The 63,704-nt window shown below is 46.1% G+C and overlaps 2 protein-coding genes across 4 annotated transcripts; one reads left to right on the top strand and one right to left on the bottom strand.

The window, feature by feature from the left end:
• The first annotated feature begins 19,382 nt into the window (after positions 1-19,382).
• Positions 19,383-31,670, top strand: LOC123050994 (uncharacterized). 2 transcript variants are annotated; one of them, XM_044473732.1, is made up of 23 exons: positions 19,383-19,966; positions 20,073-20,123; positions 20,222-20,322; positions 20,475-20,565; positions 21,836-21,970; positions 22,063-22,329; positions 22,427-22,505; positions 22,944-23,038; positions 23,121-23,204; positions 23,292-23,366; positions 23,444-23,491; positions 24,058-24,153; positions 24,238-24,467; positions 25,052-28,440; positions 28,559-28,629; positions 28,749-28,829; positions 29,331-29,402; positions 29,481-29,574; positions 29,664-29,727; positions 30,262-30,390; positions 30,528-30,645; positions 30,825-30,901; positions 30,983-31,670. In XM_044473732.1, exons 1-23 carry the CDS (start codon positions 19,430-19,432, stop codon positions 31,341-31,343), a joined length of 6,345 nt encoding a protein of 2,114 aa, XP_044329667.1. In that variant the 5' UTR covers positions 19,383-19,429; the 3' UTR covers positions 31,344-31,670. The 2 variants fall into 2 exon arrangements, with proteins under 2 accessions (XP_044329667.1, XP_044329659.1); XM_044473724.1 differs by having other exon boundaries at positions 29,481-29,586.
• A 97-nt stretch (positions 31,671-31,767) lies between these two features.
• On the bottom strand, positions 31,768-34,643 carry LOC123051008 (probable methyltransferase PMT21). 2 transcript variants are annotated; one of them, XM_044473749.1, is made up of 4 exons: positions 34,309-34,643; positions 32,605-34,163; positions 32,430-32,507; positions 31,768-32,352 (listed from the first exon to the last, which is right to left on the bottom strand). In XM_044473749.1, exons 2-4 carry the CDS (start codon positions 34,134-34,136, stop codon positions 32,136-32,138), a joined length of 1,827 nt encoding a protein of 608 aa, XP_044329684.1. In that variant the 5' UTR covers positions 34,137-34,163; positions 34,309-34,643; the 3' UTR covers positions 31,768-32,135. The 2 variants fall into 2 exon arrangements, with proteins under 2 accessions (XP_044329684.1, XP_044329675.1); XM_044473740.1 differs by having other exon boundaries at positions 32,605-34,145.
• Positions 34,644-63,704: the final 29,061 nt, after the last annotated feature.

Genomic DNA, 63,704 nt, shown 5'->3' with positions numbered 1-63,704 from the left:
GCTGAACCCCAAACGTCGTTTGTGGATGTTGCGAACATCGGACATACACGTTTTGATAACTACGTGATAGTTCAATTAAATGGTTTAAGTAGAGGCACCAAAGACGTTTTCGAAACATCGCGGAACATATGAGATGTTTCGAGGGCTGAAATTGGGATTTCAGGCTCGTGCCCACGTCAAGAGGTATAAGACCTTCGACGATTTTCTTAGCCTGCAAACTCAGGGAGAAAAGCTCAAATCGTTGAGCTTGTGCTCAGATTGTCTGAGTGCAAGAATCACTTGAATCGAGTGGGAGTTGATCCTCCAGATGAGATAGTGATGTTTCTCCAAAGTCATTGCCACCAAGCTGCTAGAGCTTCGTGATGAACTATAACATATCAAGGATAGAGATGATGATCCTTGAGGTATTCGCGATGTTTGACACCGCGAAAGTAGAAATCAAGAAGGAGCATCAATTGTTGATGGTTGGTGAAACCACTAGTTTCAAAGAAGGGCAAGGGCAAGAAGGGATACTTCATGAAACGACAAATCAGTTGCTGCTCCAGTGAAGAAACCCAAGGTTGAACCCAAACCCGAGACTAAGTGCTTCTGTGATAAGGGGAATAGTCACTAGAGCGGAATTACCCTAGATACTTGGTAGATGAGAAGGCTGGCAAGGTCGATAGAAGTATATTGGATATACATTATGTTAATGTGTACTTTACTAGTACTCCTAGTAGCACCAGGGTATAAGATACCGGTTCGGTTGCTAAGTGTTAGTAACTCGAAATAAAAGAGCTACGAAATAAACGGAGACTAGCTAAAGGTGAGCTGACGATATGTGTTGGAAGTGTTTCCAAGTTTGATGTGATCAAACATCGCACGCTCCCTCTACCATCAAGATTAGTATTAAACCTGAATAATTGTCATTTGGTGTTTGTGTTGAGCATAGACATGATTGGATTATGTCTATCGCAATACGGTTATTCATTTAAGGAGAATAATGGTTACTCTATTTATTTGAATAAAACCTTCAATGGTCTTGCACCTAAAGGAATGGTTTATTGAATCTCGATTGTAGTGATACACATTTTCATGCCAAAAGATATAAGATAGTAATGATAGTACCACTTACTTGTGGCACTGCCATGTAAGTCATAATGGTATAAAACGCATGAAGAAGCTCCATGTTGATGGATCTTTGGACTCATTCGTTTTTGAAAAGTTTGAGACATGCGAACCATGTCTATTGGTGTATACGCATGAAGAAACTCCATGCAGATGGATCGTTTGAACTCACTTGATTTTGAATCACTTGAGATATGCAAATCATACCACATGGGCAAGATGACTGAAAAGCCTCGGTTTCAGTAAGATGGAACAAGATAGCAACTTGTTGGAAGTAACACATTTTGATGTGTGTAGTCCAATGAGTGCTGAGGCATGCAGTGAATATCGTTATGTTCTTACTTCACAGATGATTCGAGTAGATGTTGAATATATTTACTTGATGAAACACAAGTCTGAATTATTGAATGGTTCAAGTAATTTCAGAGTGAAGTTGAAGATCATCGTGACAACAGGATAAAATGTCTATGATAAGATCATAGAGATGAGTATCTGAGTTACGAGCTTTGGCACGCAATTAAGACATTGTGGAAATTGTTTCACAATTAATACCGCCTGGAACACCATAGTTTGATGGTGTGTCCGAACATCATAGTTGCACCCTATTGGATATGGTGCGTACCATGATGTCTCTTATCGAATTACCACTATCGTTCATGGGTTAGGCATTAGAGACAACCGCACTCACTTTAAATAGGGCACCACGTAATTCCGTTGAGATGACACCGTATGAATTATGGTTTAGAGAAACCTAAGTTGTCATTTCTTAAAGGTTTGGGGCTGCGACGCTTATGTGAAAAAGTTTCAGGATTGATAAGCTCGAACCCAAAGCGGATAAAATACATCTTCATAGGACACCCAAAACAGTTGGATATACCTCCTAATTCAGATCCGAAAGCAATATGGATTGTTTCTTGAATCGGGTCCTTTCTCGAGGAAAGGTTTCTCTCGAAAGAGTTGAGTGGGAGGATGGTGGAGACTTGATGAGGTTATTGAACCGTCACTTCAACTAGTGTGTAGCAGGGCATAGGAAGTTGTTCCTGTGGCACCTACACCAATTGAAGTAGAAGCTTATGATAGTGATCATGAAGTTTTGGATCAAGTCACTACCGTACCTCGTAGGGTGACAAGGATGCGTACCACTTCAGAGTGGTACGGTAATCCTGTCTTGAGGGTCATGTTGCTAGACAACAATGAACCTACGAGCTATGGAGAAGCGATGGTGGGCCCATATTCTGACAAATGTTTAGAAGACATGAAATCCGAGATAGGATCCATGTATCAGAACAAAGCATGGACTTTGGTGGACTTGCCCGATGATCGGCAAGCCATTGAGATAAATGGATCTTTTAAGAAGAAGGCGGACGTGGATGGTAATGTCACCGTCTATGAAGCTTGACTTGTGGCGAAGAGTTTTTCACAAGTTCAAAGAGTTGACTACGATGAGATTTTCTCATCCGTAGCGATGCTTAAGTCCGTCGGAATCATGTTAGCATTAGCTGCATTTATGAAATCTGGCAGATGGATGTCAAGACGAGTTTCCTTACCAGTTTTCATAAGGAAAGGTTGTATGTGATACAATCAGAAAAGTTTTGTCAATCCTAAGGGATGCTAAAAGGTATGCTGGCTCTAGCGATCCTTCTAAGGACTGGAGTAAGCATCTCGGAGTTGGAATATGCACTTTGATAAGATGATCAAAGATTTTGGGTTTATACAAAGTTTATGAGAAACTTGTATTTACAAAGAAGTGAGTGGGAGCGCTATAGAATTTCTGATGAGTATATGTTGTTGACTTATTGTTGATCAGAAATGATGTAGAATTTCTAGAAATCATATAGGGTTATTTGAAAGGTGTTTTTTAATAGAAAACCTGGATTAAGCTACTTGAACATTGAGCATCAAGATCTATGAGGATAGATCAAAAACGCTTAATGGTACTTTCAAATGAGCATATACCTTGACATGATCTTGAAGGTGTTCAAGATGGATCAGTTAAAGAAGGAGTTCTTGCCTGAGATGTAAGGTATGAAGTTAAGACTTAAAGCTCGACCATGGCAGAAAAGAGAGAAAGGACGAAGGTCGTCCCCTATGCTTTAGACGTAGGCTCTGCAGTATGCTATGCTGAGTACCGCACCTGATGTGTGCCTTGCCACATGTCTGGCAAGAGGGTACAAAGGTGATCAAGGAGTGGATCACCAGATAGCGGTCAAAGTTATCCTTAGAGGAATAAGGATATGTTTCTCGATTATGGAGGTGATAAAGAGTTCGACGTAAAGGGTTACGTCGATGCAAGCTTTAACACCTATCCGAATGACTCTGAGTAGCAAACCGGATACATATAGTGAAGCAACCATTTGGAATAGCTCCAAGTGGAGCGTGGAAGCAGCATTTACAATATGACCTAGAGATTTGCGAAGTACATACGGATCTGAATGTTACAAATCCGTTGACTAAAACCTCTCTCACAAGCAGAACATGATCAAACCCCAGAACTCATTGAGTCTTAATCACATGATGATGTGAACTAGTTTAATGACACTAGTAAACTCTTTGGATGTTGGTCACATGGTGATGTGACCTGTCAGTGTTAATCACATGGTGATGTGAACTAGATTATTGACTCTAGTGCAAGTGGGAGACTGTTGGAAATATGCCCTAGAGGCAATAATAAAAGTGTTATTATTATATTTCTTTGTTCATGATAATAGTCTTTTATTCATGCTATAACTGTATTATCCGGAAATCGTAATACACGTGTGAATACATAGACCACAATATGTCCCTAGTGAGCCTCTAGTTGACTAGCTCGTTGTGATTAACAGATAGTCATGGTTTCCTGGCTATGGACATTGGATGTCGTTGATAACGGGATCACATCATTAGGAGAATGATGTGATGGACAAGACCCAATCCTAAGCCTAGCACAAAGATCGTGTAGTTCGTATACTAAAGCTTTTCTAATGTCAAGTATCTTTTCCTTAGACCATGAGATTGTGCAACTCCCGGATACCGTAGGAATGCTTTGGGTGTACCAAACGTCACAACGTAACTGGGTGGCTATAAAGGTGCATTACAGGTATCTCCGAAAGTGTCTGTTGGGTTGGCACGAATCGAGACTGGGATTTGTCACTCCGTGTAAACGGAGAGGTATCTCTGGGCCCACTCGGTAGGACATCATCATAATGTGCACAATGTGACCAAGGGGTTGATCACGGGATGATGTGTTATGGAACGAGTAAAAGAGACTTGCCGGTAACGAGATTGAACAAGGTATTGGGATACCGACGATCGAATCTCGGGCAAGTATCGTACCGTTAGACAAAGGGAATTGTATACGGGATCGATTGAGTCCTTGACATCGTGGTTCATCCGATGAGATCATCGTGGAATATGTGGGAGCCAACATGGGTATCCAGATCCCGCTGTTGGTTATTGACCGGAGAACGTCTCGGTCATGTCTACATGTCTCCCGAACCCGTAGGGTCTACACACTTAAGGTTCGATGATGCTAGGGTTATAAAGGAAGTTTGTATGTGATTACCGAATGTTGTTTGGTGTCCCGGATGAGATCCCGGACGTCACGAGGAGTTCCGGAATGGTCCGGAGGTAAAGATTTATATATGGGAAGTCCTGTTTTGGTCACCGGAAAAGTTTCGGGTTTTTCCGGTAACGTACCGGGACCACCGGGAGGGTCCCGGGGGTCCACCAAGTGGGGCCACCAACCTTGGAGGGCAGCATGGGCCAAGTGTGGGAGGGGACCAGCCCCAGGTGGGCTGGTGCGCCCCCCCATAGGGCCCAAGGCGCAAGGGAAGTGGGGAAGGGGGCAAACCCTAGGGCAGATGGGCCCTAAGGCCCACCCTAGGTGCGCCTCCCCCCTCTCCCCCTTCTGGCCACACCAGATGCCATCTGGGGGCTGCCGCCACCCCTGGGGAGGGAACCCTAGAGGGGGTGCAGCCCCCTCCCCTCCTCCTATAAATAGTGGGGGTTTTGGGGCTGCCCAACACACGAGAACTTCTCCCTCTTGGCGCAGCCCTACCTCTCGTACTCCTCCTCTTCCGCGGTGCTTGGCGAAGCCCTGCTGGATTGCCACGCTCCTCCACCACCACCACGCCGTCGTGCTGCTACTGGATGGAGTCTTCCTCAACCTCTCCTCTCTCCTTGCTGGATCAAGGCATGGGAGACGTCACCGGGCTGTACGTGTGTTGAACTCGGAGGTGCCGTCCGTTCGGCACTAGGATCTCCAGTGATTTGGATCACGATGAGTACGACTCCTTCAACCCCGTTCTCTTGAACGCTTCCGCTTAGCGATCTACAAGGATATGTAGATGCACTCTCCTTCCCCTCGTTGCTGGTTTCTCCATAGATAGATCTTGGTGACACGTAGGAAATTTTTGAATTTCTGCTACGTTCCCCAACAAAGTGAGTCCATCAACTCCAACGACATCACTAAGTATAAAACCACGACCTAAAAGCACCTTAATCGTCCTCTGAAAAGTCTGCAACATTAACGTTGCAGACCGAAACGGGGCAGCACATGGAATATGCTGGCAATGTAACACCTAGAGAGTAATGGAATGAAATAGGCTATACTATATGCATATTTGGCTGGTGGAAAGCTCTATGGTTACAATTTTGCGTAAAGCCAATTTTTCCCTACTGCAAAGGAATAGATTTTATTTAACTATCATGGTAGTTGTTAAACATTGAGAATGGTTGACAGCATTCTCAATCCCAATTAAGCAACATCATTAAACAAAACCCAACAAAATTAATTTTAGAGTAACATGATGAGATTCACATGATAATCCATGTACTAGATACTCAAGTTGTCCATAACCGGGGACACGGCTTGTCGGAGTAAATGACCACGGGTAGACTAGCCGGCTCCCCCTGGTTCTTCAGAAAAATTATAGGCCGATTGAGCCTTCAAGCATCCAAGACATGGGGTCGCCTTCCCCCGGCCGGCTACCTCTCTGGCCGGCTGCACGAAGGCGGCCCAGCCCTAAAATCCTCATGAAGAAAACCACGAGAGGGCCGGCTCCAAGGAGCCGGCCACGAGAAGGCCGACTCCAAGAAGCCGGCCCCCCAGCAGGCGGCCGAGATCATGTCCTCAAAGTTTGCACCCAAATTACGGCGATGAGACGGAGCGTGGCTACAGTGAAGCCTGCCACCCCCGAATCCCGGAATGCGCATGGCCACAGAGCGTCGTACGGGGCGGCCATCACCCGTACGGCGCGACACTGTTGCAATGTTGACCATGACATCACCCACAGCAAGCTGTCAGTACGACCCGTGGGTGGCGGGCCCCCTCAGTTAGGGAGACGCCTAAGGGCGGCCAGGCCTCTCCCAGTCGGCCTGGGGAATGGCCGACTCCTAGTAGTCGGCTAGTTCACTTCCTCGAAGGAGGTGCCTCATTAAAGAGATAAGGCGAGGTAAGGCTACAGCAATAAGCCGCCCGGCGACAGCACTGTAGCCATGCTTACCACGACAAAGCCCCTGTCACCAGAGGCGAGGCAACAGTAACCAGCCTCCGACAAGACCCCCGAGCGGTGGGACCGGCCTGTCGACCAGAAGGCCGGCAGCCGGCGGGGTCCACCAGTCGGCGGGCCCATCGGTCGGCGGAGAAGCCGGCCAGCATAGACACAGACGGCTGGGGCCCGCACCTAGCTGGATTACCATTGTACCCCTGGGGGGTAGGCCTATATAAACCCCCCAGGGCACCCATGCAGAGGGATCCCTTTTTGAGCAGTTTTTAGACACCGCATTGAGGGAAGGAGCGGGCAAGCCTTGCCCTTCTTCATCCTTCCACCGAACAGCTCAAGGAGCCTCTTGTAGCTACTTGTTAATCTAGTGACCATGCGGAGACCCCGCAGAGCAGCAGTAGGGGTGTTATCTCCACGGAGAGCCCTGAAGCTAGGTAAGATTCACCGACGTGCATGTCTTCGCCTTATCCCGTTTCCAGGCACCGGCGATGTCTTATTGGCTCCCACAATGATAAGCCACCCGTTGGCATATGTCGCACCAACCACCTAACATTTGGCGCCCACCGTGGGGCCAGGTGCACCGCCGTCTGGAAGACCTGTTCTGGACATGAACCCTTTTCCTTCCCAGCGTGTGTAGCCAGCCCGGCTCGCCCGATGGCGCTTGCCCTGACGCGCTGCAAGGCGTCGCCGACGCCTGCGCGGCGAGCTGCCTCACCGATCTTCTTGGCGAGGCTCGCATCTCCGACGAGCCTGCGTCTAACGCGGGCACAGACTGCCCCGAGAGCCACCTTGTCAGCCTCCTCGACCAACTCCACGTCTCCGGCAAGCTTGCCGCGGACTTGGAGTCGGTTGGCTCCACTGACTCGATGCTTGTCGACTCTGACACGGCATCGCTTGACGCCTTCCCCTCCAACGTGGTAATCATCAATGACCCTCTTCCTCAAGCCGACAGCAGCGCCAGCACCATCACCGAGGTACTGGTCATCAACCACGGCACCGCCTCTGGTGAAAACGCCCACGACGCCCTGCAGACGGCGCTGCGTGACTTGTCCGCCCCCATCCCCGCCGACGCTGACACCGAGACGCTAGAGGCGCGCCGCCTCGCCCTCGTCGCGGAGGGCCAGAAGCTAGCTTCCATGAGACTCTAGTCTCCATCGGGGCAAACCTGAACAACAAATAGGAAGGCAAGCTCGCCGATTTCCTCCGTGAGAATCAGGACATCTTCACATGGTCCCCCAAGGACATGCCGGGTGTTCTGAAGGAATTCGCCGAGCACAAGCTACACGTCCGAGAAGGTGCAAAACCAGTCAAATAGCCCCTCCACTGACTATCGGAAGAGAAGATAAGGATTGTAGGAGAAGAGATAGCCCGGCTTCTGGCAGCCGGCTTCATCATGGAGGTTTTCTTTCCAGAGTGGCTCGCCAACCCGGTCCTCGTGCTGAAGAAAAATAACAAGTGGCGCATGTGTATAGACTACACCAGCCTCAACAAGGCCTGCCCCAAAGATCCCTTCGCCTTGCCAAGGATTGATCAAGTGATAGACTCCACAGCTGGATGCGAGCTATTGAGCTTCTTGGATGCTTACTCAGACTACCACCAAATAAAGTTGGATCCAGCCGACCGCTTGAAGACCTCCTTCATCACACCATTCGGAGCTTTCTGCTACCTGACTATGACATTCGGCCTGAGAAATGTCGGTGCCACTTTTCAGCGTTGCATGTAGAAATCCCTCCTCAAGCAGCTCGGCAGAAACGCCCACGTCTATGTAGACGATATTGTGGTGAAGATGGAGAAGCGCGGTACCTTGCTGGAAGACCTCACAGAGACATTTGAAAACTTGCGCCAGTTTCAGATCAAGCTCAACCCCGAGAAATGCGTGTTCGGAGTACCAGCCGGCCAGCTTCTACGCTTCTTGGTCTCCGAACGCGGCATCAAATGCAACCCAGTGAAGATCAAGGCCATAGAGAGAATGGAGATTCCCACCAAGCTACGAGATGTCCAGAGGTTCACCGGATGCTTGGCTTCCATGAACCGCTTCATCAGCCGGCTCGGAGAGAAAGCCCTCCCCCTCTACCGACTCATGAAGAAGTCCACTCACTTTGAGTGGAACGACCAAGCAGACCAAGCTTTCCACGAGCTAAAGAAGATGCTGACCACGCCGCCTGTCTTGGCGGCGCCGACTGAAAAAGAGCCCATGCTCCTTTACATTGCCGCCACTAGCCGAGTGGTCAGCACATTTATCGTGGTCCAGTGCCCAGAAGAAGGCCGAGCTCAGCTGGTCTAGAGGCCGGTGTATTATTTAAGCGAAGTATTATCCACCTCGAAGCAGAACTACCCACACTACCAGAAGATGTGCTACGGTGTGTACTTCACCGCCAAGAAGCTCAAGCCCTACTTTCAAGAGCACCCCATCACGGTCGTATGTACTGCCCCGCTCGCCGAGATCATAGGCAGCCGGGATGCATCTGGCCGGGTAGCAAAATGGTACATTGAGCTAGCTCCCTACACGATCTTCTACCAGCCCCGCACCGCCATTAAGTCCCAAGCACTGGCCAACTTCCTCGTCGACTGGGCCGAAACCCAGTATCTGCCACCGGCCCCCGACTCCACTCATTGGCAGATGCACTTCGATGGGTCCAAGATGCACACCGGTTTGGGAGCCGGCATCGTCCTCACCTCTCCCAAGGGCGACAAGCTCAAATACACATTGCAAATTCATTTTGCCGCCTCCAACAATGTGGCCGAGTACGAGGCGCTCATACACGGGCTCCGGCTAGCCAAAGAGCTCGGCATCCGCCGGATCCTGTGCTATGGCGACTCGAATTTGGTGGTCCAGCAGTCATCTGGCGACTGGGACGCCAATGACGCGAACATGGCGAGCTACCGCTTCCTCGTTCAGCAAATCAGTGGATATTTTGAAGGATGCGAGTTCCTTCATGTACCACGGGCCGACAACATGCAGGCAGATGCCCTGGCACGAATAGGCTCCACCCGGCAAGCTATACCAGCCGGCGTTTCTCTCCAACGCCTCCTCAAGCCGTCTATAAAGCCATCTCCTGAATCTGATTCCATCTTCGTACCGCCTGACCCCGTCGCAGTCGGACCCGACTTGAGGAACCAAGCAGGCGGCTCGGGGACTTCGACAGGCGGCCCGAAAACTACCATAGTCGCACCCAGCTCGGGAACTCCGGAACTCGGCCCGGGGGCTACTGCAGCCAGCCCGGGGACTGCATCGACACAATAGGCGGTGGCCGACTCCAACTCTTCACCACCCAACCCACCCGCCCTGGTCACAGTAGCAGTTTTGATAGCAGAAGAAGTCACGGCTCCATCATGGGCCCAGCCCATCCTCAACTTCTTAGTAAACAGAGAGTTGCCAACTGACGAGGTCTCGGCAAGACAAGTTCAACGCCGAGCCGGAGCATACACAATAGTAAACCCAGAGCTTGTTAGGCGCAGTATCACTGGAGTCTTCCAGCGCTGCGTCGAGCCAGAGAAGGGCATAGCAATCCTCAAGGACATCCACCAAGGTGAATGCGGCCACCACGCGGCCTCAAGATCACTCGTTGCCAAAGCTTTCCGCCATGGATTCTTCTGGCCGACTGCTTTGGATGCCGCCAAGGAACTAGTCAAACACTGCAAAGGGTGCCAAGTTTTCAGTTCCAAGCAACACCTGCCGGCTTCTGGACTCAAAACCACCCCCCTCACCTGGCTTTTGCCGTCTAGGGGCTGGACATGGTGGGCCCATTCAAGACGGCATGCGGTGGCATGACACATCTGCTCATCGCGGTGGACAAATTTACCAAGTGAATTGAAGCAAAGCCGATCAAGAAGCTGAATGGGCCGACTGTCGTGACGTTCATCACAGATATCACAACCCGGTACGGCATACCGCACAGCATCATCACCGACAATGGTACAAATTTTGCAAAGGGAGCACTGGCACGTTTTTGCGCAACACATGGCATCCGACTGGACCTAGCATCTGTTGCCCACCCGCAGTCAAACGGCCAGGTCGAGCGAGCAAACGGCCTCATCCTCTCCAGCATCAAGCCCCGACTGGTCGTGCCATTGGAGCGTTTGGCCGGCTGTTGGCTCGACGAGCTGCCGGTCGTCCTCTGGAGTTTGCGCACTACCCCAAACAAATCAACCGGCTTCACCCCTTTCTTACTTGTATATGGTGCCGAGGCGGTCATCCCAACTGACATCGAGTTCAACTCACCTCGAGTCACCATGTACACGGAGGCGGAGGCCAAGGAAGCACGTGAAGACGGTGTCAACCTGCTAGAAGAGGGCTGGCTGTTAGCCCTCAGCCGGTCCGCCATCTATCAGCAGGGTCCGCGCCGCTACCACGGCCGGAAGGTCAAGCCAAGATCTTTCCAAGAGGGCGATCTTGTGCTCCGACTGATCCAACGAACAGCCGGCCAGCACAAGCTCTCGGCCCCTTGGGAGGGCCCCTTCGTCATCAGCAGAGCGTTAGGAAACGACTCCTGCTACCTAATCGACGCGCAAAAGCTGAAGGCACGCAAGAGAGATGATTCCGGCAAGGAGTCAGAACGACCATGGAACGCCAATCTCCTCCGAAGATTTTAAAGTTAAAAAGCAGTATGTACCACGCTACTTTTTGTACTAAGTACGAGACAAAGGGTCCCCCGAGGAGCACTCGGGGACTACCCTCTTTTATCTATGAATGAAGAATATCATGCCTATGAATATGTTACTACATTCGCTTTTTTCGTCCGACACCGGGTTCGACCAGTCGGCCTGGGGACTCGCCGCCTCGAGTTATATCTAAAGTTCTGCCTGCAGTCAAACAAGTAGTGTGCCGGCACCCAAGCCCCCTCTTGCCAGAAGTCGCAGCTCGAAGAATCGACTGTCCGACTGGCAAGAGCCAAGGGCAGGAAAGGATGCCCACACGAAAAACGGCTAAGGACTAACGAACTTATATAACGCGAGCCGGCCTCTCGCCCTGCCAGCCGGCTACCAGAGCAGCCGGCTGGCCGGATTCCCGTTCACCTTGCTGCAATCTAGGAAAACTCGAGTACTTGCCTTCCCCAAACAACCAAGTCCTTCTCCAGCCACAGACCGCAGAGCAACTGTCCGGTTGGGAAGGCAGTGGCCAAGGGAAGGCGGCAAAGGAAAAAGCCAAAAGGATAAAAAGCAAACATGAACGGAAGCCAAACACATGCATGATTATATTTACACAAAAGGCCTTCAAAAGGCCAGCATTCAACATAGTCTGAATACACCCTTAGTGGGTGGAACTGCATAAATTTGATAAAAGTTGTTCAAAAGAGTAACAAGCAGGAAGGCAAGGACGGCGGATCAGGCCAAGGGAACGACGGGCGAGTCGGGCAGGTTGGTGGAGTCGGCAGTGCCGGCTGGAGGAGTGACCGGCTGGCGAGTCTCGGCATCGTTGTTGGAGGCGATCAGGCTGAGGCGGGCTGGTCGCTTCGCTGTCTGGCACAATGTCTTCACCATCCTCCCCCTCTTCCCCTTCGCCCTCATCGCTGGAAGCAATCTCCTCAGCCGAGTCCTCACCTTCTGCCGGGTTCAGCCCGAACCACTCCTCCGGCTGAGCGACGCCGGCATCATCCACCTCAGGGGCAAAGGCGCTGGTGTCGGTGTACTCGGGGATCGCTGAGGCGCGCTGGACGATAGCCGGCCGCACTGCCTCCAGCTCCTCGTCAGCCTCCTGCTGCCAGGTGCTCAGCTAGTCCAAGTTCAGCAAAGGATACCATGCTCGGACGAATTCCAGCGCCCGCCCAGCGCCGGACCGGGACGCTGACGCCTTCCAAGCCTCGAAGCGGTCGACTGCGACCTCCAGCCAGTCGGCGGTCCGACTTGGAGTGCGGGGAACCGCCTCGCCGGGCCAGAGGGCGGCCAACACTAGTGCCCCGACGCGCTAAAGACGGGGGAGCATGCGGTGGGCCGGCTGCAGGCGGGCTTGAAGCGCCAGAAGCTGCTCCTCAAGTGACCGGCTGGCACCCGGTGCGATCTCGGCCCCCGCCTGCCATCGCGTGTCACGGTAGGCCTCGATGGCTTGGGTAGCGGCAGCAGAGTAACCGGGAAAGTAATCTGCACAAAGAAGAAAACAGTAGCACAAAGTCAAAAGACGAGTCAGATGGTAGGAGGCAGGCAAAAAAACGAAGAAGAAGGCGGCCTACCATCGATTAAGTCCTCCACCCGGCTGTAGCCTTGACTCAGCGCCTGCCTTGCCTCGGCCCGGTTCGCCGCCTCGGTCTCATATTCGGCTTTGAGGGCGGCCTCGCTGTCCTGCGCCGTCTTCAGGGCCGCCTTGTGGCTCTCCTCCTGGTCGGGCAGTTTCTTGGCCAGGCGATCGCGCTCTTGAGCCAGGGCGGCGCACTCGGCCTCCTTGGCGCAAAGGGCGGTCTGGGATTCGCTTAGCTGGCCCCTCAGGTCAGCATTGGCCCCTGCAGTTATGAAGAAAGTAGTCATCAGGAAAAGATCCGACCCGACTGCTCAGCAGTCGGCCCGAATCTCGGGGACTACACCCAGTGGGTGCGCTGATGCGCCCCCACTTGAGACAAAAGACGAAGCACTTACTCCGGCTCTCGGTCAGATTAGTGGCTTTCTGATTCAACTCCTGGGCCTGGGAGTTGAAGTCAGCTGCGCGGAGGTTATGATACTCCTGCAGATAAGATAAGAGACGCGAGTAAGAACAAGACGGCAATCGAAGTCTACCAAGAAGTTCCAAGCCGCCTGCTCAGCAGCCGACTCGGAACCCGGGGACTACACCCAGTGGATGCGTTGACGTGCCCCCATAGAAGAAATCAGGAGCAATCAACGAAAAGTGGGAGGACTCACCCGGATCACCGTGCGCGTCGTGAGAAATTCTTGAGTATACCGCTTCAGCGCGGTAGCTTGGGCCTGAAGCCGGTTCCGGACGTCCTGCGCTGCCACGTTCAGCACGGCCATCCCGCCGCCCGACGTCCACCCGGACGAGCTATCGCTGGCCGCTTCCAGGTCCTGGGCCGACGAGTTGGCGCTCGCGGTTTTTTGCGGATCCGGCGCCGAAGTCGCCTTCCCCGCACGCCGACGAGACGGCGACAAGACCACCAGATCCACCCCCACAGTCGGCTCGCCTCCAGCCGGCTCCACGAGCGGTGCATCGGGCCGGCCTCCTTGGCCCGTTCCAGTCGGCGGCGACGCCGCCGCCTCCCTCTCCATCGCCGGCTGGCCGCGGCCGGCCTCCTCCGTCGGGGGCACTGGGATGTCAGGAGCCGCAGCGCGGAGGGGGATGATGAGCTGCAGAGGCTGGTTTTGCAGGGCCTTCGCCTCCTTCTCCACGGCTGCGGCCTCCGCCTGGGCCTTGGCAGCCGCGCCGGCTCGCACCTCCGCCGACTTCTCCTCCGCCTCCCGAGTCGCCCTCCGCTCCTCCACCTCCCGCTCCTCCCGCGCCTCCCACGCGTTTCGCTCTGTCGCCTCTAGAAGATCGGCGCGGGGATCCACACGGCGGGAGCTTGCGACCCTCCCGCGGGTCCGACTATGGAGGCGGTAGGGGCCCGTTCGAGAGAAAGTGGGGCCCTGTTTGATAAGTCAAGAAGAAGGCTTAGAAGAATATCAACCGAAGAAAAAATAGAAAGGCATAAGAAAAACGACACTTACGCTGAAACCGCCTGCGGCTGCTTCACCACCTTGCGAAAGCGGGCCGCCTTCGCGGCCGCTTCTTCCCGCTTGGTCGCCGCCACGGCATTCTTGGGCTTCTTAGGCCGACTGTCGAAGTGGGTCGACGCGGCCCGATGTTTCTGCGCGCCACCATGAGCAGCCGGCGCGGCAGATGGGCCTGCGCCTTGATGATCAGGCGCCGGTCGGCGGTGCGGAATGACTTCGGCCTCGACATCATCCGGCCAGTCCTCGAGGGCGGCCCCGAGCCCAGAGCCGCTTGCCTCGCCGCCCTCCCCTGCGACGTCATCTTCCATGGCGGCCGCCCCCAGGTCCGGGTCGTCAACGTCGTCCATCGTGCGGTCGGGGAGGAACTGACGTTCCACCCCCGCAGCCCCGGTTGCCGGCGAAAGCTTGGGATTCTGCCAAAAACAAGCCGACTGGTCAGGAGTCGGCCATCATGATTCCGGCAACAAGGAAAGAAGAAAAGAAGAGAGACTTACCACAGGCGGAGGATTGGCGCGAGAGTACGACTCCTTGCCATACTGTCACTCCTCGGTGAGCTTGCAGTTGGAAATGTAGTTCACCATGTAAGACACCTCGGCATGAGGCATCTCCTTGGTGCTTAGCCAGCACGGTTCGAAGCGGCCGCTCATCTGGCAGATCATGTGAGGTCGGCCTTGAAGCGAGAGCACCCGACGCTCCAAGAAGGCGGCCACCATGTCGGCTCCGGTCAGACCCTCCGACTGGATCATCTCACGGAGCCGTGCAACGGAGGCAGCCCCACCTGAGACAGCGACTTGGCCTGGTAGGACCATGAGGGCTGCCTCCCAGCGGGCGGGCCGGCTACGTAAGCCGGCAGGTTGACGAAGTCGCCTTGCGGAGCGATGTTCTTCACGTAGAAGTAGGATTTCTGCCAGAGCTTCACCGACTGGATCAGCGGGATGGCCGGAAATGAATTATTGTCGCTCGTCCTCCGCATGGCGATGAAGGCACCGCAAGGGGCGGGCACACCCGCGACGACAGTGCCAAGCTTGCACTGGAAGAATTCCCCCCAGAGTTCGAGGGTGGGGAGGACGCCAAGAAAGCCCTCGCACAGGGCGACGAAGGCCGACAGCAGCATCACCGTGTTTTGGCGTGAGGTGATGTGGTTGGAGATGATAAAATTCAAGGAACGAGCGGAATAACCCGCTCGCCGGTAGGCCGAAGCCACGCAGGCAGTGCGAGCGGAAGATCACCCGCTCGTCCTCCTCCGGTGCCGGCGAGATCTTCCTCTTCGGCGCGAGACGGACACGCACGTAGTTCGCGCCTGGCAGCCCCCGCGTCCGGCGGAGGAAGTCGACGTGGTCGTCATGGACGTTTGAGCCATCCCAGGAGCTCGACAGCGCCATGGGGATGGCGCGGCAGCGAGAAAGGTGCGGCGGCGGAGAGGCGCGCGACCCTGCCATGACGAAGCGGTAGCGAGCCAAGAAGATTGGCGGGAAAGCCGAGCGACGGCGGGTAGCTGTGGCGACGGAGAGGAGGAAGAAGAAGAAGGAAGGGGCGGAGCGAGGGCGAGCGTGCGAGCGTCTGGCGCTCCCCTCCTCTCCTCCTACTTATAGCCTCGTGCGGCGAAGCCGAGGAGGTAGGGCGTGGGGGATGTGGGATTAACTGCGCCCGCTCCCCCACGCCCCGCGATTATTACGCCTTCACGACGTGCGGTAACCGCCGCTGGGAGGCGTGGGTCCATCCGGGCCGCAGAAGATCCGCGCGTGGGCCGAGGCCCTATAGTGGCGGGCCCCGGTCTATGGCGGCATCCCATCGCGCGCGTGGGCTGGCAGACCCCTCCAGCCGTAGGGTGCCACGTGGCGCGCGGGCGACGAGCGGTCAGCTCGCGGCCTGACTCGCGTGCCAACTGGTTCCCGCCTTCAAGCTTCGAAACCCCCAGAAGATGGCGCACCTAATCAAAGTCGGCTCCCGGTTTCCGGCTCCTCAAGATAGGAAGCTGACTGAGCTTCTCGTCTTTTTTCTGCCTCGGAGCCCAACCAGCTTCGGGGACTACTTTCTAAGTAAATGACCACGGGTAGCCTAATCGGCTCCCCCTGGTTCTTCAGAAAAAATTATAGGCCGATTGAGCCTTCAAGCATCCAAGACGTGGGGCCGCCTTCCCCCGGCCGGCTACCTCTCTGGCCGGCTGCACGAAGGCGGCCCAGCCCTAAAATCCTCATGAAGAAAACCACGAGAGGGCCGACTCCAAGGAGCCGGCCACGAGAAGGCCAACTCCAAGAAGCCGTCCCCCAGCAGGCGGCCGAGATCATGTCCTCAAAGTTTGCACCCACATTACGGCGATGAGACGGGGCGTGGCTACAGTGAAGCTTGCCACCCCCGAATCCCGAAACACGCATGGCCACAGAGCGTCGTACGGGGCGGCTATCACCCGTCTGGCGCGGCACTGTTGCCATCTTGACCATGACAAACAAATTAACGAACGAACGTTCGTTATCTGAATCTAATCGAAGAACGCGTTCGTTAAAACGAACAAATGGGCGAACGCTCGCTAAATAAATAAACCGGAAAAACCGATCTATTTAAAAAAACGAACTAAAAAAACCGAAAGAAACCGACGGAAACCGATCGATTTTTTAAAAAACCCGGCGGCGAGATCTACCTCCGGCGGCAGCGGGCAGGTGGCGGCGTGGGGCAGCGCGGGGACGGCGGTGGCGGCGCTAGGGTTAGGGTTTGGGGCGGGGGCGCGGCTTGGGGCTGTCGGGCCTCGGGCGGCGGCTATTTGAAGGCCCGGCCAGGCGGAGTCCTGGCCGGTTACGGCCCAAAGTCGGTTCGGACTCTTTTTTTAAATAGTTACGCTCAGAAAAAAAAACAAAAGGAATACTAAACGGACTCCAAAAATCCCAAAATAAATTTTCCCCGACTTCTAAAATCAAGCCGCACAGGATGAACATTTATTTGGGGCCTAAATGCAATTTTTAAAAATGCGCATTTTTCCTAAATTCAAATAAAATAGCAAATAAAACCAAAATAAAATCTTATTTGATTTTTTTATTAAAACCTCAATATTTCTTTATTTTTGGGAAATTCATTTTATTCCCTCTCTCATATTTGATAATAGAAATAATTGAACATAAGATAAATAAAATCAAATGATCCTATTTTCAAAATTTGAGAAAACTCAAATATGAAAATAACGAAATCCCCAACTCTCTCCGAGGGTCCTTGAGTTGCGTAGAATTTTCTAGGATCGACCAAAATGCAATAAGATATGATATGCAAATGATGATCTAGTGTATAACATTCCAAATTGAAAATTTGGGATGTTACACACACGAAACCTTCGGGGCAACCCGAACCCTTCGGGGCACCTTCGATCAGCCTCCGGGTGCAAAAGAAAGGTTGCAACCTAGGTTGCAATGTTTTCTGATCCTCTAGCCTACCTCTGCCTAGCATTCAGGCTTAATAAAAGGTTTGCAACTTCTGTTGCATAATGGTCATACTTCGAGGCCACTTATAATAGACCCCTTCTTCTCCAAGCGTAAGATGGGGGACGACTCCATTACTCTCTCCTTCATTTTTTGCTATGCTCAAACCTTGGAGATTTCCTCAATCGTGCTCAAACTTTAGGCAGAGCTATAGGAGACCTCGGTCGAATCCCTTATACGACCACTAGTGCCTAAGCTATTTCTTGCATCAAAAGATTATTTAAGCCAGACATGTCCAGAAGGAGTGGCTACTGGCAAGACCAAGATAGAAGGCAACCGATATTTTACGAGACGATCCGCGTGCTATACAAAAGAAGAAAATAACTTGGGGCATTCTATTGCGATGCAACAAGTTTTGATTGGTTCGATGTTGCTCCAAATCCCTGCATTACAGGAAGGTATGAAGCCAAATTTTAGGACTCGTCCAAAGAAGGAAACCTTATGCGAAGTTTTCATTTTTTATTGTTGCAAGTCAAAGGTTACGGTGCATAACATGCTTTTATTTTTAGGAAAGCACAAAGTACTAGTTACCTACACAATCTGGATCAAGGTTGATTGCCAAGGTAGCCGGAACATTAATTAGTCAAATTTTGGTTATTTTGGATAGGAGAGTCTGTTTCAAATTGGTTGGCTTGGCCGGTTTTCTGGGGTTGCGTTGCTTATAAAAAGAAAGCCGGCTACGTTGATTACATAGCTTTGGTTTTATATGAATTTGCTAGTTGCCGGCATGTGTTGTGTGTGTTGGTGTTGACTGCATGCATTCTAACTATGCAGAGGCTAGACATATGCTTATAGTGCTTGTATCCTTTTGATGCTTCATTCTAGACAAATAAAATCCATCATTTATCAAAAAATTAAAAAAAGCCATCTATGGCTAATCTAGAGGCCGAATTTATTTTCCCTGAGTTGAATAAAAATCCAAAAACATCCCATATCCGAGGCATTTAAGATAGTGTTCATTATTGATATGTGAGGATTTTGTTGCTGCTACGCATAGAGTTGATCTGATCTATTTGACGTAAGTTTTTTTATCGTACGTTGACTTGATCGAAAGTTTTCATCACCGATGCTGCCGGTACCGTGAAAGATCCGGCCGCAACTCACAAGGATTGGCATCTCGCCAGCTCATACTTCATCAAGTGATATCAGAGCGAAGGTTGCTCATACTTGTTGATCAAAATGATGAACTCCGGCGACAAGGACAACGTCGAGGTTGCTGCTAATTCTAAGTTGTGCACGTGGATGGTCTTCCTCCAAATATTTGAGATAGGTTTCACCGCGAGGCCGACCGCCAGGTTGCGCCGCTACGCCGCCATGTCGCGCGGCCGCCACATATCCTCTATCCGGCCTCACTGCTCTGGACTTACGGGCCCAACACTATTTAACGGAAAATAGGAAAAACAATTATATGAGTTTTTTTTACGGGAATTGAGAAAAATAGGCGTTAGACAACTTCCCCTAAATTATATGGTCGTCCGGTGAGACGATTTTTACTGAAAGTATTTTACAGTAGCTATTGGAGTTCTTTTTTCGAGAATTAAAGTAGAGCTATTGGAGTTGTTCTAAACAATGTCACGCAAGTTTTGGTAGCGCTTAATGGGCCGTCAAAGGCCCGATCGATCTCGGGCTCTTGGCCCAGCGAATACCCCCATCCCGTCGTCTTCAACCTCCCCCCTTGGTGTGTGTTGCTACAGAGTAGAGTAGCCAATCGCGGCCACGGACAGGGAACTAGGGGAAGCTATGGAGGCGGCGCCGGAGAGGGAGAGGGAGGGCAGGGGGGAGGAGTGGAGCGACGGCGGCGTGGCTCTGGGTTTCCGGGTAAAGGCGTGTTCCCGCGAGTCGTCGGGGCAGAAGGCCGCCAACGTGCTGGAGCCCGACCTCCGCTCCCACTGGTCCACCGCCACCAACACCAAGGAGTGGATCTTCCTCGAGCTCAACGAGCCGTGCCTCGTCTCCCACATCCGCATCTACAACAAGTCCGTCCTCGAATGGGAGGTCACCGGCGGGCTGCGGTACAAGCCCGAGGCCTTCGTCAAGGTTCGCCCGCGCGGCGAAGCTCCCAAGCGCGACATGGTGTACCCGGCCAACCACACCCCGTGCCGCTACGTCCGCATCTCTTGTCTGCGCGGAAGCCCCATTGCCATCTACTTCATCCAGCTCACCGGAATCCCTGTACCTGGCCTGGAACCTGAATTCCAACCTCTTGTCAACCACTTGTTACCACAAATATCCTCTTCGCAGAAACAATCTCATTCTTCGCACAATATGCATCTCCAGGTAGCTCTGCCATATATATGTGTGTTCTACTTGCTCTATTTCTCATGTTTGTCTTGCTAACGTATCTCCATCCTGATGAATGAATTGTGTTGCAAATTAAATCTAGTTACTCAAAGACATTGCAAGCAGGCTACCACCGTTTCTGCCACAGATTGAGGTAAAATTAGTCTTGCTCCTAGGCTATAAGCTAGTAGTTTTGCTGTTTCCCCCATGTGTCCCCTTTAACCGGCTGGCTGGCTGCTCATCACACTGCAGGCTGACCTTAATAGCATCACAGACACCCCAGAGAGCAGTGTTCGGTTTTTGGCTCTGCTTGCTGGCCCATTTTATCCAATCCTCAACCTTATAAACGAAAGGTGTGGCCCATTTCTCATACATGCTTACTTGCCAGTCTTCATCTCTAGTTTGCATACATTATGTGCATGTGCACTACTGTTCACGCCCTCGTGCGTGCACCCACCTGTGTGCGAGCAATGCCATCTGATTGACACATCCCCCAAATTTACAGGGACGCTACAAAAACGTCGATTTCTTCCGCTGATTCAGATACCCTAAAGACTAGCCTGGCTTCTATTCCAACTGTTTCCTCAAACTTCGAGGCAAGTAAATATTCTTTCCGCATACTTCTGTTTATCCTTTTATATAATTTTGGCTATGTGCTATCGTTGTGTGCTACAGTAAGAACTAGGAATACTGAAAGCTTAATTACATGGTACTACACCTCCACTCTATGTCATACATAGATTCCCAGTTATGTAAAATGTGTATAGGAACAAGTCATTTATCTTCTGCACATCTCTTTCTGAATGAATAATAACTATCCATAGCACTGAGTGCTGACTAACTAACTGTATACACCCCCCTCTGCGAGTTCTGAAAAGACCACCTGAGATTGGAGCTAACCTTGACTGATAGGAACTAGAGAATATTTGCAGGAGTATTTATTTAACGTAGTTGAGGTAGATGGTTTTATGGTTGCATTCTGGCAACTGCTAAACTATATCATGAGATATAACTATGTCTCGTCAGCAACTTCTAGTTCAATTCACAAAAAGGCTGTTGGAGTTATGTAGGAGTGAGTTAGGTTGATGTTATCCAGGATCTTCCATTAATTTATGTCATCACATTGCACAAACTCCTTGTTGGCCATGCCCCTGTAGTGAAACACTGAGCACTGACATCTGCCAGTTTGTTGGTTGCTTGCAAATGCACGAGAACACGAATATTTCTCGCTGGTTTATGACCGGAACTGCTAAACAGCCAGCCTATTCTGTGTGACTGCCAATTTATGTGTAGAAAAAGGAACTGAGTGATTTCTGGCCGTATCTGTTTTCCTGATGGTTTAAAGTATTTAAAACGGAAGTCATATTCAATTGTCCTTTGTTCGAACATGTGGTCTTATTTAGGGCTAGCAAGCTAGTACCATTTTACATCTGGACTATGTGTCTGTGGTCCTATTGTCTGTGCTCTGCCATTCAGCTTAACACCAAGGACCTATTTTCTGGTAATCCTTCCAATTAAAACTACAATAGTAGAAGACCTATTCCTCTGCAACAATTGATATAGAGTTTGATAATATGAAAATTAAAAGATGGTAACTTATTTTAGCGCTCCGTCCTGTTATTAAAACTACCAGTTCATGACTTGTATTTTACAAAATCTTTTTCAATTATTATGCATGATACTCATCTCTGTGCCCTTCAAAGGAATTTGTCACCTACAAATAAGGGAAGTTAAGGTGGTTAAGAAGTAAATGATTAGCAACCACATTCAAGTCGGATGTATCTCCCTTGGGGAGCATAGAAACATACAGCGCATATGCACTCGTTTTGGTCGATTTTATGTTCTGAATTCTTTATTTTTGTACAGGCACAACCTAGGAGAGCACGGAGTCCATCTTCTGTTCAGCCTGCTTCATGTATGCTGGCATTTCGATCTGAAACAGCTATACTACTCTTAAGGAAAGCACACAAAGACAAAACTCTCTCAATTGTTTGCCATCGAGTATGTTCTTTGACCATATTTTTTTGTCTTCTTTGGTCATGTACTTTTTCCTCTCGGAGTATTTTCTGAACATTTGCCTCTCTTGAACTAAGGCATCAAGGGTGCTCCAAAAACTTTTGGAGCCTGAGCCATTCGTTGACGAGCCAATACCTAATGGCGGCAAGCTTTCGAGTGAAGTCTCTGATGAAATTCCTAAAAGTGATGCTTCCAGCCTAGTGCCTTATACAAACTACTCTAGTTTGTTTGGAGAAGAATTTAGTTTATCGGAAAATCACTTTGATGGCTCTTTTCTAAATATTTTGGATGTTGCTGCTGTTGAAGAAGGCATTCTTCATGTACTGTATGCAGCTGCATCACAGGTTATCTTTGTCATATTGTGTTATTCTTATACCGTCCAATTTCCATGTTACCTTTTGTTCTAAAAGGCTGGTTTTATTTTCTTGATTGTGCTTGCAGCCTCAACTAGGTTGCAAGCTTGCTGAAACTACTTCAGACATGTGGTCTGTCTTACCGCTTGTTCAAGCACTTCTTCCAGGTATTGACTGGGAGATGACCTTACATACTTAATGCTTTTTAGCTTCTCTTAATACTCTTAAATGAGAATTAGCAGAAGTATGATTGAGTAACAACTTTGGCTACCAAACAATCTACACCTTCCCGCATGTTAATATCCCATAGTAAAAAGATGCAAAGCCTACATGGCCATTGGCTAGCGCATTTGGTGCGACACCCGTGCCTTGTGGCTAAAGACTATGGATTGAGTCCAATCAAATGTTAGTTTGTTTGCATTTTCCAGGATTTATCCTATGGATTCTTGGTTACTGATGTCCTTAGGTTTAAATATAAACCAACTGCACCCCTTCTAAAAGTAAAAAAAAATGGGGGCAGATCTACCTTCAAGGGTGTCAGTATACGGCATGTATGCCTTTGTAGAATCTGATAATATGATGTTGCTCTTGTGTGTTTTTCATAGCACTTCGTCCTCCATTTAGTGCTGGCCCTACCGAACAGATTGATGATTGTTTTAGCCAATGGAACCATCCAGATGTTCACAATGCTCTTTCCCAGGTACCTCGATTTATATGATCTGTTATCTTCTTCATGCATTAGTGGCATCACTTACCATTTCTCAAGGTATTTGTGGCTGCAGATTGTGTCAATATCGGTATCATCAGTTTTTCATCCTCTTCTCAGAGGCTGTGCTGGTTATCTTTCATCATACCTGCCATCACATGTTCGTTCTGCAACTCTGAACTCTCTATTGTAGAAGTATTTATTTTCTTCAGTAGATTGTTGACATGTTTCTTATGTTCACTACTAGGCAAAAGCAGCATGTGTTTTGCTTGATTTGTGCAGGGCGCCACTATCACCTTGGGTGCCCATGATTGCAGCAAAGGTCTCTTTATGATTTTGTCCACAGTTATGGATTTTATAATCTGTTCCTATTTATGACATTATATACTCATGAAATAGGTAGATCTTGCAGTTGAACTTCTGGAGGATCTCCTGGGTGTTATCCAGGTATGTGTGTGTTGGAAACCTAGTCTACATGAGCAATGCTGGGAATCTAGAAAATTATCTTTTAGTGATGTAATCTGGCATATTTTGTATCCTTTCTTTAGGGCCTACCTTTTGTGCCTATACATAACAAATAAACAAAATAATGCTTTTAAGTTTTATCTCCTTTTGGGTATTACTTTTGAAGGGGCATACTGTTGTTTTGAGCTAGTATGTCTTGCTGTGCTGTATTTAAGATGAAACACCCAGTTGTTCGAGCAGAGTTTGTAGTGTTACACTTCCAGTCTCGTTCATGACTATGATACTTTACTTTTGCATCATCCTGAATCAGCATAATGTTTGGTTTTGTTAAATTGCTTACTGTTTTCCATATGCACGTGACAGTCAGACGATTTGATTTATGTGTGACGTTGGTCAGGGAGTTTGTAGTGTTAGTTTCCATCATGATTATGATACTTTACTTTTGCATCATCCTGAATCAGCATAATGTTTGGTTTTGTTAAATTGCTTACTGTTTTCCATATGCACGTGGCAATCAGACGATTTGATTTATGTGTGACGTTGGTCAGGGAGTTGGGCAATCTCTTTCCCGTTCTCGTGCGGCGCTGAAGTATATTTTATTGGCCATATCAGGGAATATGGATGATGTTCTCGCAGAATACAAAGTAATCCATCTTTCATTTCCTGTTATTTCTCAGCGATTGTTGTAATACTTCTTGAACATGCATCCTATAACTGCCTACTTTCAGGAAGTCAAGCATAAAATACTTTTTATTCTGGAGATGCTAGATCCTTTTGTTGATCATGCTATAAGTGCAATGAAAGACAGAATATCATTTGGTGGTGTGTCTGCTATGTATCTGGAGAAACAGGCAAAAGTTTGCCATATGGCCTTGAACATTATTCGTACAGCTGCAAAGAATCCTGCTGTACTCCCTTCTTTGGAACTTGAATGGCGGCGAGGTGCTGTTGCCCCAAGGTTGGTAAGCAATATGTACATGCAGGTCCAACATAAGGTTACGAGTACAGTGAGTAATAATCTATGCTGATTGATTGGAAGTAAATACTCTTATAATTATCTAATAGTTAACCCCTTGGTCACAACTTTTCATATTCCTATTTTATAGCAACAATATATATTTGGCTAATGCATAAACTTGTCGTTTACACTTAACTTACTTTGGTTTAAATGAACTGCTGCCAAGTTGCCCTTTAAACTCTTGAAGTTGTTTAAAAGAGGCAATGAACTGAATTGACACTCAAGTTGGCCAACTTAGTGTGTATGTCCCACCAACTCAGCTTGTGGCGTTGGTTGAAACAAACATTTCTTTAGCGAAAATTGAACTATTTCTTGAAGTCGGTAACTAATTTGCTCTTTCCAAAAATTGAGGGGACAAAACGAGTTATGAGTGGAAGTTGAGGGACCAATTTGTGCAACAACATTATCTTGTCAAATATTTAGATTGGGCACATGAAAATGTATTGAGCAAATTCATCATTAGGCCTATTATAAAATTGCTTTATATGCTAGTAAAATACACTAAATCTAACTTTAACTTGCAGTATACTTCTTTCTATCTTGGATCCTCATATGCCACTCCCACCTGACGTTGACCTCTGCAAAAGTTCATTGCCTGAGGTTGATCAAGCAGCTTTTGCGGTTTCAGATTGTCCAGCACCACATTCTTGCAACCCTGAAGTTGTTGACGGGCGAGACACATCTGAAATAGCTATGAGAATAGAAAGTTTTGAACAGTACAATTCTTTATTTGCTCCTGAAGAATTGAAGCAATCTGAGTTGACAAATACTCTGCGAGAAGACCATGATAAAGTACGTACAAATTTTGACCAGAACATCCCTCAGGGCAGGAAAACCAATGTAAAATTACCAGCTGGCCTTTTCCAGCTGGAAGATACTGTTGCTGATGATTACAATGATGCACGGGCTGATTATCTACAACTGCTGAACCAAGAGAACTGTGAATTAAGAGCTCTAGAATTTCGTCGCTTAGCACTGAATCTGTGCATGCAACAGGAACCAACAATTGAGGGGCATAATGCCGGAATTGATGCTTTGCTATTAGCTGCAGAATGCTATGTTAATCCATTTTTTCTCTTGGATTTACGGCTTAATTCAGAGCCTCTGGATCGAATTGAACGTACTCATTCGGAGTTGATACAACGGAATGCCTCCTTTGAGTTGAAAGATTTGCTTGTGAAAGATTTAGATCTAGCGACAGTGCACAGTTTGGAGAATAAACGGGATAGAGCTGTCCTAGATTTACTCCTGCAAGCTGCAAAATTTGACTGTGAATACCATGCAAAGATACCCGACGGTGAAGTCTATCCAAATGATGCTGAGGATGACAAGCAAGCTATAGAAATTTCACCAGAAGTTACAGACCTTGTGGATGCTGTAACTTTGGTCAGAAAGAACCAAGCTCTGCTTTGGCACTTTATTATGAAGCAATTTGGAAGGAAAGGGCATTTAGCTAATGAAATTCTTCTTGATAGCTTGTTGTTCTTGTTGCACTCAGCAACTGACCTATTTTGTCCACCAGATAATGTGATCGATATCATATTGAATTCTGCTGAAAACCTCAACCGACAGCTTGCATGTCTTTACAGCTCTGTTAATGCAGGGGATAAGAAATTGGATAATGTAAAATTACATGGTTTACAAAGACGTTGGGCACTTCTCCAGAAGCTGGTTCTGGCTTCATCTGGTAGCGACAATACTAGAGAACTTGTCAGCATTAAAAAAGATGGTTTTCGTTTTAGAAGCTTAGTTCCTCCATCAGCATGGGTGCATAAGATATCAGAATTTTCCAGGTTTTCTAGCCCACTTCCTCGATTTCTTGGATGGATGGCAGTGTCGCGTTATGCCAAGGAATATTTAAACGAGAGACTGTTTCTTGCCTCTGATTTCTCACAGCTTACAACTTTGCTGTCAATTTTCACTGACGAACTTAGTTTAATGGATGGAGTTGCAACTCAGAAGGTCAAGTCTGCTGACACTGAGCAATCTGCTTGCAACAATTACTTACTTCTTAAGAAGGAATCTATGTCGTCAGATAAACCAAGCATGAACAAACTGTTTCAGATTTTACTCCCTGAACTACATTTCTTTTTTCCAAGCATGAGCAGACTGTTTCACGCATTTGGAGAGACCATTTTGGAAGCTGTTGGTTTGCAGTTAAAATGTCTCCCCAAAAGTGCAGTACAAGATGTTCTTTGTTGGTTTTCTGAGATGTGCATGTGGCCTTACCTTGAAGGCATCAAGGAGCATCTTGTACTTGCAAACGGAGTAAGTTCTTTGAGAGGTAATATTGCTGCTAATGCCAAGGCTGTTGTTTTCTATCTACTTGAGTCGGTTGTTTCTGAGCACTTGGAGGCTATTGTTCCTGAAATGCCAAGGGTAGTGCACATTCTTGTGTCACTTTGTAGAGCTTCTTATGCTGATGTGGCCTTCCTTGACTCTGTATTGTGTCTGCTGAAGCCATTGATATCTTACTTCCTAAGGAAGGGAACTGATGATGAACAAGTGATGGGTCATATAACTGACTGCAGTGATTTTGAGTTGATTTGTTTTGAAGAACTGTTTGAAATTATCCGGTGTGGTAAACATACAAAGGATCCAACCAGTGATAAGATTCAGGTCCCATTGCTGATCTTCATTCTGGGGTCTCTGCTTCCTGATCTGTCCTTTAAGAGGAGGATTGAAATATTGGACTCCTTGCTAGTATGGGTAGACTCTATCAGTTCTGATCCACCATCACTGCTGTGTAGTTATCTTGAAGGCTTTCATACACTTATTGATGGTTGTGTAACTGTACTAGTTCAGAATATTGAATTACTTGGTATCATCATCCTTTCTGTGAGAGAACAGTCTAGGGAGGCTGCAAATTCCATAAGTGGGGATGCCATGATGCAACTTGAGAAGAATTCACAAGATAGTGCAGAGCAGCTACTAGTTAAATCCACAGACAATGCGGAAAAGTCGAAGGGGCTACCTGCTGGTTGTATCATAGAATTTTGTGATGCCCTGGAGAAGGTCATTTCACATCTTACTCTGTCAATTGAGAGTAGCTGGAAATGGCACCATCAGTTGGCCTCTAGGCTGTCTTCATTGATGGCAAAGTGTTTGCTGTATGCGAAATGCTTAAAAGCTGTTACTCAAGGAAACACAATTTCTAGTAGCACTAGGCAAGAGGTGGAGCTTGTACAAAAACACTGGGAGAGTGCTCTTGAAGGTCTTGCAGAAACCATTTTAGGAAATCAGGAAAAGCAGTGCTGGCAGGTGGCATCCTCTATGCTTGATTATATGATTAAACTACCTAATGTTCTTGCTTGGGGTAATGTTCTTAGTGCCACTTGTTCAGCAATCGAGCACTTCTGCTCTCATGCACCTAGGATATCTTGGAGACTGCAGACAGAGAAGTGGTTATCGTTATTGGTTTCGGGTGGAATTGAAGACCTCAAGAATAGTGAAACCTCGTTGATTAATCTTTTCTGTACAATGTTGAGTCACGCCGAACCAGAACAACGCTCTGTTGCATTGCAGCAACTTGGGAGGATTATTCACTTCGCGAGTACTGCTGAAGTCGGATCTGGTTCAGCAATGACGTCCCATTTGGTTACTCATACATGGAACAGAATAGCAGCATTGGCTCTCTATGACTCTTCTATGCTATTAAGGAATCATGCGATGGCTTTGCTCACTGAATATGTTCCATTTGTTGATAAAAATCATCTGCGGTCATTTCTTGCATCAAGTGACAGTATCCTGAAAGGTGTGGGGCAACTTTCATGTGTAATTGAAGAGGGATATTTGACACGAATGTCCTTACTGTTGCTTTCAAAGGCATGTCTTTATTCTTCTTCTGAAGATATTGCTTTGATTCCTGAATGTGTTTGGAGGAAATTGGAAAACATGCAAACATCACTAACTGGTAAACTAATGCTTCTCGATCACCCACATTTTTGTTATACTTGTGCCCTTATGTGGGGTTCAACCTTAACAACTGATTATTCAAGTACTTTATTTACTATTTTCTGATGTATTATTAGGAGGTTTTGGTGATGTCGAGAAAGATCTCTGTCGAGCTCTATGTCAGCTAAGAACTGAATCTGATAAAACGGTCTCTCTTTCTCTCTCTCCTTCCTTCAACCGTCTTCTATCCTAGGAATCACAGCTAGCGGATTCAATATTATTTTGTGCATGTTCTGGCTACCGACTACTGACTCTGTGTCTCTTTAGGTTGTAAAAGAACTTCTCGCAGGATCTACTACAAAACCAGTGAACACTGATTATAAGGATATCCGTGAATCAATTCTTCAGGTCATAATCTTTCTTATGATTCATTCTGAAATGCATATTTTGCATCTAGAGCATTGTTACTTCTGTTTCTGCTTTATTACTTAAGTCTATGCCATCCATCACAGTTTCAGTTCTAAACTCAACAGAGGTTCACATTGATGAGTGTGCGTGCATTTTTGTACCTAACAATATAAGTGCTTAATACTTCTTCAAATAGCAAACTTCTAGTCATTGTTGGAGGCTTGGAGCAAATTACCTTGACCTTTAGAATTCTTGACGGAAGAATTTTTTGTAATAGTATGCAATAACAACAATTACTGTTAGTTTGAAAGTTTTGGAATTCATGTTCATCTTCCAGAAAACCAAAATGCTTGCAAGCAAGACTGGAATAGGCAGCACTGGCATGCTTGTATTTTTGTTCAAATATATACTCCTGATACCCTAAGTTGCTGTGCACATAGGGTGTTAATTTCAAGCTTCAGTCCATGCTGGTAACCTGCTTTTGTGAATCCTTTTTGATAGGTGTTGTCCTCTTTGAGTTCTGTTGAGTCCTACTTTGAGTTCTTCTCAATCAGATCTGATCAGGAATGTCAGGTTAGAGATACAACCAGGGTTTCTGGCCGCCATGTTTTCAATATCTTATTCTGACACTTAAATAATTACAACACCAAGGAACTTGAAGAAGCTGAGATTGAATTGGAGCTTATTAAAAACGAGAAAGCAGTTCAGAAATTTGTCGGACGTCCCCAGGATACTGTGGCTCCAGGTGTGTTATCATGTAAGATTAGTGACTATTAAGGACTATTATTATGAATATTGTTCCCTTAATGTGCAGTAATGTAATTACATCTACAGATTACAAGGATAGTAGTGAAGTTAATAAACAGCTTCAGCAGATCCGTGAAGATATACGGTCCCTGTAAGTTGACATATCACATTTTACACCTGGTCCAAGTGTACTTTATTCCTCAAGCTCCTGACAGTTACTTTCCCTGGGCAAAACATTCTTATCACCGTGGGAAGTGTGTGGGTGCGGGTGTATTTTTTTACCATTGACAATGCAACCTTTTTTGAAGTTTAAATTTGCACTGTGAAGATTAGACTCATCATGATAATAAGTACAGCAATTTTAGTACTCTTATCTTGCTTTACAAATATTTCCAACAAAAATAATGGTTAAAGATGTACCTCAGAGACCATTAAGATTTACATGAAGCAAGTCATTGGTTTTGAGGAGTACTAAATTTCTAAATCCTATTCCTTTTCTGGGCCTTGAGAGTGATAAGTTTTAATATGAAGCTTCATAGAAAGCTTTGTCTATCCATGAATAGTATCATTTTCTTGCACCAGTTTAATTTTAATTTTGAAGCATTGATTTTTTTTTATGGATAGAATCATTGCAACTTATTGTCAGCGTTACTTGTTATGCAGCTAACATGTATTTACTTGATAGAGAACGGTCCAAGCTCAGAGAGGAAATTATAGCACGCCGACAGAAGAAATTGCTTATCAGACATACTCGTGAAAAGTACTTGGAAGAGACGAGTTGCAAGGAAATGGAGCTTATGCAAGAGCTTGATAGGTTTGGAGCTGTTGCCTTTTCATTTGATATGTCAGAGACGACATTTTTTTTCTTCTTTCGGAAAGGAGGTTCAAATCCTCGGCCTCTGCATCATCATATGTGCTTGCTCTTATTTTCTTGTTGTATTATCTTTGCAGGGAAAGAACTCTTGAGATGGAGCGTGACATCGAAAGGCAGCGACAGCTGGATCTCGAGCACGTGAAGTCTAGGGAACTGCAATATAACCTCGATATGGAAAGGGAGAAACAAACTCAGGTATATGTTGTAATTTTACCCCTTCAAATTGAAATTGCTTATTGGTATTGCGGCATGTTTTGTTTGCCATCAATCCGTGACGCATCAAGCCAAAGGGAATAGCTGCAGCTCCAGACTTAGCAAACCATTTCGTTGGTTTTTCTTGTTGCATCACATGCCGTGCTGATTGACTTGTGCAGAGAGAACTTCAGCGTGAGCTGGAGCAGGTTGAGTTGGGGCGGTCATCGAGGCGGGAGTTCTCAGCCAACCCCAGCAGGTATTGATCGATTCTACCAATTCGCCCATTCCAGGTACTACTATCTATCGCAACATCTTTGTGATTGGCAACATTGCGCAGCCGGGCGAGGGAGAGATACCGCGAAAGGGATAACGGTAGAGGCGCGCAGCAGGAGGGAAGCCGCGGCCAAGGCCATGAGGGTCAATCACCGGTCGTGATGGGCGGTGCATCAAGGCCATCGTCGTTCCCTACGATACTGCAATCTCGCGACCGTGGCAGCGATGGTGGCTACGAGGAGAACACGGAGGGAAGCAGGGATTCCGGCGGCGATACCAGCAGCATGGGAGACCCGGAGTTGGACGGGCCGGGGTCGGGCTCGAGGCACGGGACACGAGCTGGCAGCAGCAAGTCGTCAAGGCAGGTCCTGGAGCGGAGAGAGCGAGATGGTAGACGGGAAGGTAAATGGGAGCGGAAGCAATGAAGGCAAGCCACTCCACACTCATGGTGGCCACCACTCTATTCAGTAGTCATTTGGTCAGTGGTCACTACTCTAACTCTACTCAGCAGTCCTTTGGTCAATTATGCAATGCATCTCTTGCCCCAGCAACTGGCCTCTACTGTAATCAAATCGAGCGTGCTGTGCCCATTGCAAATTTTGCGTCTTGTATCATGGATTCATGGTAGCACCAGAGCCTCGGTAGCACTAGATATTTCCCCATCTTGTATCATGTACTACTTCAAAGCTGCAGTGTCAGTGTTACAAACACACGGCTGTATAACTAGAAAACAAAGAGATTGGGGTGAGGTACACATTGGCTGCACCGCACCAGGCTGACCGACAGCAACACACAACTAACTCATCGCTGCTCTGGGGCAAGGAATGACACTGCATCACTATCACTTGGTTCTCCATAAATATTTGAATAAATAATATTTATAGCCACCCCGCTTGATTGCTCGATTACAATCACAGTACCGACTAGCTATGGGACATGCATACAGTATTCGGATAACAACTTACAGGTGACTCACCAAACTTTACCTCCCCTGATCTTTCCGCAAAGAAAAAGAATCAACTGTTGTGTGATCAATAGCTAACTATTGGATCCTCCTATATGAATATGATAATATAAACTATATATATATTACTCATGTAATTTATTTTGATGACTATGAAATCCCCCTTGTTCTATCAAAGTGTCGACTATGAATCACCCTCGCCTTTCCACTGGGATCATGGTCAATTCTTGTCACTGCGGCTACTGGTTCGCAGCTATGCCTTCTTTGCCGACCAGAGCTGCTTGTGGCAGATGAGGAGCTTCTCCTTCTCATTCTCCTTGTTCTCGGTGTCGTGCCTGTCGCAGGTCCATCTCATCCCCTTGGCGATGGAGGCCACGGAGTCGAGGAAGTAGGGGTTGTCCCGGATGATAGCGTAGCCGGTCGGACGAAGGATGCGGTCCATCTCAACGAGCACAAACTTCATCTCGCATCTGCAATGCCAGATACAAACGGTCAGCAACTTTGAGATCTTCCTTGCTGAATATGTGGGCAGCAGCACATTACGTACCTGTGTGATTCTGCGGTGAAGAGGCCGTCGGCGTGCAGCAGATCGTACGTCCGTGGGTACGTGGAGAAGGCCTCGCACCTAATAAGAATCAGCAGGTTAATTCAATTCTAGCAACGGGGATGTTCTAAAATCTGACGGCGAGCAGGATGCAGTTGGAAGAAGAGGTAATGCGTACCAGTCGTGGTTGGTGCCGATGAGTCCTCTGTCGTAGACGACGCCGAGGGAGTTGGGCCCGTAGGAGGAGACGACGTTCATGACCCACACGGGGTCCTTGACGAGGCTCGCCGCGAACCCTCCGTAGACGGTGCTCATGTCCATGACGTTCCGCACCTTGTCGCTCCCCAGCGCGGGCAGCAGCGCCTTGTAGTGCTTCGTGGCCGCCTTCCACTTGCCGTCGTCGTGCTTCATGGCGCTGCCGCTGCCGCCGGGGACGACGGAGACGCGCTCCGGCGCGACGCCCAGCCTCTGGGGCCACTTGGGCAGCGCCTTGCCGCGGGACTTGGGGCTGGGCGCGGTCACGCAGGAGCGCATGGGCACGTACCACGCCGCGTCGGCGTCCACGCTGTCGTCGCACTTGGCCGGGGTGGTCACCGGCGTCAGCTTGTCGTAGCAGCCGGCGTCGAGGGACTTCTGCCACACGGCGATGTCGCCCTTCTTGTTGTACAGCCGGAAGCACATGCTGGCGAGCATCTTCTTGAGCCTGTCGAAGTCGGCCTTCTGTGCCTCCACCGTGGTGTTCCAGCCGTGCCACCGGTTCTCGTAGTTGATGGGCGGGCCGGAGAGCACCCAGAAGCCGCCCGGCCGGAGCACCCGCTGGATCTCCATGAGGTAGAGCCCGCCGAACTCCGTCCACGGGATGAGGCACCTGGAGCAGTGCGCCATGTCCATGGAGGCCGAGGGGATGGGCAGGCGCTGCGTGGAGATGATGCCGAGGATGGCCGGGATGCCGCGCTCCAGCGCGAACTGCACCTGCGCCTCGTGGTTGTCCCTGGGCGCCAGGGAGACGGTGAGGATGTTGCGGGCCAGCAGGTCGCCGCCCCAGCTGGCGACGCCGCAGCCGGTGTCGAGCGCGGTGCGCACGCTGCCGTCCTTCATGCCGGGGACCAGGTCGGCCATGAGGTCGACGTACGCGCCGACGCCGTTGGGGAACATGGTGCCGCCGCCGGGGAAGGTGAAGCGGTCGCCGTCCTTGCGGAGCCAGTGCTGGTTCGACTTCTGGCTGTTGATCCAGTCGTAGGGCACGTTGCGGTACCAGCACTGGTCCTTGCTCTTGGGCCAGCGGATGGGCGGCTTGTAGCCCCGCGGCGGCGGCACCAGGCAGACGGCGCGCTCCGGCGGCGGCGGGCAGTGCCGCTCCATGAAGCTGAGCCGGTAGTTGCCGTACCTCCTCCACCGCTTGGGGTCGGTGCAGGGGGTGTAGTCCTGGTAGTCGGCGGGGCACTCGGAGAACTCCACCTCGTCGTCGCCGTTGCCGTTCCTGGCAATGGCGAGCGCGACCGCGGAGCCCTCCTGTTTCGTGGTGGAAACGATGGGGATGATGCTGGTGGTGGTGGAGGAGAAGGTGAAGGTGCGGCCGGTGCTGTAGATGCCGCCGAGGTAGAAGGAGAAGCCGCAGAGGAGGAGCAGCATGAGCGCCACCGGCACGGCCCTCGCCCCGGCGCCGCCTCCGCCCGCCCTCTCGGGCTTGGCCTCCTTGCTGTACTTCATCGCCCTGCCCTGCGGATCGGATTGGGTCTGATTTTTTAAAGTTTGTTGCGGGCAGCGCATCAGAATCGGTAACAAACCCCGTACGAGAATACGCACGCGATTTCCGGACCTGATACGCAACCAAATTATCCCAGAGACGACGATGAACTTTTGGAACGCAAAAAAGACGTACCTTTGGGTCGAATTGGAAGTTTGGAGCCAAACGGGACAGGGGAGCAGAGGTTGCGAGGCCTTGAAGACGATCGATCGATCGGTCGGTCGATATATAGCTGCTGGCGGGGAAGGAAGGCAGATGCCTGTCGGCTGATCGGCTCTCGGCACGCCAAGGAGATTTACGTTACTACTCCATTACTGGATTAGATCTGAAGCTGAATGAATATAAAACCACAAGGATTATTACTCCTAAACAAAACGACCAGATTAAGAAACGAGAATTGGCAGGTTGATTGGGCAGGCAATTATGGGAGGTGTCTCTAGGAGTGGCCTGGCCGCCCTCTGTTTGTGTATACGCCGGACACTCGGGGAGTTTTAAAGGCCCCATTGACGACGGTTAGGCACGCGCCCACTCCCATCACCATCGTCCTCTTCTTCTTCCTCCTCAATAACAACCGAGTGCATTATTATCATGGGTTAATTGGAAACGCCCCGACTCGGCCAACCCAAAGCAAACATCAATAGTTTTACAAATAAATGATTTACTGTCATGTAGGTACATCCGGTGAAAACAAGTCACATGCTTTTTTTAGACCGACTGTTTCGTCCTGATTGCAAAGATTGGCTGATTTCCTTGCATGTTCAACGTCAACCGAACGAGTGGATCCCGGCCCCATGCACGCGCGCAGTATGGCTAAAGTGGAGCTGCACATCTACGCGCGTGAGTTTCTTTCTTTAATTCGATGTGGCCGGTCGTACATCATACTGTTGGCTAGCTTTGTCTCGGCTGTTAGCGTTGCATTACAAGATGGGTTTGGCTGATCGCATTTAATCAGTCAGCTCGGTGGAGTAGTGAGGGAGTGAGTGAGCCAGTGAGCGAGCGGTGGGCGCGCCACCACCCACGACGACTGCCTCACTCGTCCACACCAGGCCGTGGACGCGCGGTCCCTCAAAAAGAGAAAAAAAAACTGTGGACGCGGAAATTGCAATCGCATGCAAGTAAATAGTATCTGTCAGCTGTTAATCGTGTTTAATTACGCACCTGCATAGCACTACAGCAAAATAGGAGCTACTAGGATTTTGCCATCCTAGGCGATGAAGCCCCGCGCACCGGAGCGAAAGTAGCAACTGTAGTTTTGCTGCATGGGTTTTTGGCATGCACCGAATGGAAATACTGGACCGCCCGCCAGCCCGTGACCACACCAGAGATGCGTCGGTTTTGTTGTGCGGCAGCCGCGCCGCACAGTGAGTCCATCGAGCATATGTAGAAGCTAGCCAGGTACCACTCGCAGCTATAGCCCGCTCGCAAGGCCAGTGAAACCAAGCTAGATAGAGTAGCTGCTAGTAGCCGCTCACTCGCAGACAGTAGACAGAGTATCACTGGATCGTCACGCGTAGAGACGACGATTTGGCTTAACCTGCCACTGCCAGACTGGCTGGCAACGGACCAATCAATCTGTCGGTGGCACCGATCGATCGATCGATCCCCATATGGATGCATCATCACATACGGTTCCACTGTCGCTCCTTTCTCCCTGCTCTACCTCGCTAGCTAGCCATAAATGCGGTTCGATGGAGCGATCGGCCATGCGCGCTCCGCCACCGCCACCGCCACCGCGCGACCGTGCATGTGCGCACTCACGTGCACGTACGCCGCCCTGAGATTTAGCGGAGGCTAGCGACCAAACTGAATGAATTATTTATCTCTACAGCGGCGTAATCCATTATGCAAATGCGCTATCACGGGAACCCTATCGATTACGGAGTAGATCGTGTGTGTACATGCAAGTGACATGCATGCGTGCTTTGGTGGCCTGTCGCGTTCGCTCCAGTTGGCCCGGTCGGATCATATCTCTCTCCTCGATCCAACGGCGACCGACACGAGCGCGCGAGCTGCCCTGTTACATCGTTTTTCTGTACGGGCAGTAGAATTTGTCCATCCCATGCACACCTAAGAGGTATTTACAACCGAATTTGACAAATCCGGCTTCTATACATCTGTAGACGCGCGAGAGCACTCCTGCGGATGCATCCGGACGGCCCTTTGTATTTCATGTCCAGCATCCATATATCTTAAATTCGGACTCTCGTATACTTCCTCTGGTCATTTTTACTCCGCATGCGTATTGAATTTGTATCAAGTCAAACTTTGCAAAATTTGACCAAATATATATTAAAAGATATCAACATCTACAATACCAAATATATATACTATGAAACTATATTCATAATGAATCTAAAATATTGACTTGACATTGTCAATGTTGATGCTTTTTTTATAAATATAGTTTGGTCAAAGCAGAGATACTTTGACTTTGAATAAAACTTATATGCAGACTAAAAAGGACCAATCCATGCACGTCCATCATACACGCCAATGCCATACGTAAATAACAAAGGTTGGTAGCAAAAATGCATAGTTCTTAAATAAAATTTAGTTTAAGTGCACAACTCAAACATTAGCCTTTTGGTTTTCATTGTTAGTCCACATATGTTTCACAAGATCACCGAGTAGCAGTGTGTGTCCCTGATGATCTCGAAGATTCTGATGCATCTGCAGAAGATTCATAAGCTGATTTTCATCTTGTTCTTTCAAGATTTGAACTTGTTCCCCAGATGCTTCAAAATCATTTTGTTTGGGCAACACCATCCCCCTCATCCTTGATAATTATATTGTAAAAAATAACACAACATGTCATCAGCTGCCACAAAGTTTCTCATTCCCACATCATTGTAGCTCCACGAACAATTCCCCAACGAGTTTGAAGCACTCTGAATGCCCTCTCCACATCCTTCCTAGTCGCTTCCTGCATTGTGCAAAGTGGCTTTGTTTGTTGCCGCGTGGTTACAAATGCCACCACTGAGGATAGATGCCATCTGCAAGATAGTACTCATGTTGTAGCCACGGCCATTGACAATGTATTTTCACGGCGATGATTTTACCCATTACAAAGCCTCCTGAACATAGGAGATCGTTAAACACTGGTACAACGACGTGCTATACAAACGGTTTTAACCCCTTTCCGCGATGACATTTGGAACCGTCGCCAAGTGAGCGTGGGCGATAGGGGGGTCCTTCCCACATGACCCAGAAACCGTCGGGATAGGCCCTCATGGGAAACCAAATGAGCTCGTGTGCGATCGGGCGAGGCATCGAAACCCAATCATTTTCGTAGGTATGTACATCCCACACGGTAATCCGAGAAAAACATTTTCGTAGATATGTACATCCCACACGGTGAATCCTAGAAAAAAAATTCCGTAGGTATGTATATCACAAACAGTTCTTTGTGTGGAAACATTTGTGCAAGGTGGCCTAACGCAAACAGCTCGCTGCCTGAAGCCGTGTGTGATTGTTAGTTGATCGAACACGCCTGCTTTCTACAAACCGTGCGGGTTGTTTGCCACGGTGCTGTCTGAGTAACCCTCTGCAATAGAAAACCCCAACAAGCAGGATAATTAACCTATTATTGATAATCCATGTACTAATCAAACTGATATTTCTTATAAAACACAACAAATATTTCATATCCGTATAACAACAACCGGGATTTCATAATCGAATTACATCAGATAGCTTCGACACTCAGTTACGCCATTACACAACAGCACCAAGTTTCACATGCAGCATCAAAAACCTTTGGAAAGTAGCATCATACACGGTAAATAGACAGATGAATCTCATCTGGAAAACTGCAGAAGCGGAAGGCAAATATTGAGCCTTCAGTGATGTTGAATGTCCTTGCAACTTTAGGCCAGTGGCTATGGATAATTGCCCGCCCAATCTTCGTCCTCTTCAGCAAGACTTCAATATCGTACCGTGGGTGTTGAATGAATACATTCCTCGCCTCTTGACCATGCAGGTGGTTCGAGAGGTAATCATCAGTGAACTGCTTTGAAAAGTACTGAAAACAAAGCTATGCATAAATCGCTGTTATAAATTTTGAAATGGCGCAAGGGGTAAAAACAAGGTAAAAGAGTTAGTACCATCCTATAGTGGATTGATGTCTTCTTCATTGTGCAAACAAAGATCTTGCTGTTATTCGTCGCAAGTTTCTTCATCCTAACAATCTTTCTGAGTTTCTTGACTTGACTTATATTCATGCGCATCTCATTTCCCCATATGCAAAATGGATCGAACAGTGGGTCTAAGCCTCCGACAGCAGGACCTACATGTGCAATACCAAATTGTAAGAAACCTAAATATTAGAATGATTCCTGCAACTGCACAATAATGTGCTATTAGATAAAGGACCCTACTTGAACAAACCTCGATGGTAAACTGCAGTGTCTCCCATTGTTTCCCTGCAACACACATAAGAAAAATCTTGATCAGGTTAACTGAGAGTTGCCATACTATCAGTAGAATATGTATTGAGTACAGCCAAATTCGATTGGTGTCACATGCATAACAATACAAAATTGTACCCACAACAAATGAAAATCAAATTGCAGAACTGAACCAAACAGTTAAATGGACAGCACACCAAATGAACCAAAATAGTTAACTAAGCACGACATTACAGAATAGAAACATGTACTAGAAGATAAGACAGTTAACAAAACAAAGAATGCTTGAGAACAATACTACGAAATGTAGCAATTGTTGGACCAAAGTGTTAACTGAACATTACATTTCAGAGGGCCAAACTGTTAACTGAACATCAGATTGCATATTAACATTACAGAGGACAAATCGCTAGAAGGCACTGGCGGTGGGCTCGAGAAAACAACACGGACTGTATTTTAAAGTAGACAACCGCGTGGCAGTGTTGATGGTGGCCTCGAAGATGAGGTGCTCCTCCAAGATCTGGCGGTCGACACACATGGCAGCCGTAGCGACCTCGTGCACGCGCGCGGCCGCATGCTACTGAGCTCCATGTTATACTGCGTGCAAAATGGCTGTGGGCGGCGCTTAATTGGAGGAGGGGGGTAGTGTTTTTGATGGAAGGTGTCGCGCCGTCGGTCGGGGCATGTGGGACGGGGAAGGAGGAGGATGGTGTGGGTGAGGTGTGGATTACCTGATCATATCGATGAGGCCGTGCAGCAAGAAGAAGGGTTGGCTACAAGGAGGCCGCGCAGCAAGAAGAAGGGTCGCCAGCGAGGAGGCGGCGCTGCAAGAAGAAGGGTCACCGGCGAGGAGGCGACGCTGCAAGAAGAAGGGTAGACGGCGAGGAGGCGGCGCTGCAAGAAGAAGGGTCGCCTGCGAGGAGGCTGAGCTGCCAGTAAAGTAGCAGTGAAGGTTTGAACTTGGAAAGCAAGGAGGAACAGTGAAAATGTGGCTTTTGGTGGGAGGAAGGGGGCGGGGAGATAGATATTTCCACGGTGGCAAATTTTTTTCGCTTGGTGCCACGATAAACTGGCGCACAAGTGTGGTTCAAGCGGGGGCGGTGGACTGTAGACGACGAAGCTTTCTGCGTAAGCCAGACAAGATGGTGCGCCAATATATTTTATATCGCATCCCACACGATTCTTTCTAGTAAACTGTTTATGGTATACCTGATTTTTTCATTATGTTTTGAAAGACAAAATAGTGTTACGGAGGGAAAGGATGATGTTTGAATTGCTAGAACATTTACGTACAGTGAACATGCAACTAGTACATGAGTGTCGTGTTTAAATTTAGAATTATTCCGGGTTCGTTTGGCATTTTTATACATTAATTGAGTTTCTGGGCATTTAATGTGCATAATTCAAATTTGAACTACAAGCACATGCTTCAATGCACCAAAATTTGTTGAAAAATCACATGTGTGTCTTTGAGTGAATTTATAGGTCCCATGCAAGAAATGAAAATGAAATTCAAACATGTGGGCATCGTGGTTCGGCCGAAAAGATTGAGAAACTTGGTTTTTTAATTCCTGTAAATCCAAAACACGCCTGAAAATCATGAAACTTGGCATGGTATCATGACATGACACCAACATGCTACGGTAATTTTTTGGCTGAATTAGGACAAGCTTTGGTATAAGCTTCTTGCAAACCAGAGCTTCCCTCAAGAAGGCTCGTGGTTCCGAGAAGGAACGTGTCACCACCGTGTGTGAAACGACATACGTACACTGCCTTCTCCCGCCTTAATTTTTTTACACAGACAGATTAGAAAAATAGAAGTATTATTCTGGATTCGTTTGGCCTTTTTTATACATTAATTGAGTTTCTGAGCATTTAATGTGCATAATTCAAATTTGAACTACAAGCACATGCTCCAGTGCACCAAAGTTTGTTGAAAAATCACATGTGTCCTTGGGTGAATTTATAGGTCCCATGCAAGAAATGAGAATGAAATTCAAACATGTGGGCGTTGTGGCTCGGCCGAAAAGATTGAGAAACTTGGTTTTTTTAATTCCAAAACACGCCTAAAAATCATGAAACTTTGCATGGTGTCATGACATGGCACCAACATGCTAGGGTAATTTTTTTGGCCGAATTGGGACAAGCTTTGGTGTAAATTTCTTGCAAACTGGAGCTTCCCTGAAGAAGGCTCGTGGTTCCGAGAGGGAACTTGTCACCTTCGTGTGCGAAACGACATACGTACACTGCCTTATCCATCCTTAATTTTTTTACACAGGCAGATTAGACCAAATAGAAGTATCGTGCTAAATTTTGGAATTATTTTGGGTTCGTTTGGCCTTTTTATACATTAATTGAGTTTCTGGGCATTTAATGTGCATAATTCAAATTTAAACTACAAGCACATGCTCGAGTGCACCAAAGTTGGTTAAAAAATTACATGTGTGTCCTTGGGTGAATTTGTAGGTCCCATGCAAGAAATGGAAATGAAATTCAAACATCTGGGCGTCGTGGCTCGACCGGAAAGATTGAGAAATTTGGTTTTTTAATTCCTGTAAATCCAAAACACGTATGAAAATCATGAAACTTGGCATGGTGTCATGACATGGCACCAACATGCTGCGGTAATTTTTTTGACCGAATTGGGACAAGCTTTGGTGTAAGCTTCTTGCAAACTGGATCTTCCCTCAAGAAGGCTCGTGGTTCTGAGAGGGAACTTGTCACCTCCGTGTGCGAAACGACATACGTACACTGTCTTCTCCCGCCTTAATTTTTTTACACAGGCAGATTAGGCCAAATAAAAGTATCATGCTAAATTTTGGAATTGTTCTGGGTTCATTTGGCCTTTTTATACATTAATTGAGTTTCTGTGCATTTAATGTGCATAATTCAAATTTGAACTACAAGCACATGCTCAAGTGCACCAAAGTTGGTTGAAAAATCACATGTGTGTCCTTGGGTGAATTTCTAGGTCACATGCAAGAAATGAGAATGAAATTCAAACATCTAGGCGTCGTGGCTCGGCTCGAAAGATTGAGAAACTTGGTTTTTTAATTCCTATAAATCCAAAACACGCCTGAAAATCATGAAACCTAGCATGGTGTCATGACATGGCACTAACATGCTGCGGTAATTTTTTTGGCCAAATTGAGACAAGCTTTGGTGTAAGCTTCTTGCAAGCTGGAGCTTCCCTCAAGAAGGCTGGTGGTTCCGAAAGGGAACTTGTCACCTCCGTGTGTGAAACGACATACGTACACTGCCTTCTCCCACCTTATTTTTTTTACACAGGCGGATTAGACCAAATAGAAGTATCGTGCTAAATTTTGGAATTATTTTGGGTTTGTTTGGCCTTTTTTATACATTAATTTAGTAGAAGATTCTTTTTGCAGAAGATTAATATACAAATTGCTGAGGTTGTCCTAATTTTTCAGAATTTTTGGAGTAGTGGAAGTATGGATTGAGTACAGATTACTACAGACTGTTCTGTTTTTTACAGATTCTGTTTTCAATGCATAGTTTGCTTGTTTTCTAGTTTCTATGGCTTATATTGCTCAATATAAATTGTAGAAATGATATGATATAGTAGGCATTGTGTTGAAACAATTATAAATCTTGTCTTTGACAGTACCAAAAGTGTAATGGTTTGCTCTTTATCATACTAACCTATCTCACAAAGTTTCGTTAAGTTTTGTGTGATTGAAGTTTTCAAGTTTTGGGTGAGACATCTATATGAGGAGAGTAAGGAGTGACAAGACCCTAAGCTTGGGGGTTCCCAAGGCACGCCAAGTTAATATCTAAGGAAGATCCAAGCAACAAGGCTTGGGGATGCCCCGGAAGGCATCCCCTCTTTCGTCTCCAACATTATCGGTAACCTCACTTGGAGCTATGTTTTCATTCATCACACGATATGTGTTTTGCTTGGGGCGTCATTTTATTTTTTAGGATTTGCTTGCTGTTATTTAGAATAATGTTTTGCATCTTTTATTTCAATAAAAGTGGCAATGATAGCCTTTACTATGCTTATTTTGCAAGTATACATGTTGCTGCTTGAAAACAGAAAGTTTACCGCTGTTGCAAAAATTCCCTAGAAAATTTAGAATGTGATAAAATGTTGAAACTTTTTGCAAAATGAGCTCTGATGGTATGGTAAATTTTCATAATGTTTGGAGTTAGGGAAGTATTTATACTCTTGCACTCTTTACAGACTATACTGTTTTGGCAGATTGCTGTTATGTTTGCATTGTTTGCATTTGTTTGCTTTTTTAGTGATTCTATTTGAGGATAGGAGTATTAAATATGCAAGTGCATTTAGTATGCAATATTGAATAATAATTTTAGTGATTTGCTATAGTAGAGAATGATAAGGTTTTTGCATTGGTTTATACTAACTTATCTCATGAGTTCTTGTTGAGTTTTGTGTGGATGAAGCTTTTGAGATTTAGGAAAACCATGATATGAGAAGACTTAAGGAGACACAAAAGCTCAAGATTGGGGATGCCCAAGGCATTCCAGGATAATATTTAAATAAGTCTCAAGCATCTAAGCTCGGGGATGCCCCGATAGGCATCCCACCTTTCTTCTCCAACAATTATCAGTTAGTATCAGTTGAGCCTAAGTTTTTGCTTCTTCACATGAGTCGTGCTATCCTTGGAATGTCATTTTATTTTGTTTTGCTTGCTGTTTTAATAAATTACTTAGATCTGAAAGTTTTTAAATGAAATAGAGTCCTCAAATAGTTGCCAGAGAGGCTAAGTAAGCGGCATTCACATCCCGTCAACGAAGCTCTTTTCTATGTCATTTACTCTTGTGCTTCACTTATATCCTATGAGTAAATTGTTGAATAAATTGAATGTCATGAAGTTGAAATCATATCATGCCTAGTGGTAGCTTCACATTGGGTTTAGAAAGTGAAATCTTTTGAGGCTTGACAATCACAATATTGGTCATACAAGCAATTCACGAATAATTAGTATAAGGAAGAGAACTTTCACATATAAATACACTATCATAGAAATCTTTTGTGATTGTGAGCCCCCATCAAAATATTATATGCCAAAATTATTGACGTTGGACAAGGAAGACGACGTAATGATTTATGTTTGTTGATATTCACATAGAAGTTATATTGTAATAGATCCTTCAACATGTGGTGCTTGCCCCCCATCTTTGCTAGCCAAAAATTCTGCACCAAGTAGAGATACTACTTGTGCATCAAAAAACCCTTAAACCCAAATCTTATTTTCAAGAGTCCACCATACTTACCTAAGAATTGAGCAAGATCCTTCAAGTAAGTTGTCATCGGTGCAATAAGGCAATAAAAATTGCTTCTAAAAGTGTAAGATCATTTAGTGTAAGAGAAAATTGAGCGTTGTACAAACTTGTGATGGTAAAGCAATAAAAGCGACAGGCTGCACAATAAAGGTTGCTATCACAAGGAGCAATATAACGTGACGTTCTTTTGCACTAAGGGATTGAGCATACAAACAAATAAGCGCATGTAAACCTCTTCTTCCCTCTGCGAAGGGCCTATCTTTTACTTTTATGTATTTACTTTTATGCAAAGAGTCAAAGTTCTTCTCTCTATTCCTTTTTATTTTTCTCTTTTGGCAAGCATCATGTGGTGAGGAAAGATCTAGGCACATATGTCTAGTTGAATATGGGTAGCATGAGTTATTTTTGTTGACATCACCCTTGAGGTGAATATGTTGGGAGGCAAAACAATAAGCCCCTATCTTTCTATGTGTCCGGTTGAAATGTTTTGCTCATGTGTACAAGGTGAGTGTTAGCAATCATAGAATACTATATGATGGTTGAGTATGTGGAGCTCTTACTTAAACTCTGTTGAATAAGTTGAATTGCAATTGCTTGGTGACTAAGAACATAGGTTGTTGGGTTTCAAGAGAATTCATTGTTTGAACCTTAACATGTGAATTGGTTGCCACTATAACATGAGAAGTTTCATAAGAAAGAATTGTTGTTATGATGCTAGGAAAAGTGATTGAAATTATCATTGATCAAACTTATGCACTTTGCTAGCATTCACACTTCATAAATTATTTCTTTTACCATTTACCTACTCGAGAATGAGTAGGAATTAAGCTTGGGGATGCTGATACGTCTCCAATGTATCTATAATTTATGAAGTATTCATGCTGTTATTTTATCATTCTTGGGTGTTTTACAATCATTTTATAGCAACTTTATATCATTTTTTGGGACTAACCTATTGACCCAGTGCCCAGTGCCAGTTGCTATTTTGCTTGTTTTTTACATCGCAGAAAATCAATATCAAAGGAGTCCAAACACTGCGAAACTTTACGGGGATTTTTTTGGACCAGAAGGAACCCATTGGGCCAGAGCTGCACCTGGGGGGGGTGCCCCGAGGGGGGCACAACCCACTAGGGTGCGCTAGGCCCCCTGGCGCGCCCATGTGGGTTGTGCCCACCTTGGTGGCCTCCTGCACCCCCTCTTTGCACTATAAAATCCCAAATATTCTGAAAGCCTTCGGGGTTAACCTAGATCAAAAGTTCCGCCGCCGTAGGGCTCCGGAGCCATCGAAAACCAATCTAGACTCGTCCTGGCACCCTGCCGGAGGGGGGAATCATCTCCGGTGGCCATCTTCATCATCCCGGTGGCCACCACGACAAGGAGGGAGTAGTCCACCCTCAGGGCTGAGGGTTTGTACCAGTAGTTATGTGTTTGATCTCTCTCTCTCTCTCTCTCTCTCTCGTGATCTATATCATGTGATTTGTTAATGTAGTCGGATCATATGATGTTTCTCCCCTCTATACTCTTGTTGTGATGAATTGAGTCTTTACCCTTTGAAGTTTTGTCTTGTCGGATTGAATATTCAGAGATGAGAACACATGATATATGTCTTGCGGTATGAATACTTGAGGTGGCAATTGGGGCATCTTATTGATTCACTTGATATATGTTATGAAATTCAACTCGTGGGTTCTAGCGGTGATTTTGGGGTAATATATGCATAGGGGTTGATGCGTGTTTTTTATTATCTTTTCTCCGACAGAAACTTTGGGGTCTCTTTTTAGTTCTTTGTGTGGATTGAGTATTATGAATATGAACTTGCTTTGGTGTTATCTTAGTATGGACTCTACGATAGATCAAACGGAAAAAATTGCTTTGTGTTATTTTAGTACGGACTCTTGAATAGATCGAACAGAAAGAATAGCTTTGAGGTGGTTTAGTACCCTACAAACAATTCCTATCTTTTGTTCTCCACTAATAGGAACTCGGGAGTGATTCTTCGTTACACTTTGAGGGACAATCATATGATCCAACTATGTTAGCATTGTTGAGAGGTTGCACTAGCGAAAGTACGAACCCTAGGCCTCATTTTTAAGCATTGCAACACCGTTTTTGTGCCCGTTTACTATTAGTTACCTTGCTGTTTTTATAATTTTGGATTACAAAAACCAATATCTACTATCCATATTACACGTTTATCACCATCTCTTCGCCGAACTAGTGCACCTATACAATTTGCCATTGTATTGGGTGTGTTGGGGACACAAGAGATTTCTTGTATTTGGTTGCAGGGTCATTTGAGAGAGAACATCTTCATCCTACACCTCTCATGGATTGATAAACCTTAGGTCATCCACTTGAGGGAAAATTGCTACTGTCCTACAAAACTCTGCGCTTGGAGGCCCAACACGTGTCTACAAGAATAAAGTTGCGTAGTAGACATCAAGCTCTTTTCTGGTGCCGTTGCCGGGGAGGTGAGTGCTTGAAGGTATATCTTTAGATCTTGCAATCGAATCTTTTAGTTTCTTATTTTATCACTAGTTTGGTTTATAGAAGATAACTACATAAAAATCAAATTGAGGTTACATCATATTATTGATCATCTTTATAATATCTTTCTTGAAAATGATGGTTCGGAAAATTGTGCTCAATTGTTAGAAGAAGAAGTCAATAACATGGTTGGCACAAATTTTTTGAATGATGAGCATGCTTGCAATGTTGTTAGTATAAATTCTTTGAATATCCAAAATGCTAATGATGATTGCACAAGTCATGACAAAAATGTTTCTTATAAGCATGTCACTTTTTGCGGAGTGAATTGGGAGTGCCTTTGTACACCAAAAAGGGAAGATATATTTTATAAGAAGCATAAATATTTGGAAACATAAATGTTGCAAGATAGGCTAGATGATTGTGCTGAAAGATGTAATTTTTTTGGCCATCCTTGTGAACTTTGCAATGAACATGATCATTTAAATCTCCAATGCAAATTCTTTCATGATCAAATCGTGTCCAAAAATTGTGATAACTTAATTACCCTTGAGCATCATAAAGAGCTTAGTCTTCTTTTGGGGTATGAATAAATGAAACATATACCTAAGGATTTACCAAAACCCAAGAGATCTCTTGAATTTGATCTAGAGGAAATTTATATGTTTTGTGCAGTAAATTGCATTGAGAATCCTTATATTGCCAACTACCTAAAGACAAGAAAACAAATGGAATATGAAGAGAGTACTAATGAAAGGGAAAGTATTTCCCAATACCCTCCTAGTGTTTATTATGATGAATCAGGTAATGAGGAGGAACTTCCTATCCAATCAATCTCTTCAACAAGGAGCTCGAAAAAAATAATTGAAGCCACACATGATGTGGTGAAGAAGAAGAAAAGAAGAAAGAATAGAGGTAAAAAGGTATCTCTCCCAAATAATTTTGCTCCTATTATTGTTGTGCCCCATGAAAATGAATCAAAAATTATTGTTGAAGATGATGAACTTGACGATGATTTTGTTATGCCTATTGCTTATTGTGATGATTATGATTGAGAAGATAATGATACTTCTTATAATCTTGGGAATCTTTTTGGCACTTGCTTGGAAGAATATGATAATAATGTTTGCTATACTATTGGTGCCATTCATGCTATTGATAAGAATGATTGTGATGATATGCAAAACCACAAGCTTGGGGATGCTATGTTTGATGAGTATGATGTGTTTGAAGATTTATTTGCTGGAAATAATGCTTGTCCTAAGCTTGGGGATGCTTTGCTTAATGAATATGATCATTTGATTCCTTATACTTTCGATAAGAAAATTTATTATGATGATAGCATGCCTCCTATTTATGATGATTACATTGGTGAAAGTGGGTATGGAAGAGTGTCAACTCTAGGTAGCAGTGATCCCACTATTTTGGAGGGTGTTGAATCTTATTACAGTATCGATGAAAGTGGATTTGGAGAGGTCATGACTTTATTTAGTGATACATCCACTATTTTGGAAGAGGTTTTGAAAGGATCGAGAAGAGGTGTCTAGAGGGGGGGGGGTGATTAGACACTAAGTACCAAAAGTTGCAGTTTTTAATTTCTTTAAGTTGAAGTGGAGTTTGGCACAAGTTTAACAAACACAATACATATCAAGCAAGCATGCAAAGAGTATATGAGCAGCGGAAAGTAAAGCATGCAACTTGCAAGAATGTAAGGGGAAGGGTTTGGAGAATTCAAATGCAATTGGAGACACAGATGTTTTTGTCGTGGTTCCGATAGGTGGTGCTATCGTACATCCACGTTGATGGAGACTTCAACCCACGAAGGGTAACGGTTGCGTGAGTCCACTGAGGGCTCCACCCACGAAGGGTAACGGTTGCGTGAGTCCACTGAGGGCTCCACCCACGAAGGGTCCACGAAGAAGCAACATTGTCTATCCCATCATGGCCATCACCCATGAAGGACTTGCCTCACTAGCGGTAGATCTTCATGAAGTAGGCGATCTCCTTGCCCTTACAAACTCCTTGGTTCAACTCCACAATCTTGTCGGAGGCTCCCAAGTGACACCTAGCCAATCTAGGAGACACCACTCTCCAAGAAGTAACAAATGGTGTGTTGATGATGAACTCCTTGCTCTTGTGCTTCAAATGATAGTCTCCCCAACACTCAACTCTCTCTCACAGGATTTGGATTTGGTGGAAAGAAGATTTGAGTGGAAAGCAACTTGGGGAAGGCTAGAGATCAAGATTCATATGGTGGGAATGGAATATCTTGGCCTCAACACATGAGTAGGTGGTTCTCTCTCAAAAAATGTGTATTGGAAGTGTAGGTATGTTTTGATGGCTCTCTCCACGAATGAAGAGTGGGTGGAGGGGTATATATAGCCTCCACACAAAAACTAACCGTTACACATAATTTACCAGTCTCGGTGAGACCGAATTGAGAAACTCGATCGGACCGATTTAGCAAACCTAGTGACCGTTAGGATTTTCGGTGGGACTGAGATGCAACTCGGTAGGACCAATATGGTTAGGGTTAGGGCATAACATAATCTCGGTGAGACCGATTACAAAAACTCGGTGGAACCGATTTTGGTAATAAGCTAACCAGAGAGTTGGTCAGGCAAACTTGGTGAGACCGATTACACAAACTCGGTGGGACCGATTTTGGTAATAAGCTAACCAGAAAGTTTGCATTGTAATCTCGGTAGTACCGATTGCTCAATCTCGGTGGGACCGATTTTGGTAATGGACATACACAGAGAGATTACAATCCCATCTCGGTGAGACCGAGATCCCTATCGGTGAAACCGATTTGCCTAGGGTTTGTGGCAGTGGCTATGACATCTGAACTCGGTGGCGCCGGATAGAAAGAATCGGTGGGGCCGAGTTTGACTTTTGGTTTAGGTCATATGTGGATGTGGGAAGGTAGTTGAGGGTTTTGGAGCATATCACTAAGCACTTTGAAGCAAGAACCTCATCAAGCAACACCTCATCCCTCCTTGATAGTATTATCTTTTCCTATAGACTCAATGTGATCTTGGATCACTAAAATAGAAAATGTAGAGTCTTGATCTTGAAGCTTGAGCTAATCCTTTGTCCTTAGCATCTTGAAGGGGTTCCACATCCTTTAGTTCATGCCACTTAATTTGTTGAACTTGTCTGAAACATACTAGGTAAAAGTATTAGTCCAACAAGAGATATGTTGTCATTAATTATCAAAATCACCCAGGGAGCACTTGTGCTTTCAATCTACCCCTTTTTGGTAATTGATGGCAACATACATCAAAGCTTTAGATGAAGATATAGAGAATAGCAAGTAAAGCTTTGGAAAGACATGTAACAAGCATAGGCTCCCCCTACATGTATGCAATCACGTGAATATGGAATATAGAAGCATGTGAGAGCATAACCATGACAGAGTAGCAATGTGTTACATGTATCTTGGCTATATGCATCAGGGTAAAAGATATGAATACGGGAAATGTACCTTCATGCCCATGAGTCCTTCTTGCAAACAGTATGTACATCAGCAAGAATTTCTCGTACACATGACTATGATGCATATACTTACCTTGTGGTCTTGAGTTGGCTAGGATGGGATGAGCCTGCGTAAACAAGGTTAGATAACACAGATGCACCCACTAGCTAGAGCAAACAAAGGAAACCACAAGAGTACCAAGACTGGGATGACATGTAGAGTGGGTACAGAGTACCACGATAGATATTGACATGTCACCAAAGAGAAAGATATGCAATGAATTTAATAAATTTCTTTCCCGTGGATGTCTTGCTCCCCCTGAATCTAGCATGGGATACTGGGAGAAGATAGGGAACAGAAAAACAGAGCTCAAAGAAACAAATGAACAGAGCTAATGCAAATAAGCATATATGAACATGTCTTTCCCCCAAGAAGACATGTGGCATCTCTCCTCTTGAACATCAAGCATCTGGGATCGTTGAAGATTACTCTTTCCTGGAGTATTCCCTCCCCTAGAGATCTCTCCCCCTAGAGATATGATTAAGCTTTGATGTGATCTCTCTCTCCCCTTTGACATCAATTTCCATGAAGGGTCTTCTGGAATTTGTTGTGAATGGGTTCGGTCCTTGAATCACAGTACAAAGCATTAAGGTAAATGTGATGCTTGCAGAGGACAAGATTCATTGAGTGAAGCTGGATCAAGAATAAAGAAGGAATAAATGGCAAAATGTTTTTCTTGTAGTGAAATCGGTGTCATCGAGTTGTATGCTTTGGTTGCTCCAAAAATCTTCGGCTAGACCGGGGACATGAAACCGGTGGAACTGAGTTCATCACAGAGAAAAACACTCGTCACCTCAGCTCACTAGACAAATAAGATCTCACAAAGATTTGCAATGATTTGGATGCAGAAAATGCAGAACAAAAAGCAAAGAAAAGAAACTAAAAGATCTAGATGAAGTTTTTTTGAAAGGGGAAACAAATATGCATGAGACAAATGCAAGAACACAGAAAAGAACACAAGAGAACTTCATCTAGAGTTGGGCGGTGACAAAGTCACCTATGTTAGAGTATATTGACTTAGGAGTCAAGTGAGATCACTTGATCATAGGTCGTACTCATCGTTTAAGCTCAAAATGGGGATACCATTTTTAGTTTAAGTATCTTTATGTATTCACATCTTGTCGAGTTGCTTTGACTCATGACTTGGAGTAAAGCTACTCTAAGATGGAATAACATACCTTGGGTGGCGGTGCTGATCTTGATCATGTAGTTGAACTTGTGTGGGTTGCTCATGGTTGATGTAGCCCATCAAGAGTTGGGAGCACCCTTTGGATTTTGAGTTCATCTACCTACATGGGTTAGTTTTTGCAAGGAAGAGCACTTGTGTATCCAACATGACAATCATGAAACTCAACATAGAATTTGTCAAAGGATATGTTTGAAAGGTTTCGTGCTTCCTTGTCATCAACCACCATTGTGTAGAGACTTGGTGATGTAGAGATTGCTCAAGATGTGAGTGAGTTGCAATCTCATAGAATTAGATCCATCCAAGTACCTACAAGGGTTAGATAACATGCAAGATGCAAATTTTCAAGACATAAGATAATCATCATAGGAGAAATATCAAGTGATTAGCCGTAAGCTCAACTCTTGCATGTATCCAATGGAGTTCCTACTCCAAGTTTGAAGCATCGATGATGTTCAATTCACCTCTTAACCTGCAAAACACTTTCTCATTAAGTGGTTTAGTGAATATATCCGCCAATTGCTTATTGGTGCGAACATGCTTAAGGTTTATGTCACCCTTAGCAACGTGATCTCGAATGAAATGATGACGAACTTCAATATTCTTAGTTCGAGAGTGTTGCACGGGATTGTGAGCAATATTGATAGCACTTTCATTGTCACAAAGTAATGGAACATGTTTCACATATATCCATAATCTTTAAGAGTTTGGGTCATCCAAAGTAATTGAGCACAACATGAACTAGGGGCAATGTATTCCGCTTCGGTGGTGGATAAGGATACCGAGTTTTGTTTCTTGGAAGACCAAGACACAAGAGATCTACCAAGGAATTGACAAGTACCCGAAGTAGACTTTCTATCAACCTTGTCACCGGCATAGTATGAGTCAGAGTAGCCAACAAGATCAAAGGAAGCCCTCTTTGGATACCAAATGCCAAAATTTGGTGTATGTATTAAGTATCTCACTATCCTCTTCACGACCTTAAGATGGCATTCCTTAGGAGCAGCTTGATATCGTGCACACATGCATACACTTAGCATGATATCGGGACGTGAAGCACATAGATATAACAATGAACCAATCATAGAGCGGTAAACTTTTTGATCAACCGGTTCACCATCTTTGGTCAAATCAAGATGTCCACTAGTAGGCATGGGTGTAGTCATACATTTGCATTCTTGCATATTGAACTTCTTGAATAAGTCCTTGGTGTACTTCGTTTGAGAGACAAAGGTGCCTTCCTTAGTTTGCTTGATTTGCAAACCAAGAAAGAATTTGAGTTCACTCATCATAGACATCTCAAACTTCTCCGACATTAGCTTCCCAAACTTTTCACTAAAATGAGGGTTAGTTGATCCAAATATAATATCATCAACATAAATTTGGCATACAAATAGTTCTCCATTAACCCTTTTAGTAAAAAGAGTAGAATCTATTTTTCCAATTTCAAAGCCTTTTTCAATAAGGAACTTGGTCAAGCATTTATACCATGCTCTAGGAGCTTGTTTAAGACCATAGAGGGCTTTGTGAAGTTTGTAGACATTATTAGGTTTCTTAGAATTGACAAAGCGGGGAGGTTGCTTAACATAAACTTCCTCCTCAATTTCACCATTTAGAAAAGCACTTTTAATGTCCATTTGGTACAAAGTGATATCATGGTGATTAGCATAAGCAAGTAAGATGTGAATGGACTCAAGTCTAGCAACGGGAGCATATGTCTCACCATAGTCCATACCTTCGACTTGTGTGTAGCCTTGGGCGACGAGACGTGCTTTGTTGCGAACCACTTGTCCATCTTCATCTTGCTTCTTGCAAAACACCCATTTGGTACCGACGATGTTGTGGTTGTTGTCGGGCTTCTCGACCAATGTCCACACTTGATTTCTCTCAAAGTTGTGTAGCTCTTCATGCATAGCGTTTATCCAGTCCGGATCCTCCAATGCTTCTTCAACCTTCATAGGTTCAATGCTAGAGATGAATGAGTAATGTTCACAAAAGTTAGCCAGACGAGTTTTAGAGCGAGTGATTCTCCCGGTTTGGATATCATTGTAGATTTGCTCCACGGGATGATCTTTAGCAATTCTTGCTCGAACTCGTTAAAGCTTTTGCTTGGGTCTTGGTTGAACATCTTCTTCATCTTGTTCTTCTTCTTGGCCTTCTTCATTGTTAGCGTTGTCGTTCTCTTGTCGTGGTGGATGCTACGTCTTGAGCTTGCGTTGGTTTTCCCCGAAGAGGAAGGGATGATGCAGTAGAGTAGCGTAAGTATTAAGTATTTCCCTCAGTTTTTGAGAACCAAGGTATCAATCCAGTAGGAGGCATGCTCAAGTCCCTCGTACCTGCACAAAACGATAGCTACTCGCAACCAACGCGATTAGGGGTTGTCAATCCCTTCGCGGTCACTTACGAGAGTGAGATCTGATAGATATAATATTTTTGGTATTTTTGGTATAAAGATGCAAAGTAAAAAGTAAAGGCAAAGTAAAAAGCAAAACAAGATTAAAGTGATGGAGATTGATATGATGAGAATAGACCTGGGGGCCATAGGTTTCACTAGTGGCTTTTCTCAAGAGCATAAGTATTCTACGGTGGGTGAACAAATTACTGTTGAGAAATTGACGGAATTGAGCATAGTTATGAGAATATCTAGGCATGATCATGTATATAGGCATCACGTCCGTGACAAGTAGATCAAAACAATTCTGCATCTACTACTATTACTCCACTCATCGATCGCTATCCAGCATGCATCTAGAGTATTAAGTTAAAAATAGAGTAACGCCTTAAGCAAGATGACATGATGTAGAGAGATAAATTCATGCAATATGAAATAAACCCCATCTTGTTATCCTCGTTGGCAACGATGCAATATGTGCCTTGCTGCCCTTCTGTCACTGGGTAAGGACACCGCAAGATCGAACCCAAAGCTAAGCACTTCTCCCATGGCAAGAACTACCAATCTAGTTGGCCAAACCAAACGAATAATTCTAAGAGACTTGCAAAGATAACCAATCATACATAAAAGAATTCAGAGAAGATTCAAATATTATTCATAGATAGACTTGATCATAAACCCACAATTCATCGGTCTCAACAAACACACCGCAAAAAGAAGATTACATCGAATAGATCTCCACAAGAGAGGGGGAGAACTTTGTATTGAGATTCAAAGAGAGAGAAGAAGCCATCTAGCTACTAACTATGGATCCGAAGGTCTGAGGTAAACTACTCACACTTAATCAGAGAGGCTATGATGATGTAGAAGCCCTCCGTGATGACGGCCCTCTTCCGGCGGAGCTCCGGAACAGGCCCCAAGATGGGATCTCGTGGATACAGAAAGTTGCGACGGTGGAATTAGGTTTTTGGCTCCTGTTCTGATCGTTTGGGGGTACGTGTGTATATATAGGAGGAAGAAGTACACTGGAGTAGCAACGAGGGGCCCACGAGGCAGGGGGCGCGCCCTAGGGGGGGCGCCCCCCACCCTCGTGACCACCTCTTTTGTTCCTTGGAGCAGGGTCCAAGTCTCCTGGATCACGCTCGGTGAGAAAATCACGTTCCCGAAGATTTTATTCCGTTTGGACTCCGTTTGATATTCCGTTTCTTCGAAACACTGAAATAGGCAAAAAAGAGCAATTCTAGGCTGGGCCTCCGGTTAATAGGTTAGTCCCAAAAATAATATAAAAGTGGAAAATAAAGCCCAATATAGTCCAAAACAGTAGATAATATAGCATGGAGCAATATAGATACGTTGGAGACGTATCAGGCATCCCCAAGCTTAATTCCTGCTCGTCCTCGAGTAGGTAAATGATAAAAAGAGAATTTTTGATGCGGAGTGCTACTTGGCATAATTTCAATGCAAATCTTCTTAATTGTGGTATGAATATTCAGATTAGAAAGATTCAAGTCAAAAGTTTATATTGACATAAAAATAATAATACTTCAAGCATACTAACAAAGCAATTATGTCTTTTCAAAATAACATGGCCAAAGAAAGTTATCCCTACAAAATCATATAGTCTGGCTATGCTCTATCTTCACCACACAAAGTATTTAAATCATGCACAACCCCGATGACAAGCCAAGCAATTGTTTCATACTCTAACTTTTTCAAAACTTTTTCAATCTTCACGCAATACATGAGCGTGAGCCATGGATAGAACACTATAGGTGGAATAGAATGGTGGTTGTGGAGAAGACAAAAAGGAGAAGATAGTCTCACATCAACTAGGCGTATCAACGGGCTATGGAGTTGCCCATCAATAGATATCAATGTGAGTGAGTAGGGATTGCCATGCAACGGATGCACTAGAGCTATAAGTATATGAAAGCTCAAAAAGAAACTAAGTGGGTGTGCATCCAACTTGCTTGCTCATGAAGACCTAGGGCAATTTGAGGAAGCCCATCATTGGAATATGCAAGCCAAGTTCTATAATGTAAAATTCCCACTAGTATATGAAAGTGATAACATGAGAGACTCTCTACTATGAAGATCATGGTGCTACTTTGAAGCACAAGTGTGGTAAAAGGATAGTAACATTGTCCCTTCTCTCTTTTTCTCTCATTTTTTTATTTATATTTTTTTGTTTGGGCCTTTTCTCTTTTTTATTTATTTTATGGCCTCTTTTTATTTGGGCTTCTTTGGCCTCTTTTATTTATTTTTCGTCCGGAGTCTCATCCCGACTTATGGGGGAATCATAGTCTCCATCATTCTTTCCTCACTTGGGACAATGCTCTAATAATGATGATCATCACACTTTTATTTTTCTTATAACGCAACAATTACAACTCGATACTTAGAACAAAATATGACTCTATGTGAATGCATCCGGCGGTGTACCAGGATATGCAATATGACAATGACGGAGTGTGTCATGATGAACTGGATGGTGGAAAGTTGCATGGCAATATATCTCAGAATGGCTATGGAAATGCCATGATAGGTAGGTATGGTGGCTGTTTTGAGGAAGGTATATGGTAGGTGTATGATACCGGCGAAAGGTGCGCAGTATTAGAGAGGCTAGCAAAGGTGGAAGGGTGAGAGTGCGTGTAACGCCCTCGATGCGGCTATATCTCCTATGTGTCGAAGCACAACTTAGAGGCATAACCGCATTGAAAGCAATGTCGCAAGTAAGGCAATCTTCACAACATCCCATGTAATATAGATAATAAAAGGGGAAGGTACATAGTTGGCTTACACTCGCCACGTCAAACAAAGTACATAAATAGCATTACATCAACCAATCACTCATGGCCCGACTACGGTGCCAAAATAAAAGATCAACCCAACATGCGACATGGTCCCGATCGCCCCAACTAGGCTCCACTACTGATCATCAGGGAAAGACACATAGTAACGGCGTGAGTCCTCGTCGAACTCCCACTTGAGCTCAAGCGCGTCATCTGGAATGGAGTCATCAGGCCCTGCATCTGGTTTGGAAGTAAACTGTGAGTCACAGGGACTCAGCAATCTCGCACCCTCGCGATCAAGACTATTTAAGCTTATAGGTAAGGCAAGGTAATATGTGGAGCTGCAGCAAGCGACTAGCATATAAGGTGGCTAACCTGTTCGCAAAAGAGAGCGAGAAGAGAAGGCAAAGCACGAACGAATAACTAAAGAACATCCTGCGACAAGCATTACTCCAACACCGTGTTCACTTCCCGGACTCCGCCGAGAAGAGACCATCACGGTAACTCACACAGTTGATTCATTTTTATTAAGTTAAGGTTCAAGTTATCTACAACCGGATATTAACAAATTCCCATCTGCCCATAACCGCGGGCACGGCTTTTGAAAGTTCAAAACCCTGCAGGGGAGTCCCAACTTAGCCCATGACAAGCTCTCACGGTCAACGAAGGATATACCTCCTCCCGAGACATTCCGATCAGACTCGACATCCCGGTTCTACAAGACAACTCCGACAATGGTAAAACAAGTCCAGCAACACCACCCACTGTGCCGACAAATCCCGACAGGAGCTGCACATATCTCGTTCTCAAGGCACACCGGGTAAGCTAAGCGTACGGGAGCCAACGTAACCCAAGTTGCCAAGGGACGGCCCCGCACGGTGCTCTAGGTTGGACCAACGCTCAGAGGAGCACTGGCCCGGGGGTTTAAAATAAAGATGACCCTGAGTCTGTGAAACCCAAGGGAAAAGGCTAGGTGGCAAATGGTAAAAACAAGGTTGGGCATTGCTGGAGGAGTTTTATTCAAGGCGGAATGTCAAGGGGTTCCCATTATCACCCAACCGCGTAAGGAACGCAAAATCCGGGAACATAACACCGATATGACGGAAGCTAGGGCGGCAAGAGTGGAACAAAACACTAGGCAAGAGGCCGAGCCTTCCACCCTTTACCAAGTTTATAGATGCATTAAGATAACAAGATAATATAATGATATCCCAACAAGTGAACAATGTTCCAACAAGGAACGGTCTCCAATCTTCACCTGCAACTAGCAACGCTATAAGAGGGGTTGAGCAAAGCGGTAACATAGACAATCAATGGTTTGCTAGGACATGGTGGGTTAGAGGTTTGACATGGCAATTTGGGAGACATGATAAGCAAGTGGTAGGCATCGTAGCATAGGCATAGCAAAAGAGCGAGCATCTAGCAAAGCAAAGATAGAAGTGATTTCGAGGGTATGATCATCTTGCCTGCAAAGTTGTCAGAGTTGACTGGATCCTCAAAAGCAAACTCAATGGGCTCCTCGTTAGCGAACTCGTCTCCTGGCTCTACCAAAACAAGACAAACAAGCAAAAGGACACAATCAACCATGTGCAAAGCTCAAACACGTGATGCAAACATGGTATGCTATGCGGGATGCGATATGTGATGCATATGCAAGATTTGACAAGGAATGAATGAACCTGGCCTCAACTTGGAAATCCAAGTGTGCCACTGGAAAGGTGAGGTGATCTCGGTTGAATTCGATATAAAGAACACCGGAATTGGAGACACGGTTTGGAAATGTCAAGCAAATCAAATATGGCACCGGTCTGTGATATACAGCAAGTAGCCATCTAAACGCAACAAGACAAACATGCTACATCACCCAAACATGGCAACAAAATACATGGCAGGGATCCACTCATGATGCTTAACAAAATACGAACACTGAGCTACGTCCAATTCATCCATTAACAGGTTCAAACAAGATGGCAAAAGTGCAATTGGTAAACAAATCTCAGACTTAGTGAAATTAACACTTGTCTGGAATTTCAGATCAGGTAGCACACTTTGGAGCATGAAAACTATAAGCTACAGGAACTTAACATGTCAAAGTAAGGTATGGCATGGAGCTAATCAAAGAGATTAACAAAAGTCCCTTAGTGACCTTGAACCAAAAGGGATCATAAAATACAATTGCAAGCATGTGAACATGGCAAAAACTTAAACAGATCACAGACTTAGTGAAAAACTGGAGCATGCAAAACAGATATCAAGTAGGCATATTTATGAGCTCGATGCACTCACTACAGAGCAAGTCATGACAATTTAAGCATACACCCATCAAGAATACACATTATACAAGCTAGACATGGCAAGAACAATAACATAGCATGCACGGATCAACTACAACATCCTCGGCAAAATCGCTAACAAGTAGACAATCTGCCCAGATTCACGAAATAGCAAAAGTAGAGCTCGATTGACTCAAGCTAGGGTGCTCCATAATTGCAAACAAAGACATTTATGGATAGAGCACTACAAGATTAACAAATCATCCTTACTGATCATCCTCAAAAGAGGCACGGATCATTAGGAAATAACATGAACATATGGCATATTGATAAAAACAGATCAAGGACTTAGTGGAATTGCTAAGTCCCTGAAATCAGCATTAACGGATGCACCACTTTGCAAGCTTGTTCTAGTCACCACACAAATCACAAAAATATATGGATGGCACCTCTAGAAAGATTACAAAGCATATAACAAAACATATGTAGAGCTCAGGGGCATATCATGCACACATTAATCATGGCAAAAATAACAAATAGCTATTTGGAGCAGCAGATCTGACAATTAACTCAAATAGCACTCTTCCAATAGCATTTCGCGCACCAAGATGAACTCAAATGAAAATGATGCAATGAGATGAAATGATGTGCTCTTTGAGGCGAACATTTTGATATGCTATACGCCCAAAACGGATCTACGGATGAGGAGATATAGCATGATAAAAACGCAAATTATTAGGGTTACGGGAGGAAAGTAAACCGAGGCAATTATCCCAGATCTAGATCCTGATCGGGGTACTGTTCATGCGCGCCTCTCGAGGATCGACGGCACCGGAGCTCGATTTGCCGGAGATGGAAGCGGGCGGCCGGAGGAGGCGTGGAGGAGGTGCCGGTTGGCGGCGCCAGCCGACGAGGGGCGAGGCGCGGGCGCCGGCGGGCGGCGGGGCGAGCACCGGCGGGCTTGCTCCGGCGCGGGGGTGCGTCGGCGGCGGCGACCGGCAACGTGGCCGGCCTCGGGGAAGAGGAGGTAGGCGGCGGTGAGAGGCGATGGGCCTCGGGGGCCCGTCCTGGGCCTCCCGGGCCGGCGGCGGCACGGCCAACGGGCGGCTGACACGTGGCGGCGGCGGCGCGGGTCGGACAATGTCCGGCCCGGCGATTTTTGTCCGGCGGCGGCGGATGGAGTGGAACTAGGGTTTCAACCGGGATTTCGAATGGGGGAGATATTTATAGGCATAAAGGGAGCTAGGAGTGTCCAAATGAGGTGCGGTTTTCGGCCACGTGATCATGATCGAACGCTCTAGATGATGGAGAGGGTTTTGGTTGGTTTTGGGCCAAATTGGAAGGGTGTTGGGCTGCAACACACATGAGGCCTTTTCGGTCCCTCGGTTAACCATTGGAGCATCAAACGAAGTCCAAATGGTACGAAACTTGACAGGCGGTCTACCGGTAGTAAACCAAGGCCGCTTGGCAAGTCTTGGTCCAATCCGGAAATGTTTAACCCCCACACACGAAAGAAAGGTAGAAAAGACCACCGGAGGAGAACGGAGCGCCGGAATGCAAAACGGACAACGGGGAAAATGCTCGGATGCATGAGATGAACACGTATGCAAATGCAATGCACATGATGACATGATAAGAGATGCATGACAATGACAACAACACACGGAGACAAAAAAACCCAAACCCGAGGAAATAAAATAACTTAACGCCGGAAATGGCAAGAGTTGGATTACATATTAGGTAAATCATATCCAGGGTGTTAAAACACTCCACCACTATGAAAGGATCTCGTCCCCAGATCTAGGACTGGAAGAACGCCGGGTACTCAGAACGGAGGTGATCCTTGCGTTCCCAGGTGGCTTCACGGTCGAAATGGTGTGACCACTTGACTTTGAGGAATTTGATTGACTTATTGCGAGTCTTGCGTTCAGTCTCTTCAAGAATAGCAATGGGGTGCTCACGATAAGAGAGATCTTCTTGGAGATCAATGTCTTCGAAGTTGATGGTGCGTTCAAGAGTCTTGAAGCACTTGCGGAGCTGAGAGACATGGAACACGTCATGCACATTTGCAAAGTTTGAAGGAAGCTCGAGTTGATAGGCGAGATCGCCTCTCTTGTAGACGATCTTGAAAGGTCCCACGTATCTAGGGGCAAGCTTCCCTTTGATACCGAAGCGACGAGTACCTTTCATAGGAGAGACGCGGAGGTAAACATGATCTCCGATCTCGAAAGCCAAATCACGATGCTTACTATCATAGTAGCTCTTCTGGCGCGATTGCGCTACTTTGAGGTTATCTCGAATGACTTTGCACATTTCCTCTGCCTCTGTGATTAAGTCATTTCCCAGAAGTTGACGTTCACTGGTTTCAGACCAGTTGAGAGGGGTACAGCACTTCCTGCCATACAGGATTTCGAATGGGGCCTTGCCCGAACTTGCTTGAAAACTGTTGTTTTAGGAGAATTCAGCATATGAAAGACAATCTTCCCACTTCATGCCGAAGGAGATCACACAAGCCCTGAGCATATCTTTAAGAATCTGGTTGACACGCTCGACTTGACCGCTAGTTTGAGGATGGAAAGCTGTGCTGACGCGGATGTTTGTGCCCATGGCCTTTTGAAAAGAATCCCAAAACTTAGAGGTAAAGATGCTGCCACGGTCTGAAGAGATCACCTGTGGAACACCGTGCAGCGAGACAATCCGAGAGGTATATAGCTCCGCCAATTGAGCTGCAGTGGTTGACTATTTGATAGGCAGAAAGTGAGCCACTTTAGTGAGTTTGTCGATGATAATGAATATAGCATCATTGCCGCGCTTGGACTTTGGAAACCCAGTCACAAAGTCCATCTCAATGTGGTCAAACTTCCATTCTGGAATGGCAAGAGGTTGGAGGAGACCAGCTGGCCTTTGGTGTTCTGCCTTCACTCTTCTGCAGACATCACATTCATTCACAAACTGAGCAATCTCGCGCTTCATTCGAGTCCACCAATAAGCCTGCTTGAGGTCCTGATACATCTTCGTGCTCCCAGGGTGGATGGAGAGGAGAGAATTGTGAGCCTCTTTCATGATCACTTTACGAAGGTCACCTTTGGGCACAACAGTACGATCCTCGAAGAATAGAGTATCCTTGTCATCAAGGCGGTAGCACTTGTACTTGGGTTGACTCTTGGCAATCCCAATCTTCACCTTCTTCACCATAGCATCAAGAAGTTGAGCTTGGCGAATCTGGTCTTCCAAGGTAGGAGAGACTTGAAGGTTGCCGAGGAAACCTTGAGGAACAACTTGCAGATTGAGTTTGCGGAAAGCTTCACAAAGCTCGGGTTGATAAGGCTTGAGAATCAGACTGTTGCAATAAGCCTTCCTGCTCAATGCGTCAGCAATCACATTGGCCTTGCCTGGAGTATACTCGATACTTGGATTATACTCTTGAATCATTTCGACCCATCGAGTTTGCCTGAGGTTGAGATTAGGCTGAGTGAAGGTGTACTTGAGACTCTTGTGGTCAGTGAAGATGTCCACTTTTCTTCCCAATAAGAGATGTCTCCAAGTCAAAAGAGCATGCACAACTGCCGCCAACTCGAGGTCATGAGTGGGGTAGTTCTTCTCATTGGGCTTCAACTGGCGAGAGGTATAAGACACAACTTTCTTCTCTTGCATCAACACTGCACCAAGACCTTGGAGAGAGGCATCGCAGAAGACCTCGAACGGTTTGGATTCATCAGGAGGAGTCAGAACTGGAGCAGTGACCAATTTCTCTTTCAAAGTGTTGAAAGCAATGTCACATTCCGGAGACCAAACGTACTTGACGTGCTTCTGGAGAAGATTTGAGAGAGGCTTCGTGATCTTAGAAAAGTTCTCAACGAACCTTCGACAGTAGCTTGCGAGACCGAGGAAGCTATGGAGTTGCTTCACGTTCCGAGGCGGTTCCCAATTCACAATTGCAGACACCTTCTCAGGATTCACCGCAATGCCCTTGGTAGAGATGGTATGCCCAAGATAAAGAACCTCATCAAGCCAAAATTCGCACTTTGAGAACTTGGCGTAGAACTGGTGTTCCCTGAGCTTATCAAGCATCAAACGCAAGTGCTTGGCATGATCTTCCTTGTTCTTCGAAAAGACCAGAATGTCGTCGAGATAGACCAAAACGAAGTCATTGGTGCAGGCGTTGAAGATGAAGTTCATCATGCGAGAGAAAGTCGGAGGAGCGTTGACGAGGCCAAAAGACATGACAGTGTATTCATATGAACCATAGCTTGTTCTGAAAGCCGTCTTGGGAATATCTTGCTCATGGATTCGAATCTGGTGATAACCCATACGGAGATCCAGCTTGGAGAATACTTGGGAACCTTTGAGTTGTTCGAACAGCTCGTTGATGTTGGGAAGTGGGTACTTGTTCTTGATAGTCTTCTTGTTCAATGGACGGTAGTCAACACAAAGTCGGTCCGTTCCATCCTTCTTCTTCACAAAGAGTACTCCATAACCCCACGGAGAGGAACTAGGTCAGATGAGACCCATTCGCTCTTGAATATCGAGTTGCTTCTTCAGCTCCTTCAACTCTTCAGGTCCGAGCTTGTAAGGACGCTTGCAAACTGGTTCCGTGCCAGGCTCAAGATCGATGACGAATTCAACTGGCCGGTGCGGAGGCATTCCTAGAAGCTCTTCTGGAAAGACGTCTTGATATTCACAAACGACTGGAATTTGCGAGATGGCATCCAGTTCACCCTTCTCATTGAGAGAAAACAGACGGATTGTATCGTCATTAGCGGCAAAGACAATTACATCCTCAGACGAATGAGTCAATTGAATCTACCTGGCAGCACAATCAAGCTGAGCCTTGTGCTTAGAAAGCCAATCCATTCCGAGAATAAGATCAATATCCGAGTTACCAAGGACCATTGGAGAAGCCAGAAACTTGAAATCACCCATCATGATAGAAACATCCAGGACTATTGAAGTAGCCCTCATAGACTTAGCCGGAGAAACCACTCCCATAGGTTTACCCAACATTTGCGAAACGAAGTCATGCTTGGAAACAAATGATCTTGACATGAAACAATGCGATGCACCAGTGTCAAAAAGAAGTTTTGCGGGAAAAGAGTTAACTGGAAAGTTACCCATGATGACATCTGACGAGTCCTCTGCCTGAGCTGCATTCAACAAGTTGACCTTGGCATGCTTGGGGTTATGCT

Source organism: Triticum aestivum, chromosome 1A (assembly GCF_018294505.1).
Source record: "Triticum aestivum cultivar Chinese Spring chromosome 1A, IWGSC CS RefSeq v2.1, whole genome shotgun sequence".
NCBI lineage: Eukaryota > Viridiplantae > Streptophyta > Magnoliopsida > Poales > Poaceae > Triticum > Triticum aestivum.
This window is presented reverse-complemented; position numbering and strand designations above follow the sequence as displayed.

Excerpts from the sequence above, each read along its gene's own strand:
- LOC123051008 (XM_044473749.1), bottom strand. The coding sequence starts at position 34,136 with ATGAAGTACAGCAAGGAGGCCAAGCCCGAGAGGGCGGGCGGAGGCGGC. Across the intron at positions 32,508-32,604 it reads ATCGGCACCAACCACGACTG|GTGCGAGGCCTTCTCCACGT; the intron begins GTACGCATTACC and ends GATTCTTATTAG. Across the intron at positions 32,353-32,429 it reads TTCACCGCAGAATCACACAG|ATGCGAGATGAAGTTTGTGC; the intron begins GTACGTAATGTG and ends CTGGCATTGCAG.
- LOC123050994 (XM_044473724.1), top strand. The coding sequence starts at position 19,430 with ATGGAGGCGGCGCCGGAGAGGGAGAGGGAGGGCAGGGGGGAGGAGTGG. Across the intron at positions 24,468-25,051 it reads CGAGGTGCTGTTGCCCCAAG|TATACTTCTTTCTATCTTGG; the intron begins GTTGGTAAGCAA and ends TTTAACTTGCAG. Across the intron at positions 30,391-30,527 it reads CTTATGCAAGAGCTTGATAG|GGAAAGAACTCTTGAGATGG; the intron begins GTTTGGAGCTGT and ends TTATCTTTGCAG.